The 64,778-nt window shown below is 33.6% G+C and overlaps 2 protein-coding genes across 2 annotated transcripts in view; one reads left to right on the plus strand and one right to left on the minus strand.

Annotated features, from left to right (window-relative positions):
- Positions 1-3,158: 3,158 nt before the first annotated feature.
- LOC130218156 (carnitine O-palmitoyltransferase 1, liver isoform) lies at positions 3,159-58,816 on the minus strand. The gene is made up of 19 exons (XM_056450233.1): positions 58,612-58,816; positions 43,989-44,131; positions 42,053-42,192; positions 39,130-39,301; positions 33,973-34,074; positions 32,353-32,490; positions 30,234-30,311; positions 30,043-30,150; positions 25,814-25,901; positions 22,085-22,280; positions 20,782-20,970; positions 20,026-20,131; positions 17,184-17,300; positions 16,414-16,578; positions 13,693-13,821; positions 10,819-10,974; positions 9,380-9,493; positions 9,108-9,200; positions 3,159-6,781 (listed from the first exon to the last, which is right to left on the minus strand). Exons 2-19 carry the CDS (start codon positions 44,127-44,129, stop codon positions 6,653-6,655), a joined length of 2,361 nt encoding a protein of 786 aa, XP_056306208.1. The 5' UTR covers positions 44,130-44,131; positions 58,612-58,816; the 3' UTR covers positions 3,159-6,652.
- Positions 58,817-63,048: 4,232 nt separating this feature from the next.
- The window catches only part of LOC130218100 (protein FAM171A2), a 14,873-nt gene continuing 13,143 nt past the window's right edge, over positions 63,049-64,778 (plus strand). Inside the window, exon 1 of the mRNA XM_056450137.1 lies at positions 63,049-63,207. Within this exon, the coding sequence (XP_056306112.1) occupies positions 63,111-63,207 (97 nt within the window). The 5' untranslated portion in view covers positions 63,049-63,110. The remainder of the gene's footprint in view (positions 63,208-64,778) is intronic.

A 64,778-nucleotide genomic window follows, 5' to 3' on the forward strand; every position in this document is an offset into this window, starting at 1 on the left:
TGTCCTAATGTTTTTTACAAAATTGTCCTTTATATTTTTACTTTATTTTTATATCCAAATTTATTTATTTAATATTATACATAGATATATATATACATATACATATACATACATACATACATACATACAGTTGAAGTCAGAATTATTAGCCCCCCTTTGAATTTTTTCTTCTTTTTTCAATATTTCCCAAATGATGTTTAACAGAGCAATGAAATTTTCACAGTATGTCTGATAATATTTTTTCTTCTGGAGAAAGTCTTATTTGTTTTATTTTGGCTAGAATAAAAGCAGTTTTAAAATTTTTATGAACCATTTAAAGGTCAATATTATTAGCCCCTTTAAGCTATATATTTTTTCGATAGTCTACAGAACAAACTATTGTTATACAATAACTTGCCTAATTACCCTAACCTGCCTAGTTAACCTAATTAACCAAGTTAAGCCTTTAAATGTCACTTTAAGCTGTATAGAAGTGTCTTGAAAAATATCTAGTCAAATATTATTTACTGTCATCATGGCAAAGATAAAATAAATTGGTTATTAGAAATGAGTTACTAAAATGCAAATATATATACATGCATATATATATATATATATATATATATATATATATATATATATATATATATATATATATACACACATACATATATACATACATGCATACATATACACACATAAGGAAACTAAAAATAAAATAAACACACACAAAGTAAAAAAAAAAAACACTGGGTTCCACACAATTTCTTCATGTTGTCCCAACACAAATAGTTTATGTGAACTTACTCATATTACAAATTGTAAGGGAGTAAACATAAACAATTACGTTTTCCCCCATAAAACCCAATAACTATTGTTTTGATTCATTTATTTAAATAAGTAGTTTGAACAAAAACAAAAGTCATGAGTCTGCCCACACACAAACACATACACAAACAAACAAACATACCACACACAACACACCCAAATATCTTGCCCGCTTACTGTATAATAAACCACTAAACACTTGTGTGCTTGAACAGTTTTAATAAAAAAAGTGACCTGTTGTCGCTTCCTTTTCATTCACATACGTACAAAAAAACGGCAAGGAATGACAGATCGCCAGAGTAAGAGAGAACGAGTAAAGCTCTGCCGTGTATATAGACAGTCTGAAGTCAATGAAAAGTTAAGCAGATGCAGAATACAGTACTGGGCCCGGGAGAAGAGGAGAAGAGGAGAAGAGGAGGAGAGGAGGAGGAGGAGGAGGAGGAGGAGGAGGAGGGAGAGAGAGAGAGAGAGAGAGAGAGAGAGAGAGAGAGAGAGAGAGAGAGAGAGAGAGAGAGAGAGAGAGAGATCGACGGCTGAACATTCATCAGACAGATGAGGTAAAACACTGTCTCTCGCATTGCTACTGTCTTCAGTTCAAGTTAATTATTATTATTATAGAAGAGTGACAATAATATCATAACAACAACATCATCAACAACAACAACACAAATCTTCATTAAGGTTGAAACTCAAGTCAGAAACGCAGTGTTAGAGAGAATAACACACCTTTTTGAATATCATATATGTATATATGTGTGTGTGTGTGTGTGTATATCAATATTTTCACAATGACCATATATATATTGTGCAACAAGACCAAGTGCACTTAAAAGGCAACTTTATGTTGTAAAAACTGCCGAATATATGAGGGTGTAACACAGATAAGAGTACAGCTGCCAACAGATTGAAGAAAAACTGAATTAAAATAATAATGAAGTTTACAAGCTCTTGCTCTCAGTCCGGCCAAGAGATGTGAAGGGCAACAGAATAATAAAGTCCTGTTGAAATATACTGATTATACATGTAGGATTTTAAAGAGCATCTTTCCATTCTTTAATATGTGAAACCAGTCACCGTCTTCATGCCTTCTGCAGAAATGAAAATGCAATGTAAAGTTTTGGGGTGTTTTATGCAACAGCTGTGATCAATGGAGAGTTTTAGCTGAACACTTTTAGCTTTTCATTTGATTGAGTTTAATTCATTAATTTGTTTATTTTTTTCCAATTTATTTTTTATTATTTTGATTTAATTTATTTGAAATTTAATAATTTAATTTAAATTTAATTAATAAATATTTAATTTAATTTAGTTATTTAATTTAATTTGAATTAATTGATTTAATTCAACAGTTGTGATCAATCGGGAGCTTTAGCTGAATACTTTTAGCTTTTCATTTGATTGAATTTAATAAATTAATTTGTTTATTTTTTTCCAACTTATTTTAATTATTTAGATTTAATTTATATTAATTTGATTTAATTTAGTTTAATTTAATTTGAATTATTTGATTCAACTTTAATTCAACAATTGTGATCAATCGAGAGTTATAGCTATAAACTTTTAGCTTTTCATTTGATTTATTTCAATTAATACATTTTTAAATTTACTTTAATTATTTAATTTGATTGAATTAAATTATTTAATTTATTTAATTGAATTTAATTGACATTTGAATTTATTTATTTTATTATTTGATTTAATTAAATTGAAACTTAATTAATTTTTTATACCTGTAACCATCGACTTCCATTGTATTTGTTTTTCCTATTAGTCAATGATGACCAGTTCATAACATATATCAAACTATATTCACCAATTTGAGTTTCTTAATTATATTATTTGATTTGATTTGATTTAATTAAAATCAATCTTAATTAACATTGTGACAAAGTAGTGTGTGGGGAATAATAAATTAAATTAAATAAAATTGTATTTAATAATATAATTAGATTTAAATTTAATTAAATATTCCCCATACACTATTTAAAATCACAACGTAATGTTTCTTTAGGGCTTGGAATTATTAAATGCATAATAACAAAGAGCACATTTAAAGGGACAGGGCACCCAAAGTGAAAATCTGCTGGTCATTTTTACTGAACCTGAAACTATTCCTTTAAATAATAAAAAAGTAGATTTTTTTTAGCTGAAACAGCGGGCATTTTGGGGTGAACGCTTTCTTTAACACATCTTTATGATTTCCATATCACATAATACCATGATTTAAAAAAAAAAAAAGACTAAACGATGTTGATTTCTTTAGGCATGATACGCAAACAACTGGCCTGTTTTAAATTAAAGTGTGCATTCAAAACACCTGAGACATCATCAATAACGTGGAATAAATGACCTCTTGGGGATTGCATTTTTATTTGGACCTATTAGACATTCTCAAGCTTGCTAAATACATCGTAAATAGTTAATAATTCCTATATTAACTGGACCTAGTGTAAACAAAAACAATTTAAATTAACAGTTAAAACTAATAGTGAGCTTGACACCAATCATGATAAAACTGCAGTCACATGTAATATTCTGAGTCATTAGTCACTAAAACTACGAGCTCTATTCCTGCTCCGGGATTCAAGTAAATGATTCTGGATTTTAGTCCATGATTCTGTTCTTCAGAGTCACACAGGGAGCTTGTGGTTTTGTATTCAGACGTGATTTGTTGTGTTGTAAAAGTGCCTTCATCAGAGGGTACAGAGGTGATGCTTTTCTGTCATCTCACACAAACATACTTGGAATGAAGCTATTTAAAGGGACAGTTCACCAAAAAAAAAAAAAAAAAGATTCTGTCATCATTTACTTACTTATAAAGTTCTGTTGAACACAAAAGAAGATATTTTGAAAAATGTTGGAAAGCTGTAACCATTGACTTCCATTGTATTTGTTTTCCTATTATGTAAGTCAATGGTTGTCAGTTTATAACATTTTTCAAAATATCTTCACCAGTTTGGGTTTCTTTTGTTGTACACAAAAGAAGATATTTTGAAAAATGTTGGAAACCTGTAACCATTGACTTCCATTGTATTTGTTTTTCATACAATGTAAGTCAATAGTTACCGGTTAATAATTTAAAAAAAAATGTTTTCACAATTTGAGTTTCTCTTTTTTTCTGTTGAACACAAAAGAAAATATTTTGAAAAATGTTGGAAACCTGTAACCACTGACATCCATTGAATTTGTTTTTCCTATTATACAAGTCAATTGTTAACAGTTTATAACATTTTTCAAAATATCTTCACCAGTTTGAGTGTCTTTCTCATATTGAACACAAAAGATATTTTGAAACATGTTGGAAACTGTAACCATTGACTCCCATTGTATTTGTTTTTCCTATTATGCAAGTCAATGGAAATTTTCTGAAAATATCTTCACCAGTTTGGGTTTCTTTTGTTGTACACAAAAGAAGATATTTTGAAAAATGTTGGAAACCTATAACCATTGACTTACACAGTAGATAAAACAAATACAATAGAAGTCAATGGTTACCAGTTAATATTATAAAAAAAATGTTTTCACAGTTTGAGTTTCTCTTTCTTCTGTTGAACACAAAAGAAGATATTTTGAAAAATGTTGGAAACCTGTAACCACTGACTTCCATTGTATTTGTTTTTCCTATTATACAAGTCAATGGTTAACAATTTATAACATTTTACATATCTTCACCAGTTTGAGTGTCTTTCTCATGTTGAACACAAAAGATATTTTGAAACATGTTGGAAACCATAACCATTGACTTCCATTGTATTTGTTTTTCCTATTATATAAAGTCAGTGGTTACCGGTTTATAACATTCTTCAAAATATCTTCTTTTTGTGTTCAATAGAACAAAAATAATAACAATAAAGGTTTACAACCACTTAAAGGCGAGTAAATAGTGAATAAATGTTCATTTCTGGGTGAACAATCCCTTTAAAAGAGATAATTCAGCCAAAAATGAAAACCAAGATTATTTATTCACCCTGGTGTTTTAATGCAGAATATTTTACTAATGTTTGCTCATATTAAAGTGGTAAATAGCAAAGAGTATTAAACTGGTTTCACAGAATTGATATAATACAACATGAGGCATATATTCCATGTTTTTTGGAAATATATGAAGAACTGGTGTAAAACAAATAGAAATCTAATTTAATCTCATTATTTAATAAAAATCCTGACTTTGACTGTTGATCTCTGTGCACGACTGGATATTTACAAGACTTTATAAGCGCTGTAGTTCACTCTGACCCAGAGAACAAAACACAAGTGCATTATTAAAAACAAAACAAAAGAAGAACAATAAAACATTATAAAAGTGTCTGTGTACATCTGAATGTCTCTGGAATGTTAACTTGGAATTGCGACAAGCATAACAGACAGATTTATCTCAGCAAAGTGTATTTTATGTCTATTTATTTTAACTTCTCACACCTTTAAACTGGAACTATGGCATTCAAGGGAGGTCTCCAAAAATGAAAACATAAAAGTTTTGTTCTGTTCAACACAAAAGAAGATAGTTTGAAAAATGTTGAAACCTGTAACTATTCCACACTGTAAAAAAAAAATCGACTTCCATATTGTAAAAAAAAAGTAATGACAAAAAGTCAAGACAACAAACATTTTTGTTGCTTTAATTTTTTTTAAAGGTTAATCAGGTTTCATCTAAATCGTTTATGTTATACAAAGTTTAACTTAACATTTTCAGTCAGTTTGATTAATGTAAGAAACTATTTACTCAACAAAAAAATTAAGGCAACAATAGTTTTTTAATAGTGAATAGGAAAACAATACTTTGGAAGTCAACAGCTAACAACATTCTTCAAAATATCTTCTTTAGTGTTTAACAGAACAAAACAACTCAGATTGGTTTGGAACAAGTGAAGAATGAGTGAATAATTTTCATTTCTGTATGAACAACCCCCATTACAAGAATCTTTTTTTTTTTTTTTAAATCAAAGTCAGGATTTTTGTTTAATAAAGCATTTAAGCTATGTGTTTTACACCGACCACACACCTCCAGAACATTTATAGTATTAAACTCCTTAAGTAACAATTCAGTGATAATTAAGTATTAAATTATAACATTTGTGCTCCAAAAAAGACATTATTAGATCAACACTAAAAAGTAAAAATGACTCCATTTCCATTTTTTTGGGGTGAACTATCCCTTTTAACTCAACCTATAAAACGATTAAATATAACAGAAATACTTCACCCAAAAATGAACAATTATTCACTATTTACTCATCTCTTTCTTTCTTCTGTTGAACACAAAAGAAGATACTTTAAAGAATGCTGAAGCCATTGACTTCCATAGTAAATGTTTTTCTTACTATGAAAGTCAATGGCTTCCAATTCTGCGACATTCTTATAAATATCTTTCTTGTTTGTGTGTGTTCAACAGAAGCCCTGAAAGCACTCAAAGTTAGTAAACAGTTAGTAAATTTCATTTTCAGGTGAACTATCCTCTTAACTCAAGTGGTTAGACGGTTAACCATTAACTCCCATCACCCTGGAGTTAATGTGCTCTAATAAATTTGATTCTTCATTACATTTATAAGTAAGGACCAAATGTATATAATCTAACTGAACGTAACTGGTCCCCACACTATCAAACTAGCTCTCGCTTTTAATCCTCTTTTTATACGTTTCTACTAAACACAGCTTTAGACGAAGCAGCTTCCACCATTGTCTACATAATTCATGGCTTCATGGCATCGATTTTTACAAGCATGGAATGAATGAACGAATGCATTCAGGCAAACAAACGCGCACTCATTCACTCACGCTTCTTCCTATATGTCTACACGCCCTCATGTCTTCTTCTTGAGACGGTCATGGGCGACCTGCTCTACCTCTACAGCTGCTTTTTGCTGTTTTTGGAGTGGTTCTGCTCAGTTTTGGACGCCTCCTGCTTGTCTGGAGACATCAGCTCCAGAAGATCCACCAGAGCCTTCTTGATGTAAGCGCCAAACTTGTGAGCACCCTGAAAAAAAAGAGTGGATATAAATAAGCTTATCTTGTGTTGCTCATTAGCATATGTATATTTGTGTTTGCATGTTTTTAAAATAATACTAATAATGATTCATTCGGCTCAGTCCCGTATTTATCAGAGGTCACCACAGCAGAATGAACCGTCAACTATTCCAGCATGTTTTACGCAGATGATGCCCTTACAGCTGCAACCCAGTACTGGGAAACACCCATACACCCTCATTTACACACACATACACTATGGCCATTTTAGTTTATTCAATTCACCTATAGCGCACATGTTTGGACTGAGTGAAACCGGAGCACCCAGAGGAAACCCACGCCAACACGGGGAGAACATGCAAGCTTCACACAGATATGCCAACTTGCCAACCCGAGACTCAAACCAGCAATCTTCTTGCTGTGAAAAGACAGTGCCAACCACTGAGCCACCGTAATAGAAATAATAACCACTGAGCCACCTTACTAAAAAAAATATTCTAAAAATAATAATAGATGATATCTAGATATAAATATTTGATATTGGCCACACAATTTATGTTACATTTTTTGTTTTATCAGTTTAAATGCTTAGCAGTTTATTAGTGACCAAAGTAATACTGAAATCATATAGGTTTATACTTTGTATTTTCTCTCAATGTCGGGACAGATCCACACACCACCGCTAGAGGGCACCACTAACTCAGTTAGCTTTCTTGTGACTCCAGAACTGTAATTTAGTTCTCTTTATTTCAATGTGATAAATAAATTACTACTCTGTCAATAATTCTAACTGTTTATATATATATATATCTTTTTTCTTTTTTTTATTTATTTATTTATGTTTATTTTTTATAAATTTGTAATATCATCTAAACTTACAAAACTTTAAGGTATTAAATGTCAGGTGCTAGGCTGTAGCACTGAATAAATGAAGACATAAGGACAGATGACTTGCAGAGGATAACAAATGTGCGTCCTGCAGCTTTATTTATAATGTACTGTACATAGAGACATGACGCCCGAATTGAAGTGGTTACTGCTCCTTCTTGTGCACTATGATGAACAATGAAGGGGCAAACCATCAATCTGCTTTGATGACGATGAACCTCACTGAACTGGAATTAAATTTTGATTAATCGGAAAACCAAACTGAATCAAAATTGTGTCCCAGAATTGTTTTGTATGGTCAAATATTGCATCATTGGCTAAAAGTATTGATATGATATCATATCATGACAACACATCTGATTTATACCCGTCACTCCTTTTGCAAAAAAGAAAACAAACAAAAGCACATACACTACCTGACAAAAGTCTGGTCAAGTTTTAGGAACAACAAGTAATAACTTGACTTCTAGTTGATCGATTGGTATCAGAAGTGGCTTATATAAAAGGCAAAGGCCTCTAGATTACGCTTATTTGACCAAAATAAAATATGATCATGCCTTGATTTTTATTTATTTAATTAGGACAGTAAGGTCTGACTTTGCTTAGACAAAAGTCTTGTCACTGAACAGAAATAATGTCCAGTATAGAATATAAAGTCATGCTGCAGTGGAAACAGAATGAATATTGTGTCTGACTCCATCATGAGCTTGGAGGACTGCATCCATACATCTCTGCAATGACTCAAATCACTCATTAATAAAGTCATCTGGAATGGCAAAGAAAGCGTTCTTGCAGGACTCCCAGAGTTCATCAAGAGTCTTTGGATTCATCTTCAATGTCTCCTCCTTCATCTTACCCCAGACATGCTCAATATTGTTCATGTCTGGTGACTGGGCTGGCCAATCCTGGAGCACCTTGACCTTCTCAGCTTTCAGGAACTTTGATGTGGAGGCTGAAGTATGAGAAGGAGCGCTATCCTGCTGGAGAATTTGCCCTCTCCTGTGGTTTGTAATGTAATGGGCAGCACAAATGTCTTGATACCTCAGGCTGTTGATGTTGCCATCCTCTCTGCAGATCTCTCACACGCCCCAATACTGAATGTAACCCCAAACCATGATTTTTCCTTCACCAAACTTGACTGATTTCTCTGAGAATCTTGGGTCCATGTGGGTTCCAGTAGGTCTTCTGCAGTATTTGTGATGATTGGGATGCTCAACAGATGATTTACAGAAGAATCGACCTTCTGCCACTTTTCCAAATGATCAACTACAAGTCAAGTTATTATTTGTTGCTATTATAACTGGGATCGACGACAAGACTTTTGTCAGGTAGTGTAATTAGAGTCTAAAAGTATTGACCTCTTGATGAAGCCTATTAGACATTCTAAATGTAAAAATATCCCCGTATGGGATTTTGTTTGTGTAATTCATATATATTAATCTACTTACAGTCTGCGGGCAGGAGTGTTTGCAGGAAATATGAAAGTTGATCATGTTTTCTCCGATGATGATGTAGGACACGCCGTACCCATCATCTGCAACCTGTGAAGAGCGTTAAGTTGAAAATAGATTAACATGCACACAGAAATGTAAAAATTCGAAGTTATGATTTATATATGCAATAATGTGCACCTTTAGTAAAGCTGCTTTTGAAACAATGATTATTGTGAAAGCGCTATGAAAATAAACTTGAATTGTGAATATGTATGAATAGTTCTGACCGGGCCAAATCCACCTCCACAGGTGGTGTAGTCTGGGTGATTCACAAAGTCAAACAGCTCCACCTGCTGCAGAGGTGTCTGACTGGTGGACAGACGCCACGTCTCTGAAAGCACCTGTAGAAAGCACACATAACATAAAAACAAATGTATATTACATCATAAAAATAATCTTTAAATAATAAATCACAAATCCAACAAAAGTATTGTACATTTTAAATACATATATTATAAATAAATGTATACAGTCACATGATAAAAACTGACAAAGGATGTCTATATTGTAATAATAATTGAAAAAAAAAAGATTATTACATTTTACTTTTTATACCAATGTATTTTTATGAATTTTTTTTTTGGAAATTTTATTTTGACAATTTTTTTATATAGAATTATAGAATTTTTTTCTTTCTTTTTTAAATATTTCCCAAATGATGTTTAACAGAGCAAGGAAATTTTCATAGTATGTCTGATAATATTTTTTCTTCTAGAGAAAGTCTTATTTGTTTTATTTCGGCTGGATTAAAAGCAGTTTTTAATTTTTATTAAAACATTTTAAGGTCAAAATTATTAGCCCCTTTAAGCAATTTTTTTTTTCTCTCGATAGTCTACAGAACAAACCATCATTATACAATAACTTGCCTGATTACCCTAACCTGCCTAGTTAACCTGATTAACCTAGTTAAGCCTTTAAATGTCACTTTAAGCTGTATAGAAGTGTCTTGAAAAATACCTAGTCAAATATTATTTACTGTCATCATGGCAAAGATAAAATAAATTAGTTATTAGAAATGAGTTATTAAAACTATTGTGTTTAGAAATGTGTTGAAGAAATATTCTTTACGTTAAACAGCTAATAATGGGGCTAATAATTCTGACTTCAACTGTATATAGAAATATTTTGAAGCTTTTACAGAAAAAAAACATGTATTATATAAAAATTAAAATATTACCATGATTTATCGACAACATTCCTTTATTGTTTTTCTTTAATTTTAAGTAATAATATTTTTTACTATAAAATTAATTTAGTAAATTATTAAATTATTATTCTTAAATTATTTTTAAAAAATTATTAATTATAAGTGATTATAAATGAAGATTATTAAAATGATTATTAAATACGATTATAAAATAATTAAATTATTAGATTTCTAATAAATGTCATTACACCAAATAATCGAAAAGTAATTTTATCTTTAGAATGAAAAAGATTAGATTAAAATATTAAACAAGTATTTAACTTTAAAGCATTATTCCACTTAGACTAATTCTGTTTACTACATTAAAAATAACTATCATAAATACAAATACAAAAAATTAAATGTGAATGATTTAGTCTTAAACGTGAGCTGCACATTTCTAACAGGTTTTGTCAACCATCTTCCAGTTGAATCAGCTTTAGCTGCAGTTTCCATGTTGAGCAAGAGCCGTTCCCACACCTCTTTGAGGAAGGGCGACTCTTCTCCCAGGTATTTGGAGACGATGTAGAGGCAGAAAAGGTGTCTGTCTATCCCTCCTCCGGTCATGGCCATCCTGTAGAGCTGCTGGTGTTTCTCTGATGCTGTCCGGAAGAGACGCCGACAAACCTCCTTACTCTAGACACACAGAGATGATCGATGTGAAATCGAAAATTACAAATTACATTTATATTCTGTATAGCAGGAAGCACATTAACATACTGAAATAAAGGTCTCTGCAACTTTTGGTTAACATACTTTAAACTCATGCATGTGTATGTGTGTACTTGTTAATGTGGTTTATGAGGACACATTTGTATAATGATATAGGTATGATCTAGATATTATAATGTTGAGGTGATTTATGTAATTTAAGGTTTAAAATCATACTTAACCTGGTCTTTTCACGTTCAAAAATTGTCACAGGTGAGCTAAGAGGATTGAGTATAGGAGTAGGATCATATACTAAGTGGTTTTTCCAGTATAAAATACATTATACCAATGGAAGTCCTCATAAATCACAAAAAACAACTTGTGTGTGTGCTAGACATGCTCTTCTGAAATATGTCTGAATATATTAGGAGTTTCCGATCCTGCTCCTGAAGGCCAGCGTCCTGCTCATTTCAGCTCCAGTCAGCATCAGCACACTTTACTAGAAGTTTCTAGAGGCTGCGTTTAGACCAGTGCGTTTTCCTATTAAAACGCATACATTTTTTCTTCATATACTCAGCTGACATCCAGCTTTGGAGACATTTTGAAAGTTATTTCAACAATCTCTAAAAATATCAAAGAATGGTATTGATCCTGATCCTAAAATGTGGGTACTAGATGATATTAGTTAACGTCACATTACTTATCATGAACATTGTATTCGATTTTTTTTTCTGTTTTGAAGAAACTCACATTTTATGATTTTATTTTTATGACAATATTAGTCAAAATATTATTATATTACATTTATAATTTTTCTTGACATTTAAATCTTACTTTTTTCAAATATGTTTTTACAAATACAATTGTTATGTGTGTATATTGTTTTATAGATGTATACTACAGCGTAACTGTTAAACATTTGTCAGGTAAAAGCACACATTAATTTTATTTGGCCTTTAAACAGTTTATATATATATATATATATATATATATATATATATATATATATATATATATATATATATATATATATAGATAGATAGATAGATAGATAGATATAGATAGATATATAGATAGATAGATAGATAGATAGATAGATAGATAGATAGACAGACAGACAGACAGACAGACAGACAGACAGACAGACAGATAGACAGACAGATAGACAGATAGATAGATAGATAGATAGACAGACAGACAGACAGACAGACAGACAGACAGACAGATAGACAGACAGATAGATAGATAGACAGACAGACAGACAGACAGACAGACAGACAGACAGACAGACAGACAGACAGACAGACAGATAGATAGATAGATATCAATTTTTATGTGAATTTTGTTCCCCTTTCTCTTATTTTCTTGTTTCTTTTCCGGATATATATTATTTTTTATTTATGACTATCATTATTATTAATCATTGCATTTCCATATATATTCATATTGTATTGTGTGTTATTCCCATGTGTATAATGAAGATGGTCATTTGAGATTATTCTGATATTATGACATGCATTCTCACCCTGGATGTAAATAGAGCTTTAATTTTTATTATTTTTTCCTTTGATGCAATTTTTCTTTTTATAATTTAACAAAATTTGAGTATTATGTATAGTTAGTACACTCAACAATAATGTACGTAAATTGTATATCACTTAAAGTCACATATTGAGATTCAAATGTATGTTGAAATGTTGTATGATTGTGCTCAGCTGAGTGTTCACAATAAACATAAAATAAAATATGACTAATATTTTTTCATATATATCAGTTTTATATTCATAACCTTTTTATAAATATTTAGCACAATTTAACTAAATCATTAAACATTTGTTGGGCAAAAGCACACATTGACTATATTTGGCCTTTAAATACTTTATTAATTGTTATGTGATTTTTTTTCCGCACTTTTTCTTATTTTTTTCCTTCATTTCTAGATATTATTGTTTTGATTCATTACTATCATTATTATTATTAATCATTGCAAGGCTTTTTAACTGTTTATATTGAGTTTCACAAGCATAGCTGCCAACTTAAATGTCACTTTCTCCTATTAAAATTTAACACCAGTAGCTTATTGAAGCGCTGGGCGATATGGCAAAAATGCAATCTCGATTATTATTTTCCATATTGAACGATAACGATGTATATTTCAATATAAGTTGTTAATGCTTCCAGATTTAAAAGTGTACCCCAAGAATGACTAAAGCCACAAAAATTAGAGGGTCCATTAAATGGCATAACATATTTTCGGCCGATACATTTTCGATGGCCAAAAATTCGGTACATCTATTTATATCAACACATGTTTAGATTCCCATTGTTGCATATTTCTGCTGTGTGATTGGCTTTTAGATCACTATTGAGAAAAAAAAATCCAGATCTTATCATTGTTATTGACATACATTTTATCAAGGTTCAATATAATATCGTTTATCGGCCTGGCCCTAGTTTATAGTAATTTGCTTTTTATTTACAGTCTACAATGTTGCACTATCCTTTTACAGTTACAGTTTTAACTTCTGACATGCATATTCAGTTGTGTCATGTGGATCTTTTCTGAAGTGCAGTGGAAACGCCAGCATGAATGAAGGTTTTCTGGTGTAAACGCAGCCTGCAGAGCCAGATCGGCTGGTTGAGGTGTGCTGTGTCAGGACACTGCGCCTCCAGAAACCCGTCTGGACTCCTCTGTGTTTTCACCTCTCCACCCTCCAGCGCTCTGACGAAAGCACAGCTCTCGCTGGTGCAGGAGCGAACCGTCTCCGTGCGGCCTTCGCGGAACAAACGGGTCATCGACGCCTCATACGTCAGACTGAACGTGCCTCGATTCTGGAAATGAGGGGGAAATCAAAACTGATGAATATTTACACTACATAATATAGCATGAGTAAGGAATTAAGTACAGTTGAAGTCAGAATTATTAGCCATCCTGTATATTTTTTCCCCTGATTTCTGTTTAATGGAGAGAAGATTTTTTTCAACACATTTCTAAACATAATAGTTTTAATAACTCATTTCTAATAACTGATTTATTTTATCTTTGTCATGATGACAGTAAATAATATTTGACTAGATATTTTTTAACATACTAGTATTCAGCTTAAAGTGACATTTAATGGTTTAACTAGGTTAATTAGGGTAAATTTAGAGTAATTAGTCAAGTCATTGTATAATGGCGGTTTGTTCTGTAGATAAAAAACCTAAGGGGGCTATTAATATTGTCTTTAAAAAAAAATTTAAACTGCTTTTATTTTAGCCGAAATGAAACAAATAAGACTTTCTCCAGAAGAAAACATATTATCAGACATACTGCGCAAAACTCAGTTTCCTTTGGGAAATATTTTTAAAAAAGAAGAAAAAAAAACGTTTCACAGGAGGGCGAATAATTCTGTTTTCAACTGTACATCCAATAGATTGTCATCTCAGAATAAAGCCTGACAGGTTTATCGGCAGCCCGAAGCAAAGCAGAGCTCATTTAATTCTTTAATTAAATGAAAAGCTGACAGAAACAAAAATAGCTTAATGGAGCATACACTAACCTGCACATTATTCAGCCTAGATAGGGCAAACCTAAACCTAAACATAATTTAGACAAAAGCCCTCATTGACCATTTGGCCTTTAAAGATTGAACAGAGAGAGAGAAAAGTGTGAATTATTTAAAAAGACTTGGAATCCATTTATGAATTATATTAAAACAGTACCACATGAATCGATTTGATGAAATAGTTTTTCCCCATTGGTTTATACTGTACCCCCCCCCCCCCTTATTTATTTATTAGTAATTGATTTTTATATACTGTGTGTGTGTTTTACTTTAGTTTACTTGTTGCTTAGTTTAGATGTTTTGTATCGTTATCTTTAGAAAAGGCAAAATAAAAATATCGAACAAAAATACTGTTTATATTTGAATAGTAATGTAGTTTTCCTTTTTCTCCTATTTTCTTCCTTTTTTTTGAGAAATTATTGTTTTTATTATTTATCAACATTTTACAGAAGCTATACATCTATATAGACAGACAGACAGACAGACAGACAGATAGACCAGACGGATCAGATAGATAGACAGACAGACAGACAAACAGACAGATAGGCAGACAGATAGACCAGACGGACCAGATTGACAGACAGATAGACCAGACAGACAAACAGACAGATAGACAGACAGATAGACCAGACGGACCAGATAGACAGACAGATAGACCAGACGGACCAGATAGACAGACAGATAGACCAGACGGACCAGATAGATAGACGGACAGATAGACCAGACGGACCAGATAGACAGACAGATAGACCAGACAGACAAACAGACAGATAGACGGACAGATAGACCAGACGGACCAGATAGACGGACAGATAGACCAGACAGACCAGATAGACGGACAGATAGACCAGACAGACCAGATAGACGGACAGATAGACGGACAGATAGACCAGACAGACCAGATAGACGGACAGATAGACCAGACAGACCAGATAGACGGACAGATAGACCAGACAGACCAGATAGACGGACAGATAGACCAGACAGACCAGATAGACGGACAGATAGACCAGACAGACCAGATAGACGGACAGATAGACCAGACAGACCAGATAGACAGACAGACAGCCCAGACAGACAGACAGACAGACAGACAGACAGACAGACAGACAGACAGACAGACAGACAGACAGACAGACAGACAGACAGACAGATAGACAGATAGATAGATAGATAGATAGATAGATAGATAGATAGATAGATAGATAGATAGATAGATAGAATATATCCAACCAACGTCATCATGACATGCGTTCAATTCAGTAACCAGTCTCTGTGTTAACCATTAGCTTCACAACATATGATATTGCCAAAATAAAAGCAAGCTATCAAGTCACGTTGTCTGTAAAGCCTCAGTGGATCATCTTCTCTCAATGAAACCTGACTCTCACATGGTATATACAAGAATCAGAGTGAAATTCAACACCTTTTAAGACCTTTTTTTAAGACTCTTTCTATACATTAAGACATCACATTTTGACTTGCAGTATATTTACTAAATTCTAATTGCAAGAAACTAATCCTAAACTAAAACATTATTCAAATAATAAATAAAATAGTAGGAATAACAGTAAGAGTAAACAAAGCTACATAATGTCAAATCTAGCAGAACTTTATGGATTTCATAAACGCCAGCATCCAAATTAATATCAGGCAAACTTAAGCATACAACTAGACATTATATAATCAAAAATCTACTAAATTTAATACCATGTTAAACAGCATTTTAGACTTTTTTAATACTTTGAGGGCCATAAATCTGTCTACATTGATTTATCAACTAATTTAAGACACCCTGTAATCACTCTCGAGATGCTCTGTGCTGCAAACATGCAGATCTTGACCACACACAGATCATCAAGCAGACCCGCCTCACCCTGTAATACGCCAGCTGGAGAGCGATCTGAATGAAGGCGTCCGGGCTGATCTTACACTTCTTGATGGCGCCTTTGCCGAACTCTTGAATGGGAAACACGTGAAAGTCAAGATCATCGGCCAGAGCCTGAGCCACAGCGAGAGAGCGCTCCACACGCTCCTGACACTAAACACACAAACACATCAATTATTCAGAGTGACTGTAAACAGAAGAAGAGGAGATGCGTGTGTGTGTGTGTGTGTATACAGGTTTGGCTTGTTTACAAGGACATACTGTAAATTTGTATAATGACATGGGTATAAACTAGGTATTACAACACAGAGGTGGTTTATGAGGACATGTCTTGTGTCCTCGTAATTCAAAGTGCTTAAATAATTACCTTATGGCATCTTATGGCATTCAAAACATGTGTGGTTGTGTGTATATGTGTGAATATAGAGCTAAATAGAAAAAGTATAACAATATTACTAAATATTAAAAAATATATATTACTATAATATTAATATATTACTAATATAGATAAATGCACAGTTTGTTTAACGTAAATGAAAAGGTATTATCAATACATAAATATGCAACATTACAATATTTTAGGCAGACAAATTATTCAGCAATTATTTTAAAATATCAGTAATAATTTTAAAGACAATAAATGCATGAAAAACTATTAATTCGAGCTGAGAATGTGTGCGTATGAGTGTATGTGTGTATGTGTGAGTGTATGTGTGTGTGAACGTGCAATATTTGTATGTGCGTGTGTGCATGCTTGCCTGTGCGGGGATGTCCCAGGTCAGTCTGGATGGAGGAGGCAGAGTCGGGGCCACGTCTCCTTTACAGTGACCCTCTTCATTATAACCCAGCTGGAAACAGTCGGTGGTCATCACATACTGACAGAGAAACAGATGGACAACTGGATTACAACACATTATGAAGGTTATACAGTTCAGCCAAAGATGTGTCACTATATTAATCAAAATGTATATATTATTAGTTTAAATAGTGCTGCCAGTGTTGCTATTGCTATTAAAAAATAGAGAAATTCTGAAACAAAATGAGATGTAAATATATTTCATAAAAAAAGGTTGAGAAATAAACATGAGAAAGCACTTAACTTACTAAAACTGAAACAGAGCTAAATAAAAAATTAAATGACAAAAGCAAACGTATAAAAATCAGGGCTCAAAATTGCGACTATTTTTGTAGCATACGCACCCGAAATTTTTATCTATGCGACCTCAAAATATATTTGGGAGCATCTGTGCAAGTGCATAAAATTGTTGCCATGCGACCGGTTTTCATAGCAAAATGTTGACCACATGTGCAGATTTAGAAGACACTCAAGCATTATGCATTTTTGCATGCAGCGCTCAGGAATGGTTTAAAACAGTTGACATGTCATCTTGTTGCAGTAAACAAAGCCCACAATGCTTGTCCCGCCTTCAAGCTCTTCTTATTGGCCCACTTCGCAGGAACAGAACATGAATGGATTGGTTAATATCAGCTGTCAATCACTCGGTTCCGATGATAGAAATCTACAGACGCGAAAATGTAAAGGTCTGGATACGAGAGAATCAACACAACACTGACAGATTTAGTTTTAGAAACCACCTAAAGTTACAAATAATGGCACATCTGATCAGTGATCATGTAATGAATGTCAATCTAGCATTTAAACTTTTCGAAGAGTGGATAAAAGACTTCCAGTGGTTAAAGTCCGCTACGAAAATGACTAAAGCATTCACCGTAAAGCCGGTGGGATGGAGTTTTCAGGTAACCGTGTTTGCCACTGAATCTACACATTTTAAGCACGAGATGCTCTATTTAATCCTTCATTTAATCGTCACGATGCTGTCAGTCGTGCAACTGACACCGTGTTCACAATCGCTAAAGAGCATCCATTCACTGAGATTAAGTGAAGTTTCATAAACTAATTTCGAGAGGAGCACGTGATATGATTGAGCACGACTGGCCGCTCATCCGTAATCAGTAATAATCCAATCAGAGTGATCCTAGTTTACTATAAATGGATTATTTTCTTCCTACTGCTCTATCTTCGTTTGGAAGAATCCCCCCTTCCACCCCATCTCCTCCTTTTCCTCCCTTTTCTAAAGAGGGAGCTCTCGAGACCTACCTGATCTCAGATCTCCTGATATGCTTATTGACAGGGCGGGAGCCCTGGGCTCAAATATCTCCGAGCTCAGGGTTCTCTCCCCGGACTGCATGCCAAACCTGCTTTAAACGCCAAGCATATCTAAGTGGGAACTCTTGAAACTAATATTGCAGCTCATGAAAAGACTGTTACTGCTATTAAGATGCCGTATGCAAATAATAATTTATATATCAATATCATCTGTGCAATATCAGACAGCACCCGTAAGAACAGCACAGTTATTATCGTTAACTCCGATCATCTCATTCACGTCAAGCAGTGTGTGCAGGGCCGGTGAGCGCATGCAGATTGTTGTTTATTTGTTAGTTTTGATTAGTGTTGATTTCAAATGTAATAAATCTGTTAATATAAAACGTGTAGGAACTGTGCTCATGATTTTTGATGGGTGTGACTAAATTTTGTCTGGTGCGCCTAGATTAGGAGCAGGTAGGATCACCGGTGCTACCAAAAAAAAAAAAAAAAAAAAAGGTTAATTTCGAGCCCTGAGAATATTACTAAAATAAATAATAAATGAATTTTTAAAATGTAAATAAAAAGGTATTAATAAAACATACTACATTTGCATTTAAAAAATATTTACACTGATAGATGCAAGTGAAAGCCGAAATTTAAATATTTAACATTACAATATTTTAATGGAGACAAATTATTTTGTAAATATTTTTTAATACCAGCCATAATTGTAGCTTTAAATACCTGCTTCTCATTAACAATGCATCCTTTTACTTTACAGAAGAAAAACAATCATAGTTTTTAATTAATCATCATTTTTGCAATTAATCGCATCCAAAATAAAAGTCTGTATTTACATCATATATATGTGTGTGTCGGTGGCTCAGTGGTTATAACTGTGGCCTCACAGTAAGAAAGTCGCTGGTTCGAGCCTAGGCTGGGTCAGTTGGAATTTCTGTGTGGAGTTTGCATGTTCTCCCCATGTTGGTGTGGGTTTCCTCCGGGTGCTCCGGTTTCCGCCCACAGTCCAAAGACATTCGCTATAGGTGAATTGGGTGAATTAAATTGGCCATAGTGTGTGTGAATGAGTGTGTATGGGTTTCCCAGTACTGGGTTGCAGCTCGAATGGCATTTGCTGTGTAAAACATATGCTGAATAAGTTGGCGGTTCATTCCGCTGTGGTGACCCCTGATGAATAAAGGGACTAAGCTGAATGAATTAATGAATGAATGAATGTGTGTATGTATACATAAATACACACTCATTTGTGCATCTCGTCCAGGTAACATTCATTTTATTTTAAAGACAAAAATTATTTTAGCTTACATTTACCATTAAAAGACTGAAAAAACAAAGAGTGATTTATTTTAACCTTGATTTTACCAGGAAAACCTCTTAAAATTTGTAATCTCTTTTTCCAAGGGTGTCCAGGATTTAGTCCACCTCATTTTTCATTTATTAATTTCTCCATTGCCTAAACATTTTCTCACCTCCCACAGATGAGCCATGATAGGAGCGTCCGCCCAGGAGTGTTCAGCGTTCAGGCCGTTCTTCCCGTTTTTATACAACACCACAGTGAAGGACTTATCAAACCACCTCAAACACAAACACACGTCCATTATGAATACAGAGAATATCATGCCTGAAAGTCACTAGAAATTAAAACCGCTTAGTCAATATGTAGTTATTGGCTATTGGCATTATAAGCCCTCCTAAATTATTAGCCCCTCGTATCTTTATTTTTGCCCCAATTTCTGTGTAACACATTTCTAAATATAATAGTTTTAATAGCTCATTTCTAATAACTGATTTCTTTTATCTTTGCCACGATGACAGCACATAATATTTGACTATATATTATTCAAGATACTAGTATTCAGCTTAAAGTGACATTCATAGACTTAACTAGGTTAATTGGGTTAATTAGGCAAGCCATGGCAAATCAGGTTTGTTCTGTAGACAATTAAAAATAAAATATTGCTTAAGAGGATTAATAATAGTAAAAAAATAATAATTAAAATTAAAAACTGCTTTTATTCTAGCCGAAATAAAACAAATAAGACTTTCTCCAGAAGAAAAAATATTATTGGAAATACTGTCAAAAATTCCTTGCTCTGTTAAACATCACTTGGGAAATATTTGAAAAAGAAAGCATGAATAATTTTGACTTCAACTGTATGCACTGTATATTTAATGTTTGCATATTAACTCATTGACTTTTTTGGAAGGACAAACGTGTCTCTCACCTGTCGTAGCACTTGCCGTGCAGCAGGGATTTGGCGTAGCGGTCCAGATTTCCGGCAGGATCGTCTCCCATCATGCCTTGCTCATCATCATCCAGAGCCACGAAGAAGGCAGCTTTCTCAATGCAGTCCAGAGATCTCTTATTCACACCTGAGCCGAAAAACTCCTTCCTGGCCTGAGCCCAGGGGATTCTGGGAAACAGAGTCCAAAACATTTGAGTGTTACTCACTAGTAACCAGAAATGTAAAACAATGTAGGAATAGTTTACATTTAAATTTACAGTGCATCATTTTTAGTTATTATATCATGAAAGGACTTGTGATAATATAATTGCATGTTAAATACTGAAATCAGGGTTATAAGATCATAAAAAACATTTTAAAATCATTACAATTTTATTCATTCATTCATTCTCCTTCAGCTTGGTCTCTATTTCAGAGGTCACCACAGTGGAATGAACCGGCAACTAATTCAACATACATTTTACACAGCGGATGCCCTTCAAGCTGCAACCCAGTACTGGGAAAAACCCGTAAACACACATACACTACAGACAGTTTAGTTTATTCAATTCACCTATAGCGCATGTGTTTATACTGTGGGGGAAACCAGAGGAAACCCACACCAACACAGAGAAAACATGCAAACTCCACACAGAAATGACAACTGGACCAGCCGGGACTCGAACCAGCAACCCTCTTGACTGAGGGTCAGTGACAAAAGTGAGAGACAGTGCTAACCACTGAGCCACCGTCCTGCCCCATTTATTATTTTTTTATTAATTAAAATGACTAAAATTTTATCACTTGCAATAAATCAACATTAACTGATATAAAATGAAACATAAGTAAATAATTAATTTTAATTACAATTTCGTCATCTATTTTAATATAACTTGTTAGCATAAAATAAGCAATTAAATAAAAAAAATATATAAAAAACTATTTAGAACTATAAATAAATAAAACGGCCAAAAAAAAAATTGTTTAGATTAAGTATTTGCTACTCAAGTGTGTGTGTGTGTGTTTGTGTGTGTGTATAGAATGTATTAATAAATAAAACAGTAATAATTTCAATGCTTAAGATAAATGTCATATTACATTACAGTTAAGATTTTCTTAAATAAATCACTAACACTGTGTGCAATAACAATAAAAATATAGAAAAAGAAATTTGTGGTGTAATGTGGTGTAATTTACCACACCTAATTCTATGTATGTAGCATTATATACCCATATATTACCTACAGTATATATGCATGTTTGTTGTGTGCGTATGTGTGTTCACTGCATCAGTCAGCAGCACCTTTCTCCAGCGGTCAGAGCTGCGAGTTTGGCCTCTCCAGACGCAGGCGGCGACGGGTCATCGAGAATGCGCTGGATCTGCTGCTCGATCTCTCTGGGGGAAAGCAGGCGACCTGCGTTATACAACCACAGGCGGAAAAACCGGCCCCGGTGGAAGACAACCACATACTCACTGTCCTGCCAGTGCATCAGGGAATCTGCTCACACACACAAATACAAACAAACACAAAACACATTCGTTTTTTTTCCATTCTTACTGTGAAGATGAAAAGGAATGTTAGGCGGAGCTTAAGGAATTCATTGGATGATTGTGGTTGGTTGATTTAATAATTTTTTTTCATTATATGATTGCTATTGGTGAATTTACACATGAATAAAGGTATAAAGTGTTATAAAGTGTCCAGTTCTCTCTAGTTAGGATCGATGCAGCAGTGAAGATGAATGTTGACAAGCGCTGGCATGTTTATTGGCTACTTTTCCTTAACATAAATTTTAATCAATATCTGGATGGATTTCATGTTATAATATTTGTCCTAACGGGAAGGGAAAAAATTAACAGTAATGAAGATTAACATGTTTTCGATCGTGGTTGATTTTTTTAAATTAGATGTTTTCTATAGGAGAATTTAGACATGAATAAAGTTATAAAGCGTTCTAAAGTGTTCAGTTTTCTCTAGTTATGATCGATGCAGCAGTGATAATCAATGTTGACAAGGATTTTCAGGTTTATTAGCTACTTTCTTTTCTAAGACTTGTTCCTCAATGTAAATTTCATTCAATGTCAGGAGGGATTTATTATTATAATGTTTCTTCTTGTGGGTGAAGAAAAAGTAAAGGTCCTGTGAAGTGCTTTGAAATGTGCATTTTTATTTGATGCTTGACGTAATTTCAGCTGAAACATGAAGAGAAGGCGGGACATAGAGTAGCTCCTCCCCTTTAAAAAAACAGCCAATAGCGTTTTGTTTTACTCACCACACAGTGAGTGGGAGTCGTTGAGCTCAAGCACATATGTCAGATACTAGAGAGCATTTGATTGGTCAGAAGATTTTATGGCAAACTTAACTATGAAGTGAAGTGAATAAAACCATTGACCCATTTAGGCAGATGTGGCAAACTACAAAATTTACATATTTATATACATTTTATGTGTCTAAACCAAGTGGCAACCTCCCGCTCTCTCTCAGGAAGCCAATACAGAAGTAGCTAAAACTACAATTCATTGTCTTGCCTTTGGGGGCTGGCTCCAGGAAATCAAAGTGTTTTTTGACTGCAATGGTAAATTGGCCAATTTTGCAGCTGATAAAATCATGTTTACAGCCTGGTACAAAAGATGGGTTTGGTGTATGTAGCTAATATTACCCTTCATGACAACCGTGAGGGGGTGAATTATTTTTTTTTAACTCATTCATTTCGTTTAAATTAAGTTTTAATTCATTTCATGGCCACTTGAGTGACAGCTTGATTTCGCTGATTAGCCACTGAACTCGGCATATCCATCGTACTTTAGTTTTGTTTTATGTGGCTTTACACAGTCAGTTGTCTTTTAGAATTACTTCTTACAATTACCAGATGATATGACATGATGTGTGCACTTAATTGTGCTCACAAAATGTTCAAGTTGCCCCCATTTCCCAGGTGAGTGAAATTATATACTTGTATATCATCTCTATAAATGTGTTTGTTAATAAATAAAAAAAATTGTTTTATTTAAGACAATTTATCATTTATAATTTTATTTAGAGCTGTAATGCCCTCCAGAATCTGACAGATTGAATAGCTGTAGGTTATAGAACAGTCATCTGAAGCGTTGTCATACAATGTTATGACTGGAGTTCATCAATAGCCTTGCATTTACTAACACAGACTATATTTGAAGTATTTGGAAGTAATTTGTGTTTTCCTCCTGTAGAAAAACATCATAAGAACAATGCTTAGTGGCTCAATTTGTTACAGTGTTACAGTGTTTTTAAAAGTCTAAACACTTTATTGATATAGTACAAAAGCAAGCACAAGTGGTCAGAACACAAACGAGTCGCAGGTGATGAAGGTTTAAGCATTTCTCCTCTAAGCAAACTGCTAGCAGGCATCTGTAGCTCCGCTCACGCTCTGCCTCTTTGCCCTTGTTTGGTATCCCCCGGTCGGTGCGATGACGCACGAACAAAATGGCGACGGTTGGCCACGCCTACTTGAAGCTTCTTTTGCGTTCTTTAGAAACCTATGGGTGACGTCACGGATACTACGTCTATATCTTTTACAGTCTATGGTCTAAACGTACATTTTGTCACTGTTTTTAAGCCCCGAAAACTAACAATACTTATACTAACATCTAAAAAACTTTATTTTAATATTATAGAACCTTTAACGGCAGTGAAGATCAAGATTCCTCTAACTGAATATCACAACTAAAAGCATCATGCTGTATGTGGCATAGTAGGAGCATTTTGTATCACTAGTTTTGGTGCTTTTATAATGGGGATTAATAGTGCCAGAGGCAAAGCATTCAAATTAAATCATCGAAAACAATGGCGACATAAACAATAAACTGGAATAAATGTGGATTGTTTTGAATAATGTAAAGATGTTGTGTGTGTTTTTTTTCTACATATTTCTCAAAGGAGGCATCATTTACATTATATTAAGAAATAATGTGTTGACACCCAGGCTTACCTTTAAAAATGGCCACAAGTTTGGGTGGGTGACATCTGAGCGTGTGTGTGTGTGTATGTATGTATGTGTGTAATGTATCTGGGTCAGTCAGTGTGTACCATACAAACTAGGTCAGTAATGTATGTGTGTGTGTTTAGGTGTAAGTTTATACAGTTAGATGTATTTGCACTTGTGTGGCTTTCAGGAAACAAACTATTGTAAAACATCCTTTCATGTTGGAAAGTATGAGGAAGTGTCGACAAAAATAGAAGAAAAAACAAAAAAAAAGTACATATTTGGATGAGATTCTTAAAGTGATTATTTAAAAGCAGCAATGTGATATTTCTCTGATGTAATATTAATTTTCAAGACTACCTGCCATATATTGGATCAGTGTGAAATTAAGTAATAATAAATATAGTTAATAAAACACATCTAAAATAAAATATTAATTATAAGTGACAGCGAAAGACACTTAAAACCTTACAAAAATTAGTTTTAAGTCATTTGTTTATTCAAAAATGTTTTAAATAACATCTAACATGTTTTTCACTTGAATATAGCACATTAAGCTTATTCTGCAATGCACAAGTGCGCTCATTTCTGCTTTAGTTTCACAACTTCCGATTCAGTTTCCTATGAGAGAAATGACTAGGAATAACAGAAAACCTACTTGCTCAGCAAACAAGTGTATTCATGACTATACATAAATAAATTATAATACAATAACAAAATATCTCCTTTTAACACCAGGTAGCATAACAAACAATTTTTTTATGGCTAAAAATGAATGGAAGTGAATGAAAGTCTTGAGCTGCACCTGCTCTTACATGAAGAATAAGCTCAATAATAAGTAATATCAAGCAATCCTGAAGCAGCAAATCACTATACTGAAACAAATGATTTCTGAAGGATCATGTGACACTCAAGACTGGAATAATGATGCTGAAAATTCACTCCTGCATACCAAGAATGAGTAAACTACATTTGACCTTACGATAATATTATTCAAAAATATCACAGCATTTTAAATCAAATACTGCACATACAGCTGTGACGAAGTACATAAAAAATCTTGCATTACCTGTTTCTTCTCCTGGAATGCGTGTAGTGTTGAAAATCCTCTCGCACTGAGCGGCACACAAAGGAATGTTTAAACCAGGAACACGACTCTAGGAAATAAAATGTGAAAATATTAGTCAAAGTAACTTAATCCAAAATGTGGTGTTCATTACCATTTTCATTGACTCCTACAATTAAGAAAGGTCCCTTTTAAAATATTATATTATAATTGGCAGACTATCATCTTTTATTTTGTTATTGTTACATGTTAAGAATAAAGCTTATGCTTTTCTAAGGTTCATGTACCAGCACATTTACAGAGCTCTATGGCTATAAGCAGGCCCAGAAAGAATCTGCAGATTTTATTTTTGCTATTTCTGAGCAGAATTTTGTACATTTTTGATTTATGCAGATTGATTTTGAGAATTTAGGAGCTGAAAACGTAACACACAAAAATAAAAACACTCATAAAATAAAATCCAAAACCAAATAGTACCACTTGTTAGTTAACCAACACTACAGCAGTTTCCCCATATAATACATCAGAAAATATTACTTTTGAAACTGTATACTACATACTTTATCTAAACATTTGTATATTATTGCTGAAATTAATGTATAAAATTGAATTACTATATATTTTTAAATACATATACACAAGTTAAGAAATTGATTGAATGATGGGTTTCAAAATTTGTGGAAATCTGCAGAATTCTACACACACAGATTCCATGTGGGCCTAGTTAAAGTTGAAAATTTGCTGACCTAAAACGTTGATGTAAAGTTGAAGTCAGAATTTTTAGCCCCCTGGTTTATTTTTCCCCAATTTCTGTTTAACGGAGAGAACAGTTTTAATAACTCATTTCTAATAACTGATTTATTTGATCTTTGCCATGATGACAGTAAATAATATTTGACTAGATATTTGTCAAGACACTTTTTACACAGCTTAAAGTGACATTTAAAGGCTTAACTAGGTTAATTTAACTAGGTTACTGTATTTTACTAGTTACTGTATAATGATGGTTTGTTCTGTAGACTATCAGAAATAAAATAGCTTAAAGGGGCTAATAATTTGACCTTAAAATGAGGTTTAAACATTAAAAACTGCTTTCATTCTAGCCGAAATAAAACAAATAAGACTTTCTCCAGAAGAAAAAACATTATCAGACATACTGTGAAAATTTCCCTGCTCTGTTAAACATAATTTGGGAAATATTTAAAAAAGAAGAAAATAAAAAATTAAATCAAAGGAAGGCTAATATTTCTGACTTCGACTGTATATAAATCTGGGTGCTAACATGATAACCTACTTACTATGTAAATTCGAGTAGAAAGTTTTGTTTGCTATAAATTAAGAGTAAACTTCAATAACATAATGCAATGGTAACATTTTAGTACCCGTTTCCACTATTAACTATTGTCTTATTACCTGCCAATTGTTAAGATAATGGCTGTTTATTAGTGCTAATGAAATTCATATTCTGCATTCCTTATCCCACTCAACACCTAAACCCAACTTCTGCCTTAATAAATATTAACAAGCAGTAAAATGAGATTTTATTGAGTTAAAAGTCTTAGTCAATGGTTTGTTAATAGGGAGAATTGGACCTTCAAATAAACAGTGACCTTTTTTGGGGTGGAAGCAGAAATACATTTTGTGTATGTGTCTCTTTAAACGCAAATGAGCTGCAATCCTTTAAAGAAGAGGGTGGAGCCTTTACAGCTTGTGCCTCAATTACTCTGGCTTAACAAACAGAACTTCTGTGTGTGCGAATTATTAATATATTTAGAATACCCTTACATGTTTATTAGTAGAAGAAATTTAGGACTACAATGGAGGTGTTTTGAGTTCATTATGAAAACAGGCGTTATTCCTTCTGGAATGACTGTAATTTTGTGTATCTTTTTCATTTTTTTTTTTTTAAACAGCAACATTACACACTAAAGCAGGGGTTCTCAAACACCTGGGCTAGCTAAACAAGCTCTTACTAGGCTTTCTAAAAACATCCTTGTAGGTGTGTTGAGGCAAGTTGGAGCTAAAATCTGCAGGACACCAGCCCTCCAGGACCAAGTTTGCACTAAAGGAAGCATAAAAAGCATAATAGGTCTTCTTTAGGGCTGCACATTCATTCATTTATTCATTCATTTTCTTTTCAGCTTAGACCTTAGACTTTATAAATTTGTGGTCGCCACATCGTAATGAACCGCCAACTTATCCAGCGTATGTTTTACGCAACGGATGCCCTTCCAGTTGCAACCCATTACTGGGGTAAACATCCATACACACTAATTCACACACATACACTACGGACAATTTAGCCTACCCAATTCACCTGTACCAAATGTCTTTGGACTTGTGGGGGAAACCGGAGCACCCGGAGGAAACCCATTCCAACACAGGGAGAACATGCAAACTCCACACAGAAACGCCAACTGACCCAGCCGAGGCTCAAACCAGCGACCTTCTTGCTGTGAGGCGAACGTGCTACACACTGCGCCACCGAGGGCTGCACAATGTCGCGATAATAGTATTTGCATTATACGTGTCGTGTGTGAGAAATTGCATTTATTTTATGTATTGGTTGTTTATCTAAATTTGACCAATTAGAAGGGGCCTGACTGTCTTTAGCCCCGCTTTCCCAGTAGTTGCTATTTTGCAAAAATACTTATGATATAAAAAAAAATAACTTATGATAACAGTCCAAAATTAGTACACCCAAATTTATACGTCAGGGAAAAATACCAAATAAAAATAAAAAGAGCAACAAATAAACTGTTTAAAATTGTTGAAATGTATTATCTAAATCTTACTGTATTACCTAATCTTATTTCTAAAATTGTTTGGTGACTAAAATATTATTTTAATAAATACATCTGTTTATTAAATCGGTTTTGTTCAAATGGACCAATTTACAGTTGAAGTCATAATTATTAGCCCCCTAATATTTTTTTTTCTTTTTTTAATATTTCCCAAATGATGTTTAAGAGAGCAAGGAAATTTTCACAGTATGTCTGATAATATTTTTTCTTCTGGAGAAAGTCTTATTTGTTTTATTTCGGCTAGAATAAAAGTTTTTAATTTTTTAAAGACCATTTTAAGGTCAAAATTATTAGCCACTTTAAGCAATTTTTTTTTCCGATAGTCTACAGAACAAACCATCGTTAAACAATAACTTGCCTAATTACCCTAACCTAACCTAATTAACCTAGCTTAGCCTTTAAAATGTCATGTTAAGCGGCAACGCAGTGGCACAGTAGGTAGTGCTGTCACCTCACAGCAAGAAGGTCGCTGGTTCGAGCCTCGGCTGGGTCAGTTGGCGTTTCTGTGTGGAGTTTGCATGTTCTCCCTGCGTTCGCGTGGGTTTCCTCCGGGTGCTTCGGTTTCCCCCACAGTCCAAAGACATGCGGTACAGGTGAATTGGGTAGGCTAAATTGTCCGTAGTGTATGTGTGTGTGAATAAGTGTGCATGTGTTTCCCAGTGATGGGTTGCAGCTGGAAGGGCGTCCGCTGCATAAAACAAATGCTGGATAAGTTGGCGGTTCATTCCGCTGTGGCAAACCGAGATTAATAAAGGGACTAAGCCGAAAAGAAAATGAATGAATGAACGAAGTCACGTTAAGCTGTATAGAAGTGTCTTGAAAAATATCTAGTCAAATATTATTTACTGTCATCATGACAAAGATAAAATAAATCAGTTATTAGAAATTAGTTATTAAAACTATTATGTTTAGAAATGTGTTGGAAAAAAATCTCTCCATTAAACAGAAATTGGGGAAAAAAATAAACAGGGGGGCTAATAATTCTGACCAACTGTATATGATCAATATTTACTGAGAAATGGGGGGGTGGAGACTTGTTTATGTTGAGCACTGTAGATCTAAAAATATCTTTAAATAAATAAATAAATGATATAAAAACAGCTAATAAAAATAAACAGCATTTTTCTAGGGAAATGTTATATTGTAAGAAATATCGTTATCGTACAACTCAACAACAATATCGCATATGGTGTATTTTTCCAGTATCGTGCACCCCTAGTCCCTGTTAACAAAAGTATATAAACTCAGTACAAAGTCAATTACTGCCACACACACACACACACAGTCTCTATTAGCTATCCACAGCCTACCAAAGTTCAATGCGGAGCTAAAAACAGCTCTGTGATCAATCTCTGTCATGGCTCGGGGCGATGAGAGGTTTCACCCCCCCCGCCCAATACCATCTGCCACAATGCAATGCGGACTCACAGGTTTGATTTCCTCTCGGTTGAGTTTCCTGCGGTACAAGAGACAAGCGTGCAGAGTGTTTCCTGCTCGCGCCGCTTGAATCGGGGTGGGCGTCACATACAGAAAGTCCTGGGGTTGAAAGAGAAGCACTTTAAGCTGAAATGACATCACCGTTAAAACTTCCTGCATGAGCTCTATCTAATCAGACGTACCATTCCATAGTAGTTGCTGTTGATCATGATTGGGCCACGCCCCCTCAGGTAGACATACTCCTCCCACCAATCACTGACCTTAAGGATGCAGAAACAGGAATAATGCTGATACAGAGTGAAACAGCAATTCTGGAAGTGTTTGTAATAAGCAATTAAATCTAGAGTAAGTGATTAGCTAATAGTCTTTAACTGACTTAAAGGGATAGTTCACCCAAAAATAAAAGTGTACTCACTATTTACTCACCCTCAAAAGGTTCCACAAGAGCTTCTTTGTTCTGTTGATCATTTTGAAGAAAGCTGAAAACCTGTAACCACTGACCTCCACAGTAGGAGAAACAAATACTATGGAAGTCAATGGTTACAGGTTTCTAACATTTTTCAAAGTATCTTCTTATGTATTAAACAGAAGAAAGACAAACGGGTTTGGAACAAGAAAAGGGTGAATAAATGATGACAGACTCTTCGGTTTTGGGCGAACTATCCCTTTAAGGACAACAAAGTAAAGATTTTCAATGCTCTCACCTACTATACCATGCAAGTATAAATACATTTTTATGGCTGCAAAAAAGTTGGAGTTATGTTTAACGTGGCGTCTCCAGGGTGTCCACAGAGTTTAACAGTTCAATTTAAGAATATTTAATACCTGGTTTTATGAAATATAAGACCATCAAACCTGGAATTCACGCACACACACGCACGCACATGCACGCGCACACACACACACACACGCACACACACAGATTTTTTAAAAATAGACCTTTTTTTTTGCCACATATAGGCTTGGGCATATGGTATACCGCAGGATCTAAAAATAGCAACGGTATCAGTTTCAATACTGTTATACAGTCATAAAAATCATGCACTTATATAGGAGACAAGTATTAAATAATAAATATTATTTATTTAATTAATTAAATTAACATGTATGTGTGATTGTCATCATGGGACAGTGTGGAGGAGAGAGAGAGGTGAGGTAAGACAGCAAGTCGCGTACCAAGTGAACTGGTCTCGAAACAGAACACAACCTCTGCAGTTTGCCAGCATTTCGGGTATCGACCAAACGAGAAGGGAGACGTGGACTGTACCGCGGGAGCCGCGGGACCCAACCAGACTTCTGGTGCGGGAATACATTTCTGAATAAAGCGCGGGAGCAGCCGATAACTTGTGTAATTCGAACGGGAGCGGGCGGTATCACAATAACGATCCGGAGCACTCGCCGATGCTGTTAACGCGTGTGTGTATGTGCGGGAATGAGAGAGAGCGTAATATTGTGTGTCGCTTGTTTGGTGCTATCTATCTATGTGTGTGTGTGTGTGTGTGTGTGTATGTGTGTTTATACAGACAGCTTGTTATAGGCTGTCTGGACTTTGTATCAACTAGCTGGGTGGTTTTTAGTTTTGCTCTTCTGTTCACGAACACATCATCAACCAGAAGAGAGAAAAATATCAAATTTACTGCCCTGCCCCCCATTCACACTGCATTACAAACACCTCACATGAATGTTATTTGTTTTTTTTTAGGGTTGGGGGGATTCAGGGGGGGTTAATTTGAGGGAAAAAGGATGTAATACAAAGTATAGCTTTATAAATGTACGTAAGTTAAAAAAATAAAATAAAAAATAAATAATTGTGTTGATGCTGATGACTGTCAAATGCATAATAACCATCTTGTTTATTCAACAACATAATATGGACTTTTTATTCAACAACAAAGTAACAGCCATAGATGTGCCATAAAAGACCAAGAACACTTTTGTGAAGCAATTAAAAAAAAAAAAAAATTTTAAACTTTTAAAAGACAGTTCACCCAAAAATTTAACTTCTGCCATTAGTTACTCTCCCTCGAAAAGAAAATATACTGAAGAATGCTGATTTTTCCTACAATGGAAGTCAATGGGTAGCAGAAAAATCAGCATTCTTCAAAATATCTTCTTTTGTGTTGAACATAAGGTTTAAAACCCCATCAGAGAGAGAGAGAGAGAGAGAGAGAGAGAGAGAGAGAGAGAGAGAGAGAGAGAGAGAGAGAGAGAGAGAGAGAGAGATGAGTAAATGATGTGGTCATTTGCATTTGTGGGTGAACAGTCCCTTTAAGGTTGTGCAGTTAAATTACAGTTACTTACATAGTTGGAGGCCCACAGTGCTTTGAGTTTGAGGTACCACTGCAGACGGTTTCCCAGACTGCTCTCAAACTCTCTGGCCAACTCCGTCATCCGCTCATACTCAGAGTCGTTCATGAGCGGACGCACAGACTCCAGGTACTAGAGAGAGACAAACACAGCTTGAAGTGTTAAAGGTCTTGTGAAAATGAAAATAATCTATCTATCTGTAAGCGTGTGTGTGCTCCAAAACAGTGACAAAACTCAGATTTAGATGATACAAATATCCAAGGCTTGCAATTTGTCACTTCCGCTTAAATGAATTAATGTTTTTTTTGACGTCACATCATGCTTCAGTTTCTCATCAAACCTTCTGACCAATAAAATGCTCTCTAGTGTCTGACATGCTCTGCCCCCTTAAAGACACTTCTCACTCACTTTTCATTCGATGCGCTTGTTTAACCACTCTCACTCACAGCGCTGTGATAAGACATGCTATATGTTGTTTTATTATAATGGGGAGGAGCTATTATATGTCCCGACCCACTCTTTAAAGTTCAGTTGAGATTATGTCCAATGTTGAATCAAAATTGCACATTTCAAATTGGGCTGCACAATTTATGGCAAAAATATTGTTACAGTGATAATAGTACAGCCATATATGAGTCGCAGACATGTGTGATAAACAACAAATGCATTAATGTAATTTATCTAAATCTGACCAATCACATGGGCCTTTGCTATCTTTAGCCTACCCCTGTAGTTTCTGTTCTGCAATTGGCTGGAGCCCAAAGCTGAACCCAGAACTTAAAATACATCACAGTGGGTGGAGTCTAGATGAGCGAGAAAACTGACAACAGCCAATCAGAGTCAGAAGATCTTGAGTGAGGATCTTGAATGAGGTTTTCACTATTTCAGTGTTTTAACCTCCTAGAGCTTGAGTGTCCACATACGTGGACAGCACATTTTGGCTCTTAAGTGGCTATTTTAAATACTTTGAATGTTTTCTGTTTTGTTACAGACAAACAGTGTCATCCTGCAACTGTTTTGCAGCATATGAAATGTCCCAAACACTATTTTTAACTGTCCAAAATGAGAAAAAAAAAAAGTTTTTACTCTGTAATAGTCAAAGCAAGTAAAAAAAAAAAATATATATATTTTAAATATGCTTTAAAAAATTCAGAAAAAAGTGTTTTATGTAAATTCGGACCACGAATGAACATATATGGACATCATTTTTCTCTTAAAGTACATCGTATCAATACACGATACTTAGGTTTTTATTCTAATTAGGTTCTAATAAGCCCAAATAGCAAAGAGAAAAAAAAAAAGGAATGTAAAAAAAAACACCTTGGGCCTTAAGAGGTTAAAGATTTATTTATTTTTTGTCTAAATTTGAATTAATTAGATCTGAAAATTATATTTCACCTGTTCATTTTAACATCATTAAATAAATAAATGATTTAAAAACAGAGATAATAAACAAATAGCATTTTTCTAGGGAAATGTTGTATCATAAGAAATATCACTATTGCAGTACTCAACAACATCGCATAACTTTTCCAGTGTCGTGCAGCTCTAATTTCAAAGCACATTTTTACTATATAGAGTTATGCATATAGATCATCATAATGACAGACTCACCCTCTTCACTGTGTCCTTTACTGCAGGAACAGGCAGGTTTGGCAAAGAGCCCTGATAGCTGTACAACAGAGGCTGCCTGCCAGAGAAGATCCGCACCATAGCCTGAAAAACAAGACCATTTAAAAGTTAAAGACATAGTTCAGCCAATAATGAAAAATTCCTCATCTTTACATAGAGATTGATGGATATTCAAGTATGTGTAACTTAATTCACATACAGTACATCCAGCTCAATAACAGTATAGTTGGTACATATTACATAGAAAGATCAGTAAAAATGCATTGAATAATTGCTAAATATTTTTATTAAATATTTAATAAATAAAACTTTAATAAATATTTGTCCTTTTTTTCCTTGTTGAGTGACGATGTAACTTAATTTCGTTGTCTACTGTGATGTTCTGAATGACAAAAAAGGAAACTGAACTGGGTTACACTTTATTTTAAGGTGTCCTTGTTATGGTGTAACTATTTATTTAAGTAATAAATACAATTAATTAATACATGTACTTACTAGATGGTCTGGGTTAGACTGCGGATAAGGTTTAAGGTTAATTGCATGTAATTGTGCATAATTAATTGCAATTACTATGGTGAGGTACAAGGTGATTTCAGTGCAGAAATAGCACCGCATGTCAGAATCTACTAAAATGCAAAGAATGTTTGAATCCAATAACAGGTAAAAACATTCAAATAAAAACCTGCATTACCTGTTCCACCTGTAATGTCGTCTAGATGTTAAAAATCAAAAAGATATATATATATAGAGAAGTCATCATGTCAGCTGAAGCTGCAAATTAGTGAACATAAATCTAGTATTTGACGACAACATAGAACTTTGGCAGTAGCAAGACGTTTTATTGAATTTATGACATAAAATAAACAACGTATAGGAATTGAGGAAGTATATGAGTCACATAGAGGAGGTCATTTGAATAAAAAAACTATTACAAGGAGAAGCGTTCTGGATTCATAAATTAAGATCACTTACACTAAGAAGAATAAAGGAGGAATTGGATCTTTCCATGTTAATGTGTAGTAATGTGCAGTGCTTACCACACATAGACTTTACTCTTTACTTTTTTACCATTACCATACTTTTATGGGGTTTTTTTTGTATCCGCCCAATAGCCAAACATCTGCGATCGATTAAACAGTGGAAAATCTTCTCTCGCTCTCCACGCTTACTTCTTCTCGTTTTGGTGTGCACGAGAACTGTCAACACTCATACAGACAATCTCACATGCTCTGCAGAGACCCAAAGACGTGCCTTTTTGGGACTTAAAAATGTGTCTATACAGGGTTTCTAAATCTCCTAAAATGTCCAAGAGTCAGTTTTTGGTTTCGCTTTCTAAAGTCGTCGTTAATTGTATACGTTTTTGCATTACATTTTTATTTTAAGCCTGATTTACATTCGGTTGGTTTCGCAGCTGACAGCACACACGCAGCCGCAAGAGGGAGAGAAACCTTAAATAATTCATTATTTGATCTTTTTTATTCTTGTAATTATTATAGTTTTTATAGTAATTATTATACTTTTTAGATTTCCTTCATGTCATTTTTCTCATTTGCTGCATTTCTTTTTTATTTGATGATTGATATATTACATATTTTATACATATCTAACATGCTTTGGTAATGTACAAAATGTCAGCAGCAGATTTTACCTGTGTGCACATGGCTCCTGAATAGAATAAAAAGTAAAAAAATTGTGGATTTCTTTTTTATTTCAACACTTAAAAAAAAAAAAACTTCAACCCATTGAAAAGAAACTATCTTTAACAGTGTCATAATAAATAAAAATATTGTAAAAAAAGAAAAACATTTCTGTCGCATGTAGGTAACTATAAGCCGTGGATAAAAGGTGTGTTTCATTCCGGCTACAACCACAAGTATTTCAAACCTGTGGAAAACACTGATGTGAATCATGGATTTTGAGTGGAGCTATAATGAAATAAATCATGATATGAAAATTTTTATGTTTTGCACTGTTGGAAATGCTTTACATAAACTGACGAAGTTATGAATAAGTGAATGATGATAACTCAAACAATGTTTTTGGAAGTGGAGTCCTTGCGTTGTTAGCTCTATTGAAACGAAAATGAGATCTTTTTTTTACAACTGAGTAGTCGTCTAGTTGATGACGTGATGTGATTGGCTGTGGAATAAGAGAGTGGAGTGAGAGGATTATGTCACACACTGAGTATGGCATTGTGTCGAACTATCTGTGTTTTTTTATCCCCTAAGAATGTAAAACAAAGCTATAAAAAGTAATTAATTAACGAGTGCGAATTATGACCCTTTGAGTGATATTATTATTAAGATTAACGCACCAACATTAAAAAAAACACTACACCGCATACTGCATACTTAATAAATTACTATGGTAAGTACATGGAACAGGTGTAACGATACCTTATCTTAAAGTGTTACCCAAAAATAGTTGATCATTTTTGCATTATGGGTCAATTTGGACCACATTATTCGATATTTCATAAAAGATTCACACCTCAATATTTCTCACATTGTGTGTGATCAAAAAGATCCCATTAACAAGTAAATACATAATAAACATTTTTTATTGTTATTTATACTGCATTTACATTGTAGTAATAACAAAAATAAGAAACTCTTTGGCATTTCAATTATAAATCTGAAATAAAATACTTATTTATGAACAACATAGAGGAAAAAATGGATTAAAATATATAATTTATAATAATATAGAAATGGGACTCTTTGTATAATTTCTCTTTTTGTATATAAACTAATTTTATATAAATACATTAAAATATATTCTTTTAAAATAAATTCTCTTGAATTCATAACCTACGGTGGCTGAAAAGTATTTATGAAACCTACACATTTATTTGAGTTAAAACAATATCAAAACTGCATAAATATTACTTAACATATCCCAACCACAATAAAAAATTATTTATGGTCACATTTATTGAATGTTTCCTGCTGCAATTATTCCTCAACAGGCGCACAGATTTTTACCACCAATATAATATAAAACATATGACTTGTTTTTATTAACATACAATTATTAATTGTATTTATTACATTTTAAAAGGTTTCAAGGTGACGCAGGGGCGCAGTAGGTAGTGCCGTCATCTCACAGCAAGAAGGTCGCTGATTCCTCGGCTGGGTCAGTTGGCATTTCTGTGTGGAGTTTGCATGTAATCCCTGTGTTTGCGTGGGTTTCCTCAAGGTGCTCCGGTTTCCCCCATAAGACCAAACACTTGCGCTAAAGGCGAGTTGGGTAAGCTAAAAAATTGTTCGTATTGTATGTGTGTGAATGAGAGTGTATGGGTGTTTCCCAGTGATGGGTTGCAGCTGGAACAGCATCCGCTGCGTGAAACATATGCTGGATAAGTTGGCAGTTCATTCCGTTGTGGCGACCCCAGATTAATAAAAGGACTAAGCCGAAAAGAAAATGAATAAAAGGTTTCAAAATTAATCTTTTAAAAATATCATAAATACAATTAATAAATACAAACTGGGTTACTAAAATTAAGCAGTGTGTGAAAAGCTGCACCAGTGACTATTCTGTTTGAGTTAAGTTAAATCGTTTCCACATTGATAAAATGATGATTTTATTTGACCATGCTTTTCTTGAATCCGTTTTATCTTTTACTTTGGTGTCATGGTTTGGGAATCTTTCTGTTTCCTTACTGTGCACATGACAATTGAAATGAATTTAAATAAAAAGTGACCACATTTTCATGCATCTCTTTCTTGTGTTTTGAGCATAGACTGTAAAATATATGGACGTAGTATCCGTGACATCACCCATAGGTTTCTGAAGAGCGCAAATGAAGCTAAAAGTAGGCGCGGCCAACTGCGCCATTTTGTTCGCGCGTCATCGCACCCACAGCGGGATACCAAACAAGGGCAAAGAGGCGGAGAATGAGCGGAGCTACAGACACCTGCTGGCACTTTGCTTAGACCTGGCAGACAGACTTTACTTTGGGAGAAACGCTTGATACTTTATTACCTGCGACTCGTTTGTGTTCTGACCACATGTGCTTGGCTGTACACTATATCAATAAAGTGTTTAGACTTTTAAAAACACTGCTGTAATACAGTGAGCCACTAAGCATTGTTCTTATGATGTTTTTCAACGGGAGGAAAATGCGAATTACTTCCTAACACTTTATATATAGTGTGTGTTAGTAAATGCAAGACTATTGATGAACTCCAGCATAACACTGTATGATAACGCTTCAGATGACTGTTCTAGAGCCTACAGCTAATCAATCTGTCAGATTCTGGAGTGCTTTACGGGTCTAAAGAAAAATATTAATGATAAATGATCTTAAATAAAACAAATACATTTATAGAGATGGTGTATAAGTATATAACTTTACTCACATGGAAAACGGAGGCCACATGAATGGTTTGTGAGCACAATTAAGTGCACACAGCATCCCATATCATCTGATAATTGTAAGAAATAAGTCCAAAAGGCAGCTGACTGTGTAAAGCCACATAAAACAACACAGAAATACGATGAATATGCCGAGATCAGTGGCTAATCTGCCGGATTCAGCTGAGGTGAAGTGACGGCGACCAGCGAGACCTAGCTGTCACTCAAGTGGCCACGCCCTTAATTATGCAAACTTAATATAACCTAATATAAAGGAAATGGATGAGTTATAAAAAAATTCACCCCCCTTACAGTTGTCATGGAGGGTAATAATAGCTTTATGAACCAAAATCGTTCTTTATACCAGGCTGTAAACACCTTTTTTTCTGCTGTAAAGTTGACCATTCTAAAAGTGGGCTCAATTTGCTCTATTATGGAGCCTGGACTAGCGGAATTTTGATGAATTGCAGTTTCAGTTACTTCCGTATTGGCTTCCCGAGGGAGAGCGGGAGGTTGCCGCTTGGTTTTGAGAATAAAAGTTAATAAGTTATAATTATCTGTATAGCTTGCTTTTGAAACAGCAGGTATTGCAAAACAAGCTATACAAATAATCTGGCATTGACGTGACCGCAGCACTGACGCAACAACAAAGCAGCAAAAAGTCAGTTTGTGTATCACTATCAGCAGTTTTTTGCATCTCTGTTTCTACTTGCGTCACAGGACTCGGCCTTTATTTACCGTTACGGATTGTGCTTTTATTTGTCAGGTGTGTCTAATACTCACCGCCCAGATTTTGGTGGTGTTAGACACTTTCCCATGCTGCTCAAACATCCAGCCGTGGTACGACAGCAACTGCTTCAGACAGAGCCTCATGGTGAAGATGAGCGAGAACCAGAGCAGAGTGCTGAACAACACGGCAGAAACCATCGTCCGGCACTGAACGCTCAGAGAGTCACTGCACACAAACACACATCAAAAATCATCCCAAACAGGAAACATTCTGTCATCATTTACTCCTCGTCCATCAAAACACGGTTGAGTTTATTTCCTCTGTTGAACACAAAAGAAGATATTGTGAAGAATGTTGGAAAAAAACAGCCATTGGCTTCCATAGTATTTTTGTTCTTACTACTGATGTCTATTTTTCCAACAAATCTTGTTTTGTGCTCAACAGAAGAAAATAGTTTACAAACACTTGTAAGTAAATGGAGAAATTTTCAATTTCGTGTGAACTGTCCCTTTAATGCATTCAATACTTGCCTTCAATGAACTTGTAGAATATGAAGATTAATAGTTTATGATGGTAAATCATGATAAGAGGTTTGACATTTTAAAATCATTTCCTACTGACAGACAAAGCATCCATAAGTGCTGTATTTAAAGGGATGATCGTGCCATTATGAACAAGTTTTTTCTTTTTAATTATGGGGTAAATCGCTATTCTGAAAGAGAAAATGTCTAAAAAAAATACAAAAGGTCAGAAAAACACCTTTTAAAATGTGATATTTGTTCAAATGTAAAACTGAGGCTTTAGATTTGCTGCATTTACAGATCAAATATATCAGATTTTATTTGAATATATTTTAAATTTAATTTCAAGAGTTCACATTTAGCTGAGGATTGATTATAAAGCTTGTTTGGCATGCTGTCCCGGGAGAGAGCCCTGAGCTCATAAGATCCTCGAGCCCGGAGCTCCCTCCCATTTGCAAGGTGAGAGGGGAGTTTGAGCTCAGGTAGATCTCGAGAACTCCCCTGCTGTAGTAACTAGTGAACATATGGTGATTGCTCTTAAGAGAGAACTACTTACTCTGAGCATGTCTATGATGCCGATTTGAATTAGTCAATTAACTTAAGTTGCATGTTTTTGGACGGTGAGAGGAAACCCGGGAGAAACCCACGTGAGCATGGGGAGAATGTGTAAACTCTGCACAGACACAATGGCTAGCTTAATAAGGACTAGAACCAGTGATGTTCTTGCTGTGAGGCAACAGTGCTAACTTCTGTGCCACCCATCTAGGAGAGGAGGAGGAGTAGGGGTGGAAGGGGGGATTCTTCAAAACAAAGATGGCCGTGATATGGAACTTAGGGTATTTATAGTGGCTTAGGAATCGTCTGATTGTTGAATCATAAATTGGATAATGCTGGGCTGGCTGCAAGCAATCTTAAACACTTAAATCCTCTCGAAATTAGTTTATAAATAAACTTCACTCGGCTGTGACGGAGGTCCTTAATTGACTTTTCTGTGTGTATTATGGATGTTTTGTTCCTTTTCTTGTGTTTTCTATGAAAACTTTTTTCAAATGTGTCACTGAGTAAAAGGTATTATTAGAAATAATATTAAATGTCAACAACAAATAACTTGACTTCTAGTTGATCATTTGGTATCAGAAGTGGCTTATATGAAAGGCCAAGGCCTCTAGATTACGCTTATTTGACCAAAATAAAATATGATCATGCCTTGATTTTTAATTCTTTAATCAGGACAGTAAGATCTGACTTTGCTTAGACAAAAGTCATGTCACTTAACAGAAATAATGTCCAGTGTAGAATATAAAGTCATGCTGCAGTGGAAACAGAATGAATATTGTGTCTGACTCCATCATGAGCTTGGAGGACTGCATCCATACATCTCTGCAATGACTCAAATCACTGATTAATAAAGTCATCTGGAATGGCAAAGAAAGCGTTCTTGCAGGACTCCCAGAGTTCATCAAGAGTCTTTAGATTCATCTTCAATGCCTTCTCCTTCATCTTACCTCAGACATGTTTAATAATGTTCAAGTTTGGTGACTGGGCTGGCCAATCCTGGAGCACCTTGACCTTCTCTGCTTTCAGGAACTTTGATGTGGAGGCTGAAGTATGAGAAGGAGCACTATCCTGCTGAAGAGTTTGCCCTCTCCTGTGGTTTGTAATGTAATGGGCAGCACAAATGTCTTGATCTCTCAGGCTCTTGATGTTGCCATCCACTCTGCAGATCTCTCGCACGCCCCCATTCTGAATGTAACCCCAAACCATGATTTTTCCTTTATCAAACTTGACTGATTTCTATGAGAATCTTGGGTCCATGTGAGCTCCAACAGGTGTTCTGCAGTGTTTATGATGATTATGATGCAGTTCAACAGATGATTCATCAGAAAAATCAACCTTCTCACACTTTTCCAAATGATCAACTAGAAGTCAAGTTATTATTTGTTACTCTTACAACTGGGATCGACGACAAGACTTTTATCAGGCAGTATATATTGATGTGAGAATCCTATCTAGACTTCACAGAGGAATAGTGGATGGTCACCTACCAACGACAGACAATCGCAATCTGGTTAAGGAAGTATTTAATCCAAATACTGATACTAAAAGACTTATTTTTAACATTTACAAATATTATATTAATTGCACAAAGTTGCTACCAGCTGTTGATTATTAGACATGATTAAACACATATTTATAAAAGCCACAAAACCGCATCTGTGGTAAAACAACGCCTGCTTTTGTCAGAAATATACTGGATAGAGGTGTGTAAAAGCACACACCCTCCTCGAACATGTTCATGGGTGGATTCCCTATTCTTTAGAAAAAGCTAGTAAAGCAAGTTGCATACGAGGAAAACAAGTGTTTGGGTACATCTTTGAGCCACTGACCTGTAGATCACTCACTTGTTTTTGTTTACTTTGGATGTGTGTGATGCAACATTGTGACGTGTTTTTACCTGACCGGCAGATGCTCTTGTATTTTGGCGATGAGGCCCATTGAAGGGTCCGACCGTGTGTACATGGTGGCCAAGATTGCAATCACAACAAATAGCCATGAGGAGGGACTGGCGGGATACACACCGGTGATCACGCTGTTCTGTAGGAGAGGGAGAGAGAGTAAACAAACGCTACAGAAATGAGGAAAGAGGCCTGAATAAACAAAACACTCACTGCGAAATCCAGCTGAAGAATGTGTGAGAATGATCACGGCCAAACACACTTCTACATGCACATTCATTCAACAAAACAGACAATCAAAATGAGCGGGTTTCTTTTCTAATAAAGGCTTTTTGTTTGTTTGTTTATTTGTATATTTTAAAGTAAGATTTTTACATTTATAATTCTATTTAAATGTTTTTATCAGATTTTGAGCATGTTTTGTACATGACAAAATAACAAACAATTGTAATTTTTAATTTGAGAGTTTCATTTATTGTCATATCAGCTTCAAAACACATACAATTTATAAAATACTTCTCTAGAATACTGTCATTTTTAATTTTGTAAGATTTTATTGGGTATTTTATGATTCATTTGATAGTGAAATATCATTTTATAATCAATATTGGTGTATAATCAATACTGCTGCGTGTACAAAAAAATATTATAATCATATATAAAATACTATTTAACACTATTAGAGGCACAAAAGAGATCATCTAAATAACAAAACAAAAATATCTGCTATTTACTATGAAGTCAGCATTTATTTGTTAATTTCTGCATTTTATTTTATTTAAATATTTTTTTTTTATAAAATGCACTACCAATATTCAAATTATGCTATTTCATTTTACAAAATATATTCTGAGCATTTTATTGTTTATTTTTGCATTTTATTTTATTCTAAATAAAAAACTATCAAATTTTAAAATACTCTCAATACTAAAATTGAGCATTTTAAAAAAAATCTTTTAGAGAATTTAATTGTTCATTGTTGCATTTTATTTTATTCTAAATTAAATAAATACAATTTATAATTTTTTTAATGCATTATCAATATTAAAATGATGCTATTTCATTTTACAAAACATATTCTGACCATTTTATCATTCATTTTTGCATTTTACCACATTCTAAATAACAAAAACCTATTTATCAAATTTTAAAATGCATTATCAATATTAAACTGATGCTATTTTATTTAACTAAATATATTCTGACCATTTTATTGTTAATTTTTGCATTTAAATTTTATTCTAAATTAAAAAACTATTTATCAAATTTTAAAATGCAATATCAATATTCAAATTACGCCATTTCATTTTACAAAACAGTTTTGAGCACATTTTATCGTTCATTTTTGCATGTTATTTTATTCTAAATTAAATAAATACTATTTATCAAATTTTAAAGCACATTATCAATATAAAATGCTATGATATTTTATTTTACATAATATATTCTGAGCATTTTATTTTATTCCTAAATAAAAAGAAACAATTTATCAAATTTTAAAACACATTATCAATATTAAAATTAAGCTATTTTATTTTACAAAATATATTCTGAGGATTTTATTGTTCATTTCTGCATTTTATTCTACATTAAAAAATTCATTACCAATATAAAATGTACTGTAATAATACTGCAATGTAATATCTACTCTAATAATTGTAATGTAATAATGAGCCATTTACTGTAATATTTAATTGTACATATAAACATTTTATCCAAATATTTTGTAATGAAATATCAAAATGCATTCAAGGAAAACTAAACATAAACAAATATTAAATCCTAGCATGCACACTAATCAAATGAAGTGGTTTAACACCAAATCTCACAACAAACATTCATTAAATATGCATTTTACTGCATAAACTATATCACGTGGAGAAAAAAGCTATCATGAAGCTTTCAAAGCCTCCATTATGTGCAACCCGTGTTCACCTTGAGCCGTGTGACGCGTTTCTTCCAGGAGCGCAAGCCTGACAGATAGACCTGTCGCAGGGCCTGATGGGAAAGCTGCAGGTCGATGCCTTCAGGAGTGATGGTGAACTGAAACGCCACAGCCTGATGGGCTTCTGCCATTTCTGAAGAGAAGGAGAAACAAAGACGCAGGCTTTTAAACAGCAGCTCAAATATCACCGCAGCACAGAGACGTTGTACATTTAATACTGTGCAAGACTGCAGAACTTCATCTCACTTTACACTTACGTCAACTTCCACATTTTGACATATGATGATGATTCACTGAAGGCATAGTTTACACAAAAATCTAAATTTGGTCATCAGTTACTCATACTTTACTTTTTGAGATTGTTTATTCTGTTAAACATAAAATACATTTTAAAGAAAGCTGGAAATCGGTAACCACTGACCTCCATAGTATTTGTTTTTCCTATGGAAGTCAATGGTTACAGGTTTTCAGCTTTCTTCAAAATGTCTTCTTTTGTGGTCAACAGAAGTAAGAAACTTAAAGGTGTAAAGACACTTGATGGTGTGTAAATAGTGAGTAAATACTCATTTTAGGGTAAACTATCCATTTAAGAGAAGATGATTCAGATATACAGATATAGATGTCAACATTGCAAATTATAAACTGAATATTCATTATCAATCATAACAAACATGCATTCTATATATATATATATATATATATATATATATATATATATATATATATATATATATATATATATATATATATATATATATATATATATATATATATATATATATATATATATATATATATATATATATATATATATATCTCTATATCTATATATCTATATATATATATCTATATCTATATATATCTATATCTATCTAGATAGATATCTATCATATATATCTATATATCTATCATATATATCTATATATCTATCATATATATCTATATATCTATCATATATATATATATATATATATATATATATATATATATATATATATATATATCTATCTATCTATCTATCTATCTATCTATCTATCTATCTATCTATCTATATCTATATCTCTATATCTCTATATCTATATTTATATATCTATATTTATATATCTATATATCTATATCTATATCTATCTAGATAGATAGATATCTATCATATCTATCATATATATCTATATATCTATCATATATATATATATATATATATATATATATATATATATATATATATATATATATATATATATATATATCTATATATCTATATATATATCTATATATATATATATATATATATATATATATATATATATATATATATATATCTATATATATATATATATATATATCTATCTATATATCTATATATCTATATATATATATATATATATATATCTATATATATATCTATATATATATATATCTATATATATATATATATATATATATATATATATCTATATATATATCTATATATATATATCTATATATATATATATATATCTATATATATATATCTATATATATATATCTATATATCTATATATATATATATATATCTATATATCTATATATATATATATATATCTATATATATATATATATATATATATATATATATATATATATATATATATATATATATATATATATATATATATATATATACATATATATATACACATACATACACATACAACAACATGGATAAAAAGTCATACAAGTTCTTTCAATTTGATCAATGATAATATTGACAAATTCCTCCAGGAGGCATCTTTTTAAACATTTTCCCTAAAACTTTTCCCGAATAAAAATGTTCTCTGATATCATTTAAAAATATATATTCTATTAAAATACATTTTGTAGTCAAAATATTCTTACATAAGTCCCAAATAGTTTCAATAAATATGATAGTGTCTAGTGTGTTCAATTCTACATCTTGAATAAAAAACCTGATCATGTCTATTTTCAAAATGGTGATCTGCATCTTAAATAATTACATACTGTATTATAGATTATATAAACATACATTTGACCACCCCTATAATGGTTCATACCATTATATAATGCTTGATCATGCCCAGCAGGTTACATCGTAAAATATTTAGACAAAACAGGCAGATTTATAGACTACAATAAACATTAAGTGTTCACAATACACTTTTTATATATAATATTTGAATCATCTAATTATAGCCTAAAAATGTTACTTTTTAAAAAATAGATGTCTAAAATTGCACACAGAATTATACAGAAAACAAATGCTGAACTCTGATACTGGGTACCCTTCGGAAGAGCGTTTGTATTTAAAGGCACAGGCACAAAAAAAAGCTTAAATTATATGATGTAATAAATGATCTGATGAATATTTTGCGCTGTAACCTTTCAAATAGGGGTGGGCGATATGACCTAAAATTAATATCACGATATTTTTCATCTTTTGAACGGTGACGGTATAATATCATGGTATTACTTTCAATAGCAAAATAATACACATCTCAAGGAAGAACGGACAAAAGAAAGTCTCACTTCTATCGCTCTTTAAAAGATTTGGTTTGGGTCATTGTAAATCCTCAGTCTCGTTATGAGCTGATCTTCATTTCTCTGTGTTGGTGGAATAAAGCAGGCGAGTCAGCCGCACCAATTTATGAGCAGACAGAGCAGGATTCTCGCGATGACCACCAGCGCAATTCCGCTCTTTGTTATGAGCCGTAGTTTCAGTGTAAACTTAGTAAAGGTGAGTTTCTTTGGCGATGATGTGTACAGTGTTAGATTTTACATTTAGCGGAGATTTGCGCTGAACACGCAGTGAATGCAACGCATCGAGATTCGGGCACCTTCTCCGTAAACACTCGATTGATCTCAGCTGGTGGATCAACATTTACCTCATGTCATGATCGCTGTCATCTGCGCCATTATTATTATTATAACTTTAGGTGAGGTTTGCAAACCTGTGCACTTTTCACTCTTCAGCCGTTTGCATTTCCTGCAGTAACAAAAGCTCCCTGTTATCTGACAGCGGGAAGCGTTAAGTGACTGACAGCTAATATGAACCAATACAGCAGCAGGGTAGAGCGATTCAGTAAGTTTTTAGAGAAAATCGAATCAGATTGCACTACAATCATTATATTCAGACACACAAATGCTCCCAAATATATTATGAGGGCGCATAGATTACATTTCGGGCACACATGCGACCAAAATGGTTGCAATTTCGAGCCCTGTAGTATAAGGACTTGTATTCAGACCACAACTGAACGTTTGAAGAAAATTGAATGCCTTATTATTTAGAATTAGCTATTATTGATGTAAATGCAGCCGTTCAAGGCGCATAATTGATTTATTACGGTATTGACGGTATTAGAAAATCCATGTCGTGGCGCAATGTCACACCGGTGATGACTATGACACCGGTGTACCGCCCACCCCTACTTGCAAACCCAATCTGGAGACACAAAAGAATTATTATACATCTTGCAAAAAGGGGCATGATAGGGGCCCTTTAAAAGTCAAAAAAGTAATGAAGAAATTAAGATGTGTAAAATGTGCAAATATTTTTACAGCAAAACAACACAAGAAATGTGACAAATATTGGGTAGCAAATCAGAAATTCCACCCCCATTACTTTGCCTAACCCAAATTTTCTGCTCAAGTTGAAGATCTTGTATTTGTAATAAAGACACAACTGAACTGATTTCAGTGCATTCCCAACAAACACGTTGCACATTCCGCATCACTCCCACTGCCCAGTTCGCATTGACTTTGTATGTAATTTACTTGCGCAAATACTTACATTTGCATTTGGTGTAAATCACGGGTGCCTAAACTTGGTCCTGGAGGGCCGTTGTCCTGCATAGTTTAGCTACAACTTCCTTCAACACAACAGCCTGCAGCTCGAATAGCTGTGTCTAATTGGGGTTGGAACTAAACTCTATTGGACACTGGCCCTCCAGAACTGAGTTTGGGCACCCTTGGTGTAAATTATATGCTCTCACAGATAGGCATGGGACGATCACCGTTTTCAAACCGCGGTTTGGATAAGACAAGGTTTTAAAACCGCCAAAAATTTCTGCTATACCGTTCCTAAGGTATGTGTAAGATTTTTTATTTACGTTTTTTTTTAGGACAACAGTATCTGCAGCAGAAAATATATCCAAAGATGCCGTTTTAAACTGAAAAGAAATCAGTTTTTGAAACTAATGAAGACAGCAGAAGTCAATGTTTTAATTGAGTTATTTAGCCTGACATGTTCACTGCTCCAGAATATTACAAATGTTTCTCAAAATAAAATATTTTGTGTTCAAAAGGGAAAAAAGTTGTAGTTTTTTACCCAGACATTTAAAAAGAACATATTTAGAGCAGTAAACAGTACCGCGAAACCCTGATAATTTTATCGAAAGTTACCGTCAGAATCTTATACCGGCCCATGCCTACTTACGGACCACATAAAATGATGTAGCAGGTCAGAGTTGCACCGCAGGCCTCGAGATTGACCAGGGTTTCTGCAGGTTTCACAAAGTTAAATTTAAGACTCAAGACATTTTAAGACCATTATGAATGAAATTGTAGACTTATAAAGGGCCAAACGCCAGGATTGTTTTAAATGGCAGAGATGGAAAAGATTTTTATTTGCTCAATAAAAAACAATTATAATTGAATATATTTAATAATACAATAGTAATTTAATAATAAAATAAATAATTTTGATATATCTTATTAAAATATTTGAAATATTGTGTAAAAACTAGCAAGCTCTACTTTATCCATACTTTTTTCCAACATAAACTTTCTTTAAAATAAATGAACAAACGTTTTAAAAACTATAATAAAATAAATCTACACACAACAATCTGTCCAGGTCGGCGTCCTCAGCAGTACATACATGGAGCACTTTCAAACAAATGTTATTGTATGGAAAATACTTAAACCATTATGGTAAACGGAGTTAAATATTACCTTTTTAAATAAAAAGTTAAGGCCACGTGTTAAAAAAAAAAGTGTTGGCCAGATTGGGTAGCAATACATGAATAAAGAAAAATTAAGACCCGTTTAAAAAAAGATTTAAAACCTACAGCACAAGTACATTTTTAAGGCCTACAATTTAGATTCTGAGATTTAAGACATTTTAAGACCCTGTTGACACACAAGGTTAAAGAGACTCTGACAGTCAAAAAAAAGCTAAATTATTTACTCACTAGGGCTGGGCGGTGTGATGGTATATCATTACAGTGGAATGAAATGTGTACCGTAAGAACTTTTTTAATAATATTAAGTTCTGTCCACATAAACCGATGAAATGTGACACAGTGAAATTTGTTGTTTTTGTCATCCAAATTCATATTTTTGTATTGATATTTAGAATAAAAATAAAATACAAAATAATCAAATAAGATCAAGTCCTTTTCTTAAATATTTGGATTCCAAAAGAAAAAGGCTTCAAGAGGGGGTTCAAGCCAAAACAACAAACAAACGTTCTCTAACTGAGAGAAAGGGAAGAACTGAATAATCTATCAAAGAAAAGAAAAGAAAAATACATCAAAAATACTCTCACTCCCTTACTAACTTACCGGAGAAACTGGTAACAAAAAGAAAAATGGCACCCCCTCCCTACTAACCCAATCCCAAATTAACAGAATAAAGAGTGGATAACAAAGTAGTATTGAAAACAAAAATTAACTTACAATCAAAAAGAGTTCGAGGCAAAAGCTATTTCATTTGATCAAAAGCATCAACAGAACTTAAACAAATTAAAGCTCCAAATCAACAAATTATGTTTAAAGAATCAAACTAAATATATATTTATAAAGCCTCACAAAAACAAAGCCTCCACACACACACACAAAAACACACTGTTCTAGTGGAAAACTGCTGTTTAAATGCCCATTGCTTTTCTCGTCCTCCAATCACGGAGTGGTTCATAAGTGGCAGCAGGTGATGGTCATTAGCTCCTACTAGGGTGTAGCAGAGAAAGAAAGAAAAAAATAAACAAAAAAAACAAATACGTCCTGGGACGTAACATTTCGTTACAGTGAAATATACTTCCTCATACCATAAAATAACAGTTTAGTCATACCGCCCAGCCCTATTACTCACCATGTACACCAAACACTTATAAAAGAAGATAATCAGAAAAATGTTGAAAGCTGGACCCCATCGACATCCATAGACGAAAAAAAATGCTATGGAAGACAATAGGGGATTCCATCATTCTTCAAAATATCTTCAATATTTTGTTTGTTACATGTTCAACAGAAGAATTTAACACAAAGAGATTTGGGAAACAATGGAGGCTCAGTAAATGGCAGAACTTTCATTTTTTGGGTGAACCTACAACAGCTATCAGTTTCCAGCTTGTGTAAATGAAGGGAAACTCCTTTTTTCTGTCTTTATTCAGTTTTGTCATGTTGCACATCTCATTCAGACAGACACTTACACCTTATATATAAAAAACCTATAAATAAATAAAAGCACACCCACTTCTAAACCCCGACAAGATGTATCTATGGCAACAGTGTTGTTATGGAAACCTAGAGCAAAGGCTTCCCTCATGACTAGCGGTGTGCTCAACTTCAACCCAAACACTGTTCAAACATTCATCCACATTCACTTACAGCTCTGGAAGATAAATTATTAAAGTTTGTAGCACTTCGGTTTATATGCCATTACCAGGTTCTTGTTCTTGGTAAAATGTTCATTTGAGTTTTATTCTACAAACAACAGATAACACTGCATGTCTTCAGACTTTGACATAAAATACTACAATTTAGATTATTTTTATTAGCAGAAAATGACAAACAAAATGAAAACATGGAATATTTTATATGTAATAATACATTTTTGATTATTTGGACAATTGTGATTATTTTTTTTTTATTTCCCCTTTATTTAAGAGGTATTTTCTTCACAATTTCATGTTTGAATTAGGGGTGGGCGATATGACCTAAAATTAATATCACGATATTTTTCATCTTTTGAACGGTGACGGTATAATATCATGGTATTACTTTAAATAGCAAAATAATATACATCTCAAGGAAGAACGGACAAAAAAAAGTCTCACTTCTATCACTCTTTAAAAGTTTTGTTTTCGGTTTGTGTCATTTTAAATGCTCAGTCTCGTTATGAGCTGATCTTCATTTCTCTCTGTTTGTGGAATAAAGCGGCACTAATTTATGAGCAGACAGAGCAGGATTCTCGCGATGACCACCGGCGCAATACTGCTCCTTGTTATGAGCCGTAGTTTCAGTGTAAACTTAGTAAAGGCGAGTTTCTTTGGCGATGATGTCTACAGTATTAGATTTTACATTTAGCGGACATTTGCGCGGAACACGCAGTGAAAGCAACGCAACAAGATTCGGGCACCTTCTCCGAAAACCCTTGATTGATCTCAGCTGGTGGATCAACATTTACCTCATGTCATGATCGCTGTCATCTGCGCCATTATTAGTATTATTATTATTATTATAACTTTAGGTGAGGTTTGCAAACCTGTGCACTTTTCATTCTTCAGCCGTTTGCATTTCCTGCGGTAACAAAAGCTCCCTGTCATCTGACAGCGGGAAGCGTTGAGTGATTGACAGCTAATATGAACCAATACAGCCGCAGCGTAGAGCGATTCAGCAAGTTTATAGAGAAAATCAAATGCTCCCAAATATATTATGAGGGCGCATAGATTACATTTCGGGCGCACATGCGACCAAAATGGTTGCAATTTCGAGCCCTGTAGTATAAGGACATGTATTCAGACCACAACTGAACGTTTGAAGAAAATTGAATGCCTTATTATTTAGAATTAGCTATTATTGATGTAAATGCAGCTGTTCAAGGCGCATAATTGATTTATTACGGTATTGACGGTATTAGAAAATCCATGTCGTGGCGCAATGTCACACCGGTGATGACTATGACACCGGTGTACCGCCCACCCCTAGTTTGAATATATAAGATCTTCAAAATACACATTAGGGCTGCACAATATTGGGAAAAATCTGACAATGCGATTTTTTTTGCAGCGATAAATATCGTGATTTGGGCCTAATCTCAATAATCATTTTCCTTATTAAAGGATAATGATATACATTTCAACATCAGTTGTTAATGCTTTCAGATATAAAAGAGTACCCCAACAATGACTGAAGCCACAAAAAATAGAGGGTCCATTAAATGGCATAACATACATTTGGCTGATACATTTTCGGTGGCTGAAAAATCAGTACACCTCTAATTTCAACACACTTTTAGATTCCTATTGTGGAACATTTCTGCTGTGTGATTGGCTCTTGATATAGAGTAAAAAAGTCCAGAGGTTATGTTTGTTATTGACATAGACTGTAAAATATATGGACGTAGCATCCGTGACGTCACCCATAGGTTTCTGAACACTGCAAAAGAAGCTACAAGTAGGCGCGGCCAACCGTCGCCATTTTGTTCGCGCGTAATCACACCCACAGCGGGATACTAAATAAGGGCAAAGAGGCGGAGAGTGAGCGGAGCTACACGCGGGGAAAACGCAAATTACTTCCAAACACTTCAAATATATTCTGTGTTAGTAAATGCAAGACTATTGATGAAATCCAGCACCACAGCACTGTATGACAACGCTTCAGATGACTGTTCTAGAGCCTACAGCTAATCAATCTGTCAGATTCTGGAGTGCTTTACGGGTCTAAAGAAAAATATTAATGATAAATGATCTTAAATAAAACAAATACATTTATAGAGATGTATACAAGTATATAACTTTACTCACATGGGAAACGAGGCCACATGAATAGTTTGTGAGCACAATTAAATGCACACAGCATCCCATATCATATGATAATTGTAGGAAATAAGTCCGAAAAGCAACTGACTGTGTAAAGCCACATAAAACAACACAAAAATACGATGAATATGCCGAGATCAGTGGCTAATCTGCCGGATTCAGCTGAGGTGAAGTGACGGCGACCATCAAGACCCAGCTGTCACTCAAGTGGCCACGCCCTTAATTATGCAAACTTAATATAACCTAAAATAAAGGAAATGGATGAGTTATAAAATAATTCACCCCCCTCACAGTTGTCATGGAGGGTAATAATAGCTTTATGAACCAAAATCGTTCTTTATACCAGGTTGTAAACACCTTTTTTTCTGCTGTAAAGTTGGCCATTCTAACAGTGGGCTCAATTGCAATTTGCTCTATTATGGAGCCAGGACTAGCGGAATTTTGATGAATTGCAGTTTCAGTTACTTCCGTATTGGCTTTCCGAGAGAGAGCGGGAGGTTGCCGCTTGGTTATTGACAAATTTTATCACGATTCGATATAATGTAATATGGTTTATCGGCCCAACCCCTAATTAGAATATGAATACAATGTCGCTAAATGATTTAAATAGCTCTACTGAGGAATATTTCATCGATTTAGACTGACTGGGGTGATTTTTTATATGCAGAAATCAGCATAAAATGTAACAAATTACAAGCGTATAGAAATAAATAAAAGTGAAATAAACATCGCTTTGAGGTTTACTGGGGAGTCTAAGAGTATTCAAATACAATAATTGAACAATCAAACATAAAATAACATGGTCATCATGATATAGATAATTGTATATAATAATATCTTGATTTTTTAATCTTTAATAAATAATCTAATCCTGCGATGTGACTATTGTGGATGCACACATTGCAATATCAACGCTCAACCGATATACTGTTCAGCCCTAATACACATCTTGGTGAATTTCCTCACAAATCATGATCAGTTATGTCTTATGAAAATGTAAATAGTTAAAAAAAACATGTAGACAGACAAGTATCAGTATTTGGTCTGTGCAAGAAACTGCAGCTAATAATTAATAAATAGAAGTTTAGTCACTGTTCAAGGGTTTCTGCAGATATCAATGTCAAATTTAAGACTTTTAAGACCATTAAGTATTGAATTTAAGACCTCTCGCAATCTCAAAAACACACGAGAGAAAATGTAAAATCATAAACTTAGTGGTAAAATAAATGTATTCAAAGTGAACTACTAAAGACAGGTTAGATGCACCATTGAACTACAGAGAAAAAACAAACAAACAAACAAACATCTTAAGGCTGATTTATACTTTCCCCTGGCGCCGCATCGCACACCTCACGAAACAGACGAGGCTTTTATACTTGACGCGTTCGCCATTGAGATATTTTTTTAAATGACGGGGCGGTCAAAAGAAGCAGACAACAAAATATCTGACGAATAAAAAGAGAATCGTTAATATCAATAAAGATGTTATGGCGGTCGCCATAATCACGCTAAGTGGGGGGGCACACAATTAGACTAGTGAAATTAGACTAGATTACAATTGGACTAGTGAAATAAAGAACAAGAACACCACAAAAACCAAGCAACAACAACAAAAAAGAATTTAAATGAGCATTAGATGTAGCATTACATGGACATCGGAAAAATAAGACCTGTGCAAAAATATTTAAGCAATTTAATACTTTAAATATTTAATATTTAAAAGTAAATTAAAGACTTTTTAAGGCCTTAAATTTCCATTTTTAAATTTTAGATTTTTAATTTTTTGACTTTTAAGACTTTAAGACCCCGCGGAAACCCTGTGTTCTTGACTGAGCAACATTAATAATTGTAATCGATAACTAATATATCCAAGCTACTTGGATCATTTGAAGTATCTAAAACTTATAACACTATTTCATTTATACTGTTTTTCAGTTTCCATGACCAGAGAGGCTTACTAAGGACAGAAATGCTGAATTTTGTTTTGTGTTGATGTGAAAATCATCTTGAATTGTACATACCCACAGTACATATACATTTGTAATTATGTTCATATCTATCTACAGACCTCTGATTATTAATAGCAACCTGCACATATTTTCATCTATTGTAAATCTCTGTTCATAGTTAATGCAACCTGTATATAATGTTCATAGCACTTCCATCTGTACATATCACCATAGTTTTTCTATACTTGCACTTTATAACTTTAATATTATAACTTACTTACCTATATCCTGCACTAGCTGCTATTGCACTCCTGGTTAGACCTAAACTGCATTTCGTTGCGTTGTACTTGTACATTTGTAATGACAATAAAGTTGAATCTAATCTAATCTAATCAAAAAAAAAAAAAAAAAGATCAATGATTGAGGTACAGTAAATTCCTCAGTATTATAACTAGTACTGTGGTGTTTAAAAACTGATAAAAATGACAAAAGGTAGAAATGTAACTACAGTTTAAACTGCTTAAATTAAATACAACCAGAAAAAAATATTAATAAAAGCCAAATAAATACTAATAACTTCACACATATATATATACACCATCACACTAAAAATTATATATGGGGCACAAATAACAAATTTTTAAGAACTGCCCGACTTATTTTAATGTAAATACATAAAATATACACATTGCAATATCGATGTCCAAACAATATATTGTTCAGCCCTAATACACATTGGCGAATTTCCTCAAAATAGTCAGTAATGTCTTATCAAATGTCTTACCTGCATTTCGTTGCCTTGTACTTGTACATGTGTGATGACAATAAATTTAATCTAATCTTATGAAAACGTAATGTTCGGAAAAACATGCAGACCCACAAGAATCAGAATTGGGTCCGTGCAAATAACTGCAGCTATTAATGAATAAACAAGTTTATTTACTGTTCTTGACCGAGTAATATATTATATTAATTATTATAATCGATAACTAATATATCCACTTTAAGTACCTAAAACTATTTAATTTGTACAGTTTTTCAGTTTCCATGACCAGAGAAGTTTACTAAGGACAGAATAATCTGGATTTTGTTTTGTGTTAATGTGTAAATAAAAAAGATCCGTGATTCAGGTCCAGGAATTTGATCAGGATTTTAACTCGTACTGTAGCATTGTTTAAACTAGGACTGCACGATATTGAAAAAAAATCTAACATTGCGATATTTTGTTATTCTGCAATATATATTGCAATAAGAATCCAATTTCGCGAGAAGACTTGAATCTCTCTATTTTAGGAAGTATTTATAATATTAGATGGATTGGGCAGATTCTGTTGTGCGAGTGTACATCTGCATAAAATATAACAAACAATAAGCATACATAAATACAATAAAGAAAAACTAAAGTGTTTTATCATTTTCTGAGTACTCTTAAAGTATTTAGGTATACAGTAATAAAATATTCAAATGTAAAATAAAACTAGAGTTTTCATATTAATAATTATAAAAATGATTCGTTATTAAGTTACACACAGTACAATTTCTTAAGCCTGAATGCTTTTAAAATCTTCATAGTCACAGGCCGCAAAAACACATGCAAATGATAAACTATTATCCAGACTCAACATTTTGTATACTCGCAATGTAACTACAACGAATGATCACATTATCAATGCTAAAGTGATATATTGTTCAGCCCTTGTTTAAATAGAACAGGAAAAATATTAATATAAACCAAATAAATAATAATTACTAGATATTTTAAAAAATTAAATTAAATTAAAATTTGTATATGGGCCACTAAAAAAAGTTGTAAATTTTTTTTGAGACCTGCATGATTTATTTATTATTAATGTAAATACATAAAATTGTCAAAATTGAAGGGGGAAATGCTCATTAAGTGACTTAGTCAAAGACCTGGTGAGTAAGCAAGTTCAGAAGACTAAATTTGAATAAGCAAATACACAATCCCACGTCATCCCATTGCCACTGCTTTGTGGGATTAAATCAGACATAAATAATGAAGTTTTTACTACTGATCCATTTAATTTGTTGATTAGATTTTATATTCACAAGTGAACATTTTTCATAAAAAAAAATAAATAAATAAAAATAAAAACTTATTTTAAAACCCCCTTTATTTTATAAGGGGGGTTGAAAAAATAATTTGTACTATTCAAGTACTAACAAAAAGGTAAATAAAACTGTCCAGTTATATTCTGTTTTAAATATAGAATAGTCCTGCTTGTCTATAATAGTAAGAATTTTAATTATGTATTTATTATTGTTTTTATTATGTATTGTTATTATTATTATTTTAAGCTTAATAACAAATAATCTCTGTATTATTCAACATAGTACTAACAGAAAGGCAATTAAAACCGTCCAGTTGTTTTCTGTTTTCTCTTTGAGCTCTTTGCTCAATGTAATAAATTCTGCTTGTCTATGACTGCAAGAATTTTATTTATTATTTATTATTTTTGTCTGCTTTCTATTAATGTACACAAAAAAAAAAAATTTTTTTTGCTTGTTCAAACTACTTATTTAAATTAAGCTTAAACAACACAATTCTTGGGATTTCATTGGAAAAACTTAATTTTTTATATTCAATCCACATAAATTTGTTAAAAGTGTTAAGTTAACTTAATCAATTTGTGTTAGGACAATATGAATGAATTGTGTGGAACCCTGCATTTTTTACAGCATATTAGTATTATTAGTAATATTATTTCGCTTCTATCACCCTGGATTTATAATATTTGATTTAATTGTCATGTATATGTCATTTGAAGCCAAATAACAAATAATAAATACATAAAAACTGCTATTGATTCATTGACTTTGTTGATTAGGTTTCATATTCACAAGTGTAAATTTTCAATCAAAAACCTTGTTTTACATTATAAAGAGTTGAAAAATTATCTCTGTACTATTCAACATAGGACTAACAGAAAGGCAATTAAAATGGTAGAGTTGCATTCTGTTTTCTCTTTGATTAATGTAATAAATTCTGCTTGTCTACAACTGTACAAATGTTATTTAATTATCTATTTATTATTATTATTTTTTAATGCTTTTTATTATGCATTACAGTTGTCATTTGTATTATTTCGCTTCCACCCCCCCTGGCTTTATAATATTTGATTTAAATATCATGTGTCTATCGTTTGAAGCTTAATAACAAATAATAAACACATAAAAAATAAATAATTAAATCAGACTGCAGGAAAAATGCAAATAAGGCACAAATGTACTTCCACGAGTGGCCAAAAGAGGGCACTTCTCCATAATGAATGAAATGAACTTTAACCCAATTAAAAATAACGGCTTAATTAATACACTTGGATTATCAAGAAACACTGAAATCCAACAATCTAAAACAAGCGAAGACAACAACATTTCAACGACCACAAATGAGTAAGAATACACATAAGAGGAGCAGGTGCATTACTCAAGCACGGTTTTATCACCTAAAACTCAATTTAATCCTCCTACAAGACACAAACTGTATGAATTATTTAAAGGGTTTTGTTGCATAACAATTGAGTCAATCATTAAACCACCAACAGTTATCTGAAATATCTGGCGGGCGAAACAAACCCAGATCCACAAAGAAACACAAGCATCAGCTATTATAAACTAAACATACACGCTTAATAGTCAATTGAAGATGTTTAGATGAAGTAAATGACTGGATGATGCTAAACTAAGAGCTCGACTCCTTTAAACAGTCATGTAAATAGACTGTAAGTGCGCCCAAGGCAAATAACGGACGTGTGTTAGCTAGCATGCGAGCTATTAAAACTGTGTTCAGCTCTATCAGCATTATAACGTTAGCATTCTCCATCACACTGCAGAAGATCCTCCATCAAAATATCGTTACAGTGTCAGGATTAGCATCATCCTTACCTGCTGTTTACTGATGTTCCTGATGACGGGAACAAAGTGACGCGCTCCTTTCCTCGCTTCTGCTTTTGACGAACATAAAAAACCGATAACTATTAAGTGCGTTATAATCCCAACAGAGATGCTGGTATGAAGTGCAACTGGATACAAAGTGCCTTTGATACACTGTGCGACAGGAATGTAACAGATACAGCGAGATGGGCGGGAAACGAGCGGTTCGGAAGTTGGGTGTGATTGGGCAAGAGGCGACGACGTCTTTGTGGAACTGCTTGACGTTTGAGTTGGCCACTGAGCGGATAGAACACGTTGGGAGCTTCGCTGTGATTGGATGGCACGGCTGTCAATCAAGAATACTTGGGCGGTGATGTGGCTCACAGTTTGATCTTGGGTGTGGAGTGGAGAGTATATACATTTTTTTGTGTTTTTATTAAGCTGAGGTGAATAATATTCGCACAGAACCGTCATGTTTATACGCTGTTAAGATTATATGGTCAGGTTAGGTCTTATATTATCTTAATTCTTGTCAAATTAAAATGTATTTAATTTTTCGATCTATTTTTATCGCCACATACGCGTGTCGATAACAGATAAGGATGCCTAGCGTAACGTAAACTTTATTCATTCATTCGTTTTCTTTTCGGCTTAGTCTCTATTAATCTGGGGTCGCCACAGTGCAATGAACCGCCAACTTATCCAGCATATGTTTTACACAGCGGATCGTAAACTTTATGTAAAATAATATTTTATATGTGTCATGGTCATTAAATTGTGATGTCATAGACATTTTAATTAAACATTTACATCTATAAACTTCTCTTTTCAATTGATTTATCATGTATGGGATTTAATTAACATAAAATAACTTTTAAAACATATCAAATAATTTTCCAGGCATGTTTATGTTCAGCACAATAGAATATTATAAATTTGAATTTGATTTGTATCATAAAATAATACAAATACTAATAATAAATCAATAAATGTATTACTATTAATAAATATTAATAATAAATTTGAGTTGTATTATTCACAATAGGATAATACAAATATAATAAATATTTATTATAGAATAATAGAAATATTATCATTTTTCTTAATCACAATATTTACATTCATTCATTCATTTTTTTGACTTAGCCCCTTTATTAATAAGGGGTTTCCACGGCGGAACGAACTGCCAACTTATCCAGCATATGTTTTACACAGCGCATGCCCTTCCAGCCACAACCCAGCACTGGGAAACACCCATACACTCTTGCATTCACACACATACACTACAGCCAATTTTAGCTTATTCAATTCCTATAGCGCATGTGTTTGGACTGTGGGGGAAACCGAACATATTTGATCTACGAGTGCACTTAGTTATTATTTTGATATTGAATGGTATTTTAAACGTTTTTTTTTAACCATTTCCAAACCTATGAACTGCCTCAATTATTTAAAGAGTCACATTAACAACTCTTTTCCCTGTAGCTATAAGTGAAGTTTACTAATACTACACAGATGCTGGCACAGATTGCTTGCGTTTTGGTTTTAAGCCTTCTTAAGGATTTCTCAGGATTCATTTCCTTCCATGGAAGTCGGAAAAGACCCCCTCGACCCCCTCTCTTGACTTAAGCTGTTCAAGTGACCTAAATTACAGCAGGATTTACCTGTTGAACGGCATGAAATGTTGAACATACCCCCACTGCATATTAGTCACCTTTTACACAAATAGCTACTTAAAGGGATATTTCACCCAAATTAAAATGTACTCATTCATCCACCCTCAATTGGTTTCAAACCAACAAAAGGTCTGTCAATATCCCCACCCCTTCTGGGAAGACTTTTATTACAGAGGGAAGCGTTTTACATTTACACATTGAATACTTTGTCTCCGAGAGGTCTAACTTTGGATTTGGATTTGTAATCCTTTTTGTAAGTGTATTTATATCTTATACAGTCAAATGTATACTAAATATATGCGTAGACATTTCCTTTTCATTCATATTATTAACCATATATTAAAACTACATAGGACTTACATTTGTAACAGTATATGTGATTTACCTTGACCTTTATAAACCTTTATAACCTTTGTAAATCACAGTATATGTGATTTACCTTAACCTTTACCCAACAACCTGGAGCTCAACACGCTCAAAACAGTGGAGATGATAGTGGACTTCAGGAGAAACCCCCCTGCTCTCCCCCCACTGAGAATCATGGACAGCATTGTGGCAGCAGTGGAGTCATTCAGGTTCCTGGGCACCACCATCTCTCAGGACCTGAAGTGGGACACTCACATTGACTCCATTGTCAAAAAAAGCTCAACAGAGGCTGTACTTTCTTCATCAGCTGAGGAAGTTTAACCTCCCAAAGGAGCTGCTGAAACAGTTCTACACCTCCATCATTGAATCAGTCATCTGCACATCAATAACTGTCTGGTTTAGCTCAGCTACTAAATACGATCTCCAAAGACTACGTCGAATAGTTCGGACTGCTGAGCGAATCACTGGTACAACCCTTCTTACTCCCCAAAAACTGTACTTATCCAGAGCGAGCAAAAGGGCTGCCAAAATCACTGTGGACCCCTCACACCCAGCACACTGCCTATTTGAACTTTTACCTTCTGGTCGACGCTACAGAGCACTGCGTACCAGAACAGCCTGACACAGAAACAGTTTCTTCCCTCAGGCAATCCATCTCATGAACACTTGATGATAATAATTGTGGAACAAACATCACTACTTGCCATACACGTTTATACACATATACACTTATTTAACAACACACTTTACATGCCAATTTGCACATAACAGCTGCACATATAACATGTATACAGTAATAAACACGTACATACACTTGTCAATCTGTATATTTGCACTCACTACTTACTTCTATTTTTTTTAATATATTTATTATCTGTTTTTTGTCCTGTCTCTGTAATCCTGTTGCACTGTAGAAGCTCTGTCATCAAAACAAATTCCTAGTATGTGTGAACATACCTGGCAATAAAGCTCTTTCTGATTCTGATTCTGATTTTTGACAAAAAATGATCAAACATGTTTTTAAAAACAGCGCCCCCTGGAGGTTTTGAGAGATATAATAGAAATAGTTTTCAGTCTTTGAATTTTTTTAATGTTTGGGGTATTTCCCTGCAGCAGGGCCACACACACGCATACATACAGTTATTCTCTGTGATTAGTATCAGTGAAATACAATTTTCAATTTGATGATTGATAGACAAGTAAATATGGAGCAGCATTAAAAATTGAATAAACGCTTGAAAGGGTTTAGCATTCTCTTATTCCCACAACATTCGTGCAATTAAGTTAATTGTTTATCTGCCCGCACTATTAGTTATTTGTATATTAATTTTTTCAGGAATTTATATACTAAATTATATAGGAACATAATATATATATATATATATATATATATATATATATATATATATATATATATATATATATATATATATATATATATATATATATATATATATATATATATATATATATATATATTTTGTATACTTTCAGGTTATTATTTTGGCTATGTTATGTTATTTATTTATTTGCTTGATTATTATTTATATTTTTATTATGATGTATTTTTAGGTTATTATGATTATTTGTCAATTTATAATTTTTTTAAATTATTGTTATTATTATTGTATACTTTTGCTTTACATTTAAAGCTGTTTACTTTCAATTAGATGTTTTGGGTCATATTCTTGATATTTAAAAGAGGTTTCTATATGCATTTCGTCTGTTAAAGTACAATATATCTGGTTAAACAGAGATTTTATTATCTGCCCGCACTATTAATTATTTATATACTTAATAATGCAGGAATTCTGTATATATATATATATATATATATATATATATATATATATATATATATATATATATATATATATATATATATATATATATGTTATTTGTGTATTAACATTAGATTACTCAGTACTAATGCCAAATCCGGAGCTTATCTAACAAAATAACTTACGATAGCGGATTATGATAACAGAAACTAGTGCACCCAAATTTCTATATAAAAGAAAAATATTACACACACACACAAAAAAATTATAAAAAATTGTAGTTTGTAGGTTGTAATTTCTTTTTGCAATATATTTGCTTGAATTTAATTGTATTAGCTTTTAATTTCTAAATATGTTTGGTGACTAAAATATTATTTTAATAAATATATCTGTTTAATGAATCTGTTTTGTTTAAATGCACCAAAATACACTGTCTAAATTCACTGAAAATGGATAAAAGTATTTATTTTCAAAATGGGGTGTACTCACTTATGCTGATCACTGTACAATATACAAATATAAGCGCACCTCTGGGTCTGTCCGCGCGGGGCCGCTGTTTCTCCCTCCGCTAACAATGAACGGCAGTCAGCGCAGCATCCCCGCATCACACTGGAGGATGCTGGCAACCATGTCTGAAAAAACACACACATATGGCTGACGAGCTGGAAACGGCGATGTAGCTTTGAAGATGCCATCTTTTCTCGTCTCTCGTTTTCTCCTCTTCCTCTTTCTGTCCACTTTTAAAGGCTCGGCCGGCAAATCGCTCCCCGAGAGAGAAGCTGTGGGTGAGTATAGAGAAGAAAGAGGCGCATCGCGGTGTAGATGGATGAGGGAGTGGTGTTGGCCTGCTTCACAAAAACATCGAGCAATCCTGCTAAAATAGGATGCAAAAAAGCAAAACAAAACATTCATTAGTCGAGTAACGATTCATAAATGCTGAAAATGTTGGACGAATATTCGCATCGCGGGGCTACTAGACTGTAAACAATACGCGCATTTGCTGTATCACTAAAATATTGGCCTCTATAAATTTATCCCGATGTTATGAATGTATTGCATGCACGTAAAAGTAGCACATCCAAATGGCATAGTTTATGCAAATCTGAGGGCTCAAACAAAGGGCACTTAAAAGCAAAAGTGCTTATTTAGGACTTCTGCATGCCATTGTTGGATGCAATATGACAGATATACCTCGTGGTTTTATGAGAGCCGAGCAAATCTGTGCCCGAATCCACACAAGGGTATGAAATACTTGGGTAATTTTGCTTAAATACACTGTACTTCACTATTCGAATCACATGGCGAATAGACTGGAATAAATACTTGCATGTACATTAGTATATTGGCCTCTATAAATTGACTACCTTGTGTTATAAATGTATTGCATGCATTGATGTAAATCAAAATAGCGTTTTGTGTGCCTGCAGTTATGCAAATTTGAGTTTTAAAGGGGTCGTGTTGAAAAAAAAGTGCTTATTGATGACTTCTGCATGCTACTGTTGCTATTGTTGGATGATATATGACAGATATGCCTAGTGTTTTTATGAGAGCCAAGCAAATCTGTGCCAAATCCACAGGGGTGTAAAATACTTGTTTAATTTAGCTTAATTACTGTACTTATCAATTCGCATCAGGTGGCGAATACACTGGAATCAATAGCTGCATTTGCTGTATCACAAAAAAATTTGCCTCTAGAAATTGACTACCTTGTGTTATGAATGTATTGCATGCATTGATGTAAATCAAAATAGCTTTTTGTGTGCCTGCAGTTATGCAAATTTGAGTTTTAAAGGGGTCGTGTTGAAAAAAAAGTGCTTATTGATGACTTCTGCATGCTATTGTTGGATGTGATATGACAGATATAGGGCCTACCTTCTGTTGTTTTTATGAGAGTCGAGCAAATCTTTCCCTGAATCCTCTCAAGGGTGTAAAATACTCGGGTAATTTAGCTTAATACTGTATCAAATCACATCACATGGCGAATAGACTGGAATTAATACATGTACATTACTAAAATACTATAACTTGGGTAATTTTGCTTAATTACTGTACTTCACTATTCACATGATGTGGCGAATAGACTGGAATCAGTACGTGCATGTACAATACTAAAATATTGGCCTCTATAAATTGGCTACTTGATGTTATGAATGTAATGCATGCACGGAAATTAAAATAGCTTTTTGTGCGCCTGCAGTTATGAAATTTGAGTTTTATAGGGGTCGTGTTGAAAAAAAAGTGCTTATTGATGACTTCTGCATGCTATTGTTGGATGTGATATGACAGATATAGGGCCTACCTTCTGTTATTTTAATGAGAGTCGAGCAAATCTGTGCCCGAATCCTCTCAAGGGTGT

This window comes from Danio aesculapii, chromosome 24, assembly GCF_903798145.1.
Source record: "Danio aesculapii chromosome 24, fDanAes4.1, whole genome shotgun sequence".
In the NCBI taxonomy this organism is placed as follows: Eukaryota; Metazoa; Chordata; class Actinopteri; order Cypriniformes; family Danionidae; genus Danio; species Danio aesculapii.

Excerpts from the sequence above, each read along its gene's own strand:
- LOC130218156 (XM_056450233.1), bottom strand. The coding sequence starts at position 44,129 with ATGGCAGAAGCCCATCAGGCTGTGGCGTTTCAGTTCACCATCACTCCT. Across the intron at positions 13,822-16,413 it reads TCCAGCTGGCGTATTACAGG|AATCGAGGCACGTTCAGTCT; the intron begins GTGAGGCGGGTC and ends CCTCATTTCCAG. Across the intron at positions 6,782-9,107 it reads AACACTCCTGCCCGCAGACT|GGTGCTCACAAGTTTGGCGC; the intron begins GTAAGTAGATTA and ends CTTTTTTTTCAG.